This window comes from Anser anser (assembly GCF_964211835.1).
Source record: "Anser anser genome assembly, contig: HAP1_SCAFFOLD_163, whole genome shotgun sequence".
NCBI classification, from domain to species: Eukaryota; Metazoa; Chordata; class Aves; order Anseriformes; family Anatidae; genus Anser; species Anser anser.
Genome location: NW_028153645.1, coordinates 12,434 through 81,148, shown reverse-complemented (window position 1 = coordinate 81,148; position 68,715 = coordinate 12,434). Strand labels below are relative to the sequence as shown.

General features: G+C 49.3%; 1 protein-coding gene and 2 long non-coding RNA genes across 6 annotated transcripts; 2 read left to right on the top strand and 1 right to left on the bottom strand.

Moving 5' to 3' along the window:
- Positions 1–24,870: 24,870 nt before the first annotated feature.
- On the bottom strand, positions 24,871–27,452 carry LOC310891697. The gene is made up of 2 exons (XR_014577680.1): positions 27,052–27,452; positions 24,871–26,980 (listed from the first exon to the last, which is right to left on the bottom strand). It is a non-coding gene; the product is annotated as an uncharacterized lncRNA (long non-coding RNA).
- Positions 27,453–30,005: 2,553 nt separating this feature from the next.
- Positions 30,006–46,228, top strand: LOC310891698 (zinc finger CCCH domain-containing protein 11A-like). 4 transcript variants are annotated; one of them, XM_083853933.1, is made up of 8 exons: positions 31,866–35,365; positions 35,837–35,895; positions 36,103–36,234; positions 36,546–43,355; positions 43,723–43,916; positions 44,136–44,255; positions 45,038–45,161; positions 45,606–46,228. In XM_083853933.1, exons 5-8 carry the CDS (start codon positions 43,863–43,865, stop codon positions 45,707–45,709), a joined length of 402 nt encoding a protein of 133 aa, XP_083710059.1. In that variant the 5' UTR covers positions 31,866–35,365; positions 35,837–35,895; positions 36,103–36,234; positions 36,546–43,355; positions 43,723–43,862; the 3' UTR covers positions 45,710–46,228. The 4 variants fall into 4 exon arrangements, 1 of the variants encoding a protein (XP_083710059.1); XR_014577683.1 differs by lacking the exons at positions 36,546–43,355; positions 43,723–43,916; positions 44,136–44,255; positions 45,038–45,161; positions 45,606–46,228 and having other exon boundaries at positions 30,823–35,125; positions 36,103–36,539; XR_014577681.1 differs by lacking the exons at positions 35,837–35,895; positions 36,546–43,355; positions 43,723–43,916; ... (1 more) ...; positions 45,038–45,161; positions 45,606–46,228 and having other exon boundaries at positions 30,006–35,125; positions 36,103–36,539.
- A 716-nt stretch (positions 46,229–46,944) lies between these two features.
- Positions 46,945–51,871, top strand: LOC310891702. The gene is made up of 4 exons (XR_014577686.1): positions 46,945–47,566; positions 48,304–48,366; positions 48,625–51,175; positions 51,592–51,871. It is a non-coding gene; the product is annotated as an uncharacterized lncRNA (long non-coding RNA).
- The last annotated feature ends 16,844 nt before the right edge of the window (positions 51,872–68,715 follow it).

Genomic DNA, 68,715 nt, shown 5'->3' with positions numbered 1-68,715 from the left:
AGGGTTTTAAGGTCTTATTTTTTTTTTTTTAAGGTTAGGGTCTCCAGCGTTAGGGCTTTGAGAATCTTTACGTTTTGGGTTAGGGTTTAGAGGGTCTTAATTTTTAGGGTTAGGGCTTTTAGGCGTAGGTCTAGTGTGGTAAATTTTATCGGGTTAGGACTGTAAGGGTTTTTAGGGTTAGGGTTTCTAGGGTTTTTTGGGGTAGGGGTTAGGGTTAGATCCGTGGGAGCCGTAGTGTTAGGGGTCAGGGTTCTTAGGGGTAAGGCCCAATATTAGGGTGGAAGGCCAAACTAAGGGGGGAGCCCCCCCCAAAATTGAAGGGTCGAAGCCCCAATTTAGGGGAAGAAACGTCAAAATTGTGGGGTCCCCCAAAATAGGGCGGAAGAGCTCTTAATATTGGGGGAAACCCAAAAAAGGAGGGTGGGGGACTCTAAAATTGGGGGGACCCCCCCAAATTGGTTGTGTCCCCCCCAAAATTGGTTGTGTCCCCCCCAATTAAGGGAGGAACCCCCAAAATTGGGTGGGCGAACCCCCATATTGGGGGGGCAGAACACTTAAATGGAAGTGTGAAATTCCAGAATTGAATGTGGACCCCCCAGAACAGTCTTCAGGGGTTTAGTGTGGTAAATTTTATCGGGTTAGGGCTGTAAGGGTTTTTAGGGTTAGGGTTTCTAGGGTTTGTTGGGGTAGGGGTTAGGGTTAGATCCGTGGTTGCCATAGCGTTAGGGGTCAAGGTTCTTAGGGGTTAGGCCTAATATTAGGGCGGAAGGCCAAAATAAGAGGGTGGGAGCCCCCCCCAAAATCGAAGGGTTGAAGCCCAAAGTTAGGGGAAGGAACGGCCAAATTGTGGGGTCCCCCAAAATTGGGCGGAAGAACTCTTTAATATTAGGGGGGAACCCAAAAAAGGAGGGTGGGGGACTCTACAATTGGGGGGGACCCCCAAAATTGGTCGGGTCCCCCCAAATTAGGGGAGGAACCCCCAAAATTGGGTGGGTGAACCCCCAAATTGGGGGGAAGAAGACTTAAATGGAAGTGTGAAATTCCAGAATTGAATGTGGACCCCCCCCAGACCTGGGGAGGAATCCCCAAACTTGGGGGGGACCCCCAAAATTGGGGTTAAAGCCCCAGATCCCGGGGAGCTAAGCCCCAAATTAAGGGAAGGAACCTCAAACATGTGGTGAGAACCCCAACATTGGGGGAAAGAACCTTAATATTAGGGTGGCAGGCCAAGAAAGGATGGTGGGGGCCTCCAAAATTGTGGGGGGCTTGGAATTGGGGGGAATCCCCAAAATGGAGGGGGAACCCCAAAAGTGGGGGGGGGGCGAAGCACCAAATTAGGGGAAGGAACCCCAAAATTGCGGGGAAGAACTCTGAAATGGAGAGCTGAAAACCCGAAATTGAGGGGAAACCCCCCAAAACGGCGGGAAAACCCTCCATAAACACGAAACCGGTAATGTAACAGAGCAAAAAATGGCGTCCTACGGCAAGGTGCGAGGCTCAATTTTCTGGGGAGTGCTGGGAAATGTAGTTCTTGGCCACCGGGTTTCCGGGAGTCCATATTGTTTTCCCAGAGCATGCCGGGAGATGTAGTTCTCGGACACTGGGCTTCCGGGAGGCCATGTTGGTTTCCCATCTTTGCTAGACTCCGGGTGCTCTGGCTTCACAGAGAAACCCCCAAACTGAAAAATGTACCTGCTAATATATTGGGCTCTAAATGTAGCCCTGGGTTAATTGAATAACAATCCCTGGGTAAGATTGAAGTGCAGGAGGGGTTGGCTACGGTTTTAAGAGCCGGTTTGCAGAAAAGGGATTTCCCGTTAAGAAATGGCATATACTGATTGTTCTCTTCCTTGCTCTGCCAAGACCTGAAGCACATCTTGGAAGCCAGGCAGAATCCGTGGAGCCAATGGAGTTCTCAAGCTCGACTTCAGCTTCTTCCCAGCTAGAAGAAGCAAGGACACGCCGGCTGAGTTCCACAGGCAACGCGCCCGTATCTGTAGACGAGGATTTAGAGATGCTACTTTGGGAACTCTCAGACGGCATACTGGAAGCCGAGCTCGACTTGGACCCAGGGAAGGATGAGGATGACCTCCTCCTTGAGCTTTCCAAGATGATTGATGATTGAACTGCATAGTCCTATGGTATATTTAAAAAAAAAAAAAAAAAGAAAAAAAAGAAAACAACTCTTCTTCTTGTTGGATACCCTGAGGTGATCCTTTTTCTAACTGAGGCTTTGCAATGAGACTTAAAGCACAGTTGGAACTGGTAGAAATTGGCAGGATCTGCACTCAGTTGTCCTAAGTTTTCCTGCTGGTCAGAGTTAAGGTCTTGTGCATGGTTCCGTAACTATAGGTGGCTACCTTTGATATCAAGAGGACAAAGCACTTGTTTCTTTTGGCACAGAAAGATGTCCATCGGCACGCTGTGGTGGCTGTGAATTGACGTAGTGATGGAGCGATGCTCTGAAGGCTTAAACGGAAAGCTTCTTCCTTCCGCCCCCCTTGGCACAGCTCGATGTTGGGCACATTGTGAAGCCTGGGTGTTCTGATTTCTCGGACAGTTGATACCCAAATCCCGGAGTTACTATGTCAACTCTTGACTTTTATTTGTGTATGCCATTGTTTTGACTGTAATCTTTTCAGATGATGAAGCTGTAGGGACGGGAGGGAGCAAAATAATTATTCTAGCGTTGTGGACCAAACATGCTGCCAGGAGTGGTGGTGGTGGGGTCAGCCCACCCGGCCTTACTTTCAATTATCAGGGATGATAAAATGGTGTGAAAAGCAGCAGCTCTGCGATATGGCTACGCTACCCCCACTCCCTTCTCTTGTGCTGTACCAAAGTTCCCCCAAGCTTTGGTTGGTGCTTTTTGCTGGTGACAGTAGGACTCCAGGGCGAGTAGTCGGGACTCTCCTGCAGTAACTGGGTCAATTAAGGGTTGGTTTAAGTGCCTCCTGGTTTTTAAAATTGCTCCCCTGAGCTGCTGGCTCTGCTGCCTGCTACAGCAAATGTTCGGGTGCCATCAGCGTCGCACTTGGGCGTGGGCACTGACCCTGCGGAGGAGAGCTGAGACTCGCGTGTATTGTGTACCCTGCCGCCAGTGATCGTTTTCCCCTAGCAGATCTATTTTGAATCATTTCCCTAAATTTTAGAGGAACTTTAGGCTCTTTGTGCTATGATTTGTGAAGCTGTAGGGGCCCTCAGGCATTTGCTGCTGGCAGAGGAAAACCGCTTGTCGAATTTGTTGTAAATACTTTCTGTTTGGACAACAACGCCTGTGTGTGTGTGTGTGTGTGCGTGTGTGTGTGTGTGCGTGCTTTGACGACCCCCTGCGACGCCCCAGCTCCGCGAGGGAAGCTTTGAAGCGGCTCTGGGAAAACCTCTGCGGAAGAAACCGCTGCTAGTGACTTGCGGAAAAGGGACTCCACAATCAGTGAGATTGTAAAGTAGGTATGTTTATTCAGCGCTGGGCAGCACGGGAGGTCGTGGGCATGAAGATTGATGACTCTTCCTCGTCACTGCTAGTTGACCTCTTGTCTTTGCGCAGACTCAGTTGCTCCTTGGCTCTTGTCCATCTGCAGGACCAGTTTCTCCCAGTTTCTTAAGACAGGCTCACTCTCTTATTAGGAGACTGACCTTGGTAAGGGGCCCAAGGCTTCTTGCTTTAGTTAATTGGCACAATGCACCATAGTTAGCAAAGACACTAAGTAGCATCCTAGTTTAACGCTGTCAGCGCTCTATCTCTACTTGATAAGATTCTCCTAACTCCCTCTCTCACTGGAGCCCACGCAGCCCTCCGTCCTGCCGAAGGACTTCACGGGGACTTCTGCCGGCTCCGGGTGCCCGCACACAGACAGAAATGGCTTTGAGAGAAAACAATCAGGAGGAGGAGAGCTCAGAGACTGCGGCCGGCTTCGGCCACCTTCCCCTCGCTTTCCCTCTCCGTGTTCAAACCGAGCACTGTTCTGCCGTCAACCTTCGCTGCCTCTGCCCGCGGCGCCGGGCTTTCGCGGGTGCCATTGCTCCTCTACATATTTTATCCTTCCTTTTGTAAGGAATGGTCCAGCAATTCGTGTCACTAAGGGATTTGAAGGGTTACCATCGAGGCCCGGGTCTAGGTGATAAGAGAACAAAGGGGTTTTTAGGGAAAAGTGCTGACTACTGCAGGGGATGTTGCTAGAGTTTCTGAAATCCGGCGCAGAGGCTCCCAAACGAGGAGGAAGGGGGAGCTGAAGGACAATTGAAGGACAAAAGCCTGAGAGGAAGACAACCAGCATTCAGCCCGAGCAAGCCCCGAGAGACCACCAGAGACTGGTACGCAGGCGCCCCTGGGAGGGGTTTCGGATTCCAGAAACCAATTCTAATAACCCTGCCTCTTCTCGAAGTAGTAATGAATATGTATTAGCCTGGGAGCATCAAAACCAGCCGCCTTACGTAACAGGCGTGCGTCCTGGGGGAGCAGAGACTCCCGGCGCACCCAGCGCTGCTTGCTTGCCTCTATTCGTTTAATAAATTGTAAACTTTGATTGTAATCCTATTTGGATTTATAACAGCCATTTATAACACTTTTTATATTTCTATTTTATTTAAGGCTGTCTTGCCCCCCTCCCCCCCCAGCCTCGCTGCTCGCCAATAAAGCTGGCGCAGGGGCTAAGGGATTTGAAGGGCCTGCTTGTACACCTAAGGGATTTGAGGGCCTGCTTGTACACCTTTGGGGACTGCCTCTTTTGGGGGGGGGGGGGGGGGTGTTAGGAGCTGCTTGTATACTTTTTTAGGCATTCCTCTGAGAGGGGGTTGGGAGCTTCGTGTATACTGGGGGGGGAGGGCCTCCCTCGAGGTGGAAGCGGGGGGGGTTGGAGCGTTTCTACACTGTAGGGGCCTGCCTGTACACTTTTGGGGCCTGCCTTGGAGGGGTTGGGAACTGCTTGTACACCTTTGGGGCCTGCGTCTGCGCGGGGCGGGGGGGGTTAGGGGGTTGGAGCTGGTTTTAACCTTTCGGGCTTGCATCTGGAGGGGCTTGGGGCCTGCCTTTGGGGGGGTGGTTGTGAGCTGCTTGTATACTGTAGGGGCCTGCTTGTACACCTTTGGGGCCTGCGTCTGGGGGGGGGTGGGAGCTGCTTGTACACTGTTAGGGCCTGCCTTGGGGGAGGGGTTGGGGCATGTGCCTTGGGGGCATGGGGTTGGGAGCTGCTTCTACGCTGTAGGGGTCTGGGTCTTGGGGGGTTGGGGCTGTTTGTACACCTTTGGGGCGTGCCTCTGGGGAGGATGGGGAGTTGCTTGTACACCTTTGGGGCCTGTGTCTGGGGGGGGTTGGGGCCTGTGCCGGGGGGGTTGGGAGCTGCTTGTACGCTCTAGGGTCCTCTGGCAGGCTTTGGGGCCTCCCTTTGAGGGGGGCAGTTGGGAGCTGGTTGTACACCTTTGGGGCCTGAGTCTGGGGTGTGGGGGCTGGGGCTGAGGCCTGGGGCCTGGGGCATGCATCTGGGTGGTGGTGGTGGGGGGGGTCCAGTTCATGGGGGGGGTGGGTTGGGAGCTGCTTGTGGACAGTTGGGGTCTGCATCCGGGTGTGGCTGGGGCCTGCTTGTAGACTTCTGCAGCCTGTGTCTGGTGTTTGGGGGCTTTTGTGTAGTGTTTGGGGATTGCATTTTGGCTTTGGGATGTGTCTAGAGCTTCTGGGGCCTAGCTGTAGTGCTTGGGGCCTGCGTCTGGGGCTTTTCTGTAGCATTTTGGTAGCGTGTTTGTGATTTGGGGTCTGTATCCAGGGTTTTGCCTTTTTTGTAGTTTTCAGCTTTGTGTCTGTTTCTTTGTTGGTTGCCTGGGGTTTGGGGTTTGGATCATTAGTCAGTGTCATTAGCGTCGGGGGGTTGATATGAAGGGTTAGGGTTGTGGTTAGAGTTGTTACGGTTAAAGAGAATAAGGATTTTAGGGTAAGGGGATCAAGGTTGTGGGAATAAAAATGTTTTTGCACAGAGTTACATCGTTTAGAGGGAAGGAAGGTGGTATTGATATATGCTTGCAGTGATAAGAAAGCTTAACAGACAACCTTGTAAAATGCAGACAACCAGAATCCTTAGAGCAATTGGGTGGAAATCACGGCGTAAGAAACATTACCACCTCAAAGAGGAAAACAGTCAAGAAAAAAATAAAATTGACTAGTAACAGGCCAGCAGCTGTGTATTTTCTGTGAAGCACTGGATAGATCGTGAACATGGATTACCCAGTCAATGGGGAAACTGGGGAGGGTCCTGGTCACCGAGAGGAAAAAAAAAATTATATAAACTGTGTTATGGAACTAGTAGGTGGCTTGTGGGACGCCTGCCATTGCAATCGTGAATAAAAATGCTACCTCACTGAGATACTTGCCTGAGCCTATGGTATTGGTTACAGAGTGTTTCTAATAAGGTGTTAGGGTTTTAAGGTTTCAGGGCTAAGGCACTAGGGTTGGGTTTCAGGGTTAGGGTTTCCAGGGTTTAGGGTTAGGATTTTAAGGTTGTTAGGGTTGGAGTTATAAGGGTTAGGGTTTGGGGGTTAGTGTGTTAAGGTTTTAAAGTATTTTGTGGTTTTAGTGTTGATAGGGTTTTTAGGGTTAGGGTCTTAGGGTTTTAGTTATGGTCAGGTATTTAGGGTTAGGGTTTTAAGGTCTTATTTTTTTTTTTTAAGGTTAGGGTCTCCAGCGTTAGGGCTTTGAGAATCTTTACGTTTTGGGTTAGGGTTTAGAGGGTCTTAATTTTTAGGGTTAGGGCTTTTAGGCGTAGGTCTAGTGTGGTAAATTTTATCGGGTTAGGACTGTAAGGGTTTTTAGGGTTAGGGTTTCTAGGGTTTTTTGGGGTAGGGGTTAGGGTTAGATCCGTGGGAGCCGTAGTGTTAGGGGTCAGGGTTCCTAGGGGTAAGGCCCAATATTAGGGTGGAAGGCCAAACTAAGGGGGGAGCCCCCCCCAAAATTGAAGGGTCGAAGCCCCAATTTAGGGGAAGAAACGTCAAAATTGTGGGGTCCCCCAAAATTGGGCGGAAGAGCTCTTAATATTGGGGGAAACCCAAAAAAGGAGGGTGGGGGACTCTAAAATTGGGGGGACCCCCCAAATTGGTTGTGTCCCCCCCCAAATTGGTTGTGTCCCCCCCAAAATTGGTTGTGTCCCCCCCAATTAGGGGAGGAACCCCCAAAATTGGGTGGGCGAACCCCCATATTGGGGGGGCAGAACACTTAAATGGAAGTGTGAAATTCCAGAATTGAATGTGGACCCCCCAGAACAGTCTTCAGGGGTTTAGTGTGGTAAATTTTATCGGGTTAGGGCTGTAAGGGTTTTTAGGGTTAGGGTTTCTAGGGTTTGTTGGGGTAGGGGTTAGGGTTAGATCCGTGGTTGCCATAGCGTTAGGGGTCAAGGTTCTTAGGGGTTAGGCCTAATATTAGGGCGGAAGGCCAAAATAAGAGGGTGGGAGCCCCCCCCAAAATTGAAGGGTTGAAGCCCCAAGTTAGGGGAAGGAACGTCAAAATTGTGGGGTCCCCCAAAATTGGGCGGAAGAACTTTTAATATTAGGGGGGAACCCAAAAAAGGAGGGTGGGGGACTCTAAAATCGGTTGTGTCCCCCCCAAATTAGGGGAGGAACCCCCAAAATTGGGTGGGCGAACCCCCAAATTGGGGGGAAGAAGACTTAAATGGAAGTGTGAAATTCCAGAATTGGATGTGGACCCCCCAGAACAGTCTTCAGGGGTTTAGTGTGGTAAATTTTATCGGGTTAGGGCTGTAAGGGTTTTTAGGGTTAGGGTTTCTAGGGTTTGTTGGGGTAGGGGTTAGGGTTAGATCCGTGGTTGCCATAGGCTTAGGGGTCAAGGTTCTTAGGGGTTAGGCCTAATATTAGGGCGGAAGGCCAAAATAAGAGGGGAGGAGCCCACCCAAAATTGAAGGGTTGAAGCCCAAAGTTAGGGGAAGGAACGTCAAAATTGTGGGGTCCCCCAAAATTGAGCGGAAGAGCTCTTAATATTGGGGGAAACCCAAAAAAGGAGGGTGGGGGACTCTAAAATTGGTTGTGTCCCCCCCAAAATTGGTTGTGTCCCCCCCAAAATTGGTTGTGTCCCCCCCAATTAGGGGAGGAACCCCCAAAATTGGGTGGGCGAACCCCCGTATTGGGGGGGAAGAACACTTAAATGGAAGTGTGAAATTCCAGAATTGAATGTGGACCCCCCAGAACAGTCTTCAGGGGTTTAGTGTGGTAAATTTTATCGGGTTAGGGCTGCAAGGGTTTTTAGGGTTAGGGTTTCTAGGGTTTGTTGGGGTAGGGGTTAGGGTTAGATCCGTGGTTGCCATAGCGTTAGGGGTCAAGGTTCTTAGGGGTTAGGCCTAATATTAGGGCGGAAGGCCAAAATAAGAGGGGGGGAGCCCCCCCCAAAATCGAAGGGTTGAAGCCCAAAGTTAGGGGAAGGAACGGCCAAATTGTGGGGTCCCCCAAAATTGGGCGGAAGAACTCTTTAATATTAGGGGGGAACCCAAAAAAGGAGGGTGGGGGACTCTACAATTGGGGGGGACCCCCAAAATTGGTCGGGTCCCCCCAAATTAGGGGAGGAACCCCCAAAATTGGGTGGGTGAACCCCCAAATTGGGGGGAAGAAGACTTAAATGGAAGTGTGAAATTCCAGAATTGAATGTGGACCCCCCCCAGACCTGGGGAGGAATCCCCAAACTTGGGGGGGACCCCCAAAATTGGGGTTAAAGCCCCAGATCCCGGGGAGCTAAGCCCCAAATTAAGGGAAGGAACCTCAAACATGTGGTGAGAACCCCAACATTGGGGGAAAGAACCTTAATATTAGGGTGGCAGGCCAAGAAAGGATGGTGGGGGCCTCCAAAATTGTGGGGGGCTTGGAATTGGGGGGAATCCCCAAAATGGAGGGGGAACCCCAAAAGTGGGGGGGGGGCGAAGCACCAAATTAGGGGAAGGAACCCCAAAATTGCGGGGAAGAACTCTGAAATGGAGAGCTGAAAACCCGAAATTGAGGGGAAACCCCCCAAAACGGCGGGAAAACCCTCCATAAACACGAAACCGGTAATGTAACAGAGCAAAAAATGGCGTCCTACGGCAAGGTGCGAGGCTCAATTTTCTGGGGAGTGCTGGGAAATGTAGTTCTTGGCCACCGGGTTTCCGGGAGTCCATATTGTTTTCCCAGAGCATGCCGGGAGATGTAGTTCTCGGACACTGGGCTTCCGGGAGGCCATGTTGGTTTCCCATCTTTGCTAGACTCCGGGTGCTCTGGCTTCACAGAGAAACCCCCAAACTGAAAAATGTACCTGCTAATATATTGGGCTCTAAATGTAGCCCTGAGTTAATTGAATAACAATCCCTGGGTAAGATTGAAGTGCAGGAGGGGTTGGCTACGGTTTTAAGAGCCGGTTTGCAGAAAAGGGATTTCCCGTTAAGAAATGGCATATACTGATTGTTCTCTTCCTTGCTCTGCCAAGACCTGAAGCACATCTTGGAAGCCAGGCAGAATCCGTGGAGCCAATGGAGTTCTCAAGCTCGACTTCAGCTTCTTCCCAGCTAGAAGAAGCAAGGACACGCCGGCTGAGTTCCACAGGCAACGCGCCCGTATCTGTAGACGAGGATTTAGAGATGCTACTTTGGGAACTCTCAGACGGCATACTGGAAGCCGAGCTCGACTTGGACCCAGGGAAGGATGAGGATGACCTCCTCCTTGAGCTTTCCAAGATGATTGATGATTGAACTGCATAGTCCTATGGTATATTTAAAAAAAAAAAAAAAAAGAAAAAAAAGAAAACAACTCTTCTTCTTGTTGGATACCCTGAGGTGATCCTTTTTCTAACTGAGGCTTTGCAATGAGACTTAAAGCACAGTTGGAACTGGTAGAAATTGGCAGGATCTGCACTCAGTTGTCCTAAGTTTTCCTGCTGGTCAGAGTTAAGGTCTTGTGCATGGTTCCGTAACTATAGGTGGCTACCTTTGATATCAAGAGGACAAAGCACTTGTTTCTTCTGGCACAGAAAGATGTCCATCGGCACGCTGTGGTGGCTGTGAATTGACGTAGTGATGGAGCGATGCTCTGAAGGCTTAAACGGAAAGCTTCTTCCTTCCGCCCCCCTTGGCACAGCTCGATGTTGGGCACATTGTGAAGCCTGGGTGTTCTGATTTCTCGGACAGTTGATACCCAAATCCCGGAGTTACTATGTCAACTCTTGACTTTTATTTGTGTATGCCATTGTTTTGACTGTAATCTTTTCAGATGATGAAGCTGTAGGGACGGGAGGGAGCAAAATAATTATTCTAGCGTTGTGGACCAAACATGCTGCCAGGAGTGGTGGTGGTGGGGTCAGCCCACCCGGCCTTACTTTCAATTATCAGGGATGATAAAATGGTGTGAAAAGCAGCAGCTCTGCGATACGGCTACGCTACCCCCACTCCCTTCTCTTGTGCTGTACCAAAGTTCCCCCAAGCTTTGGTTGGTGCTTTTTGCTGGTGACAGTAGGACTCCAGGGCGAGTAGTCGGGACTCTCCTGCAGTAACTGGGTCAATTAAGGGTTGGTTTAAGTGCCTCCTGGTTTTTAAAATTGCTCCCCTGAGCTGCTGGCTCTGCTGCCTGCTACAGCAAATGTTCGGGTGCCATCAGCGTCGCACTTGGGCGTGGGCACTGACCCTGCGGAGGAGAGCTGAGACTCGCGTGTATTGTGTACCCTGCCGCCAGTGATCGTTTTCCCCTAGCAGATCTATTTTGAATCATTTCCCTAAATTTTAGAGGAACTTTAGGCTCTTTGTGCTATGATTTGTGAAGCTGTAGGGGCCCTCAGGCATTTGCTGCTGGCAGAGGAAAACCGCTTGTCGAATTTGTTGTAAATACTTTCTGTTTGGACAACAACGCCTGTGTGTGTGTGTGTGTGTGTGTGTGTGTGTGTGTGCACGCGTGCGTGCTTTGACGACCCCCTGCGACGCCCCAGCTCCGCGAGGGAAGCTTTGAAGCGGCTCTGGGAAAACCTCTGCGGAAGAAACCGCTGCTAGTGACTTGCGGAAAAGGGACTCCACAATCAGTGAGATTGTAAAGTAGGTATGTTTATTCAGCGCTGGGCAGCACGGGAGGTCGTGGGCATGAAGATTGATGACTCTTCCTCGTCACCACTAGTTGACCTCTTGTCTTTGCGCAGACTCAGTTGCTCCTTGGCTCTTGTCCATCTGCAGGACCAGTTTCTCCCAGTTTCTTAAGACAGGCTCACTCTCTTATTAGGAGACTGACCTTGGTAAGGGGCCCAAGGCTTCTTGCTTTAGTTAATTGGCACAATGCACCATAGTTAGCAAAGACACTAAGTAGCATCCTAGTTTAACGCTGTCAGCGCTCTATCTCTACTTGATAAGATTCTCCTAACTCCCTCTCTCACTGGAGCCCACGCAGCCCTCCGTCCTGCCGAAGGACTTCACGGGGACTTCTGCCGGCTCCGGGTGCCCGCACACAGACAGAAATGGCTTTGAGAGAAAACAATCAGGAGGAGGAGAGCTCAGAGACTGCGGCCGGCTTCGGCCACCTTCCCCTCGCTTTCCCTCTCCGTGTTCAAACCGAGCACTGTTCTGCCGTCAACCTTCGCTGCCTCTGCCCGCGGCGCCGGGCTTTCGCGTGTGCCATTGCTCCTCTACATATTTTATCCTTCCTTTTGTAAGGAATGGTCCAGCAATTCGTGTCACTAAGGGATTTGAAGGGTTACCATCGAGGCCCGGGTCTAGGTGATAAGAGAACAAAGGGGTTTTTAGGGAAAAGTGCTGACTACTGCAGGGGATGTTGCTAGAGTTTCTGAAATCCGGCGCAGAGGCTCCCAAACGAGGAGGAAGGGGGAGCTGAAGGACAATTGAAGGACAAAAGCCTGAGAGGAAGACAACCAGCATTCAGCCCGAGCAAGCCCCGAGAGACCACCAGAGACTGGTACGCAGGCGCCCCTGGGAGGGGTTTCGGATTCCGGAAACCAATTCTAATAACCCTGCCTCTTCTCGAAGTAGTAATGAATATGTATTAGCCTGGGAGCATCAAAACCAGCCGCCTTACGTAACAGGCGTGCGTCCTGGGGGAGCAGAGACTCCCGGCGCACCCAGCGCTGCTTGCTTGCCTCTATTCGTTTAATAAATTGTAAACTTTGATTGTAATCCTATTTGGATTTATAACAGCCATTTATAACACTTTTTATATTTGTATTTTATTTAAGGCTGTCTTGCCCCCCTCCCCCCCCAGCCTCGCTGCTCGCCAATAAAGCTGGCGCAGGGGCTAAGGGATTTGAAGGGCCTGCTTGTACACCTAAGGGATTTGAGGGCCTGCTTGTACACCTTTGGGGACTGCCTCTTTTGGGGGGGGGGGGGGGGGTGTTAGGAGCTGCTTGTATACTTTTTTAGGCATTCCTCTGAGAGGGGGTTGGGAGCTTCGTGTATACTGGGGGGGGAGGGCCTCCCTCGAGGTGGAAGCGGGGGGGGTTGGAGCGTTTCTACACTGTAGGGGCCTGCCTGTACACTTTTGGGGCCTGCCTTGGAGGGGTTGGGAACTGCTTGTACACCTTTGGGGCCTGCGTCTGCGCGGGGCGGGGGGGGTTAGGGGGTTGGAGCTGGTTTTAACCTTTCGGGCTTGCATCTGGAGGGGCTTGGGGCCTGCCTTTGGGGGGGTGGTTGTGAGCTGCTTGTATACTGTAGGGGCCTGCTTGTACACCTTTGGGGCCTGCGTCTGGGGGGGGGTGGGAGCTGCTTGTACACTGTTAGGGCCTGCCTTGGGGGAGGGGTTGGGGCATGTGCCTTGGGGGCATGGGGTTGGGAGCTGCTTCTACGCTGTAGGGGTCTGGGTCTTGGGGGGTTGGGGCTGTTTGTACACCTTTGGGGCGTGCCTCTGGGGAGGATGGGGAGTTGCTTGTACACCTTTGGGGCCTGTGTCTGGGGGGGGGTTGGGGCCTGTGCCGGGGGGGTTGGGAGCTGCTTGTACGCTCTAGGGTCCTCTGGCAGGCTTTGGGGCCTCCCTTTGAGGGGGGCAGTTGGGAGCTGGTTGTACACCTTTGGGGCCTGAGTCTGGGGTGTGGGGGCTGGGGCTGAGGCCTGGGGCCTGGGGCATGCATCTGGGTGGTGGTGGTGGGGGGGGTCCAGTTCATGGGGGGGGGTGGGTTGGGAGCTGCTTGTGGACAGTTGGGGTCTGCATCCGGGTGTGGCTGGGGCCTGCTTGTAGACTTCTGCAGCCTGTGTCTGGTGTTTGGGGGCTTTTCTGTAGTGTTTGGGGATCGCATTTTGGCTTTGGGATGTGTCTAGAGCTTCTGGGGCCTAGCTGTAGTGCTTGGGGCCTGCGTCTGGGGCTTTTCTGTAGCATTTTGGTAGCGTGTTTGTGATTTGGGGTCTGTATCCAGGGTTTTGCCTTTTTTGTAGTTTTCAGCTTTGTGTCTGTTTCTTTGTTGGTTGCCTGGGGCTTGGGGTTTGGATCATTAGTCAGTGTCATTAGCGTCGGGGGGTTGATATGAAGGGTTAGGGTTGTGGTTAGAGTTGTTAGGGTTAAAGAGAATAAGGATTTTAGGGTAAGGGGATCAAGGTTGTGGGAATAAAAATGTTTTTGCACAGAGTTACATCGTTTAGAGGGAAGGAGGGTGGTATTGATATATGCTTGCAGTGATAAGAAAGCTTAACAGACAACCTTGTAAAATGCAGACAACCAGAATCCTTAGAGCAATTGGGTGGAAATCACGGCGTAAGAAACATTACCACCTCAAAGAGGAAAACAGTCAAGAAAAAAATAAAATTGACTAGTAACAGGCCAGCAGCTGTGTATTTTCTGTGAAGCACTGGATAGATCGTGAACATGGATTACCCAGTCAATGGGGAAACTGGGGAGGGTCCTGGTCACCGAGAGGAAAAAAAAAATTATATAAACTGTGTTATGGAACTAGTAGGTGGCTTGTGGGACGCCTGCCATTGCAATCGTGAATAAAAATGCTACCTCACTGAGATACTTGCCTGAGCCTATGGTATTGGTTACAGAGTGTTTCTAATAAGGTGTTAGGGTTTTAAGGTTTCAGGGCTAAGGCACTAGGGTTGGGTTTCAGGGTTAGGGTTTCCAGGGTTTAGGGTTAGGATTTTAAGGTTGTTAGGGTTGGAGTTATAAGGGTTAGGGTTTGGGGGTTAGTGTGTTAAGGTTTTAAAGTATTTTGTGGTTTTAGTGTTGATAGGGTTTTTAGGGTTAGGGTCTTAGGGTTTTAGTTATGGTCAGGTATTTAGGGTTAGGGTTTTAAGGTCTTATTTTTTTTTTTTTAAGGTTAGGGTCTCCAGCGTTAGGGCTTTGAGAATCTTTACGTTTTGGGTTAGGGTTTAGAGGGTCTTAATTTTTAGGGTTAGGGCTTTTAGGCGTAGGTCTAGTGTGGTAAATTTTATCGGGTTAGGACTGTAAGGGTTTTTAGGGTTAGGGTTTCTAGGGTTTTTTGGGGTAGGGGTTAGGGTTAGATCCGTGGGAGCCGTAGTGTTAGGGGTCAGGGTTCTTAGGGGTAAGGCCCAATATTAGGGTGGAAGGCCAAACTAAGGGGGGAGCCCCCCCCAAAATTGAAGGGTCGAAGCCCCAATTTAGGGGAAGAAACGTCAAAATTGTGGGGTCCCCCAAAATAGGGCGGAAGAGCTCTTAATATTGGGGGAAACCCAAAAAAGGAGGGTGGGGGACTCTAAAATTGGGGGGACCCCCCCAAATTGGTTGTGTCCCCCCCAAAATTGGTTGTGTCCCCCCCAATTAAGGGAGGAACCCCCAAAATTGGGTGGGCGAACCCCCATATTGGGGGGGCAGAACACCTAAGTGGAAGTGTGAAATTCCAGAATTGAATGTGGACCCCCCAGAACAGTCTTCAGGGGTTTAGTGTGGTAAATTTTATCGGGTTAGGGCTGTAAGGGTTTTTAGGGTTAGGGTTTCTAGGGTTTGTTGGGGTAGGGGTTAGGGTTAGATCCGTGGTTGCCATAGCGTTAGGGGTCAAGGTTCTTAGGGGTTAGGCCTAATATTAGGGCGGAAGGCCAAAATAAGAGGGTGGGAGCCCCCCCCAAAATTGAAGGGTTGAAGCCCCAAGTTAGGGGAAGGAACGTCAAAATTGTGGGGTCCCCCAAAATTGGGCGGAAGAACTTTTAATATTAGGGGGGAACCCAAAAAAGGAGGGTGGGGGACTCTAAAATCGGTTGTGTCCCCCCCAAATTAGGGGAGGAACCCCCAAAATTGGGTGGGCGAACCCCCAAATTGGGGGGAAGAAGACTTAAATGGAAGTGTGAAATTCCAGAATTGGATGTGGACCCCCCAGAACAGTCTTCAGGGGTTTAGTGTGGTAAATTTTATCGGGTTAGGGCTGTAAGGGTTTTTAGGGTTAGGGTTTCTAGGGTTTGTTGGGGTAGGGGTTAGGGTTAGATCCGTGGTTGCCATAGGGTTAGGGGTCAAGGTTCTTAGGGGTTAGGCCTAATATTAGGGCGGAAGGCCAAAATAAGAGGGGAGGAGCCCACCCAAAATTGAAGGGTTGAAGCCCAAAGTTAGGGGAAGGAACGTCAAAATTGTGGGGTCCCCCAAAATTGAGCGGAAGAGCTCTTAATATTGGGGGAAACCCAAAAAAGGAGGGTGGGGGACTCTAAAATTGGTTGTGTCCCCCCCAAAATTGGTTGTGTCCCCCCCAAAATTGGTTGTGTCCCCCCCAATTAGGGGAGGAACCCCCAAAATTGGGTGGGCGAACCCCCGTATTGGGGGGGAAGAACACTTAAATGGAAGTGTGAAATTCCAGAATTGAATGTGGACCCCCCAGAACAGTCTTCAGGGGTTTAGTGTGGTAAATTTTATCGGGTTAGGGCTGCAAGGGTTTTTAGGGTTAGGGTTTCTAGGGTTTGTTGGGGTAGGGGTTAGGGTTAGATCCGTGGTTGCCATAGCGTTAGGGGTCAAGGTTCTTAGGGGTTAGGCCTAATATTAGGGCGGAAGGCCAAAATAAGAGGGGGGGAGCCCCCCCCAAAATCGAAGGGTTGAAGCCCAAAGTTAGGGGAAGGAACGGCCAAATTGTGGGGTCCCCCAAAATTGGGCGGAAGAACTCTTTAATATTAGGGGGGAACCCAAAAAAGGAGGGTGGGGGACTCTACAATTGGGGGGGACCCCCAAAATTGGTCGGGTCCCCCCAAATTAGGGGAGGAACCCCCAAAATTGGGTGGGTGAACCCCCAAATTGGGGGGAAGAAGACTTAAATGGAAGTGTGAAATTCCAGAATTGAATGTGGACCCCCCCCAGACCTGGGGAGGAATCCCCAAACTTGGGGGGGACCCCCAAAATTGGGGTTAAAGCCCCAGATCCCGGGGAGCTAAGCCCCAAATTAAGGGAAGGAACCTCAAACATGTGGTGAGAACCCCAACATTGGGGGAAAGAACCTTAATATTAGGGTGGCAGGCCAAGAAAGGATGGTGGGGGCCTCCAAAATTGTGGGGGGCTTGGAATTGGGGGGAATCCCCAAAATGGAGGGGGAACCCCAAAAGTGGGGGGGGGGCGAAGCACCAAATTAGGGGAAGGAACCCCAAAATTGCGGGGAAGAACTCTGAAATGGAGAGCTGAAAACCCGAAATTGAGGGGAAACCCCCCAAAACGGCGGGAAAACCCTCCATAAACACGAAACCGGTAATGTAACAGAGCAAAAAATGGCGTCCTACGGCAAGGTGCGAGGCTCAATTTTCTGGGGAGTGCTGGGAAATGTAGTTCTTGGCCACCGGGTTTCCGGGAGTCCATATTGTTTTCCCAGAGCATGCCGGGAGATGTAGTTCTCGGACACTGGGCTTCCGGGAGGCCATGTTGGTTTCCCATCTTTGCTAGACTCCGGGTGCTCTGGCTTCACAGAGAAACCCCCAAACTGAAAAATGTACCTGCTAATATATTGGGCTCTAAATGTAGCCCTGGGTTAATTGAATAACAATCCCTGGGTAAGATTGAAGTGCAGGAGGGGTTGGCTACGGTTTTAAGAGCCGGTTTGCAGAAAAGGGATTTCCCGTTAAGAAATGGCATATACTGATTGTTCTCTTCCTTGCTCTGCCAAGACCTGAAGCACATCTTGGAAGCCAGGCAGAATCCGTGGAGCCAATGGAGTTCTCAAGCTCGACTTCAGCTTCTTCCCAGCTAGAAGAAGCAAGGACACGCCGGCTGAGTTCCACAGGCAACGCGCCCGTATCTGTAGACGAGGATTTAGAGATGCTACTTTGGGAACTCTCAGACGGCATACTGGAAGCCGAGCTCGACTTGGACCCAGGGAAGGATGAGGATGACCTCCTCCTTGAGCTTTCCAAGATGATTGATGATTGAACTGCATAGTCCTATGGTATATTTTAAAAAAAAAAAAAAAAGAAAAAAAAGAAAACAACTCTTCTTCTTGTTGGATACCCTGAGGTGATCCTTTTTCTAACTGAGGCTTTGCAATGAGACTTAAAGCACAGTTGGAACTGGTAGAAATTGGCAGGATCTGCACTCAGTTGTCCTAAGTTTTCCTGCTGGTCAGAGTTAAGGTCTTGTGCATGGTTCCGTAACTATAGGTGGCTACCTTTGATATCAAGAGGACAAAGCACTTGTTTCTTTTGGCACAGAAAGATGTCCATCGGCACGCTGTGGTGGCTGTGAATTGACGTAGTGATGGAGCGATGCTCTGAAGGCTTAAACGGAAAGCTTCTTCCTTCCGCCCCCCTTGGCACAGCTCGATGTTGGGCACATTGTGAAGCCTGGGTGTTCTGATTTCTCGGACAGTTGATACCCAAATCCCGGAGTTACTATGTCAACTCTTGACTTTTATTTGTGTATGCCATTGTTTTGACTGTAATCTTTTCAGATGGTGAAGCTGTAGGGGCGGGAGGGAGCAAAATAATTATTCTAGCGTTGTGGACCAAACATGCTGCCAGGAGTGGTGGTGGTGGGGTCAGCCCACCCGGCCTTACTTTCAATTATCAGGGATGATAAAATGGTGTGAAAAGCAGCAGCTCTGCGATACGGCTACGCTACCCCCACTCCCTTCTCTTGTGCTGTACCAAAGTTCCCCCAAGCTTTGGTTGGTGCTTTTTGCTGGTGACAGTAGGACTCCAGGGCGAGTAGTCGGGACTCTCCTGCAGTAACTGGGTCAATTAAGGGTTGGTTTAAGTGCCTCCTGGTTTTTAAAATTGCTCCCCTGAGCTGCTGGCTCTGCTGCCTGCTACAGCAAATGTTCGGGTGCCATCAGCGTCGCACTTGGGCGTGGGCACTGACCCTGCGGAGGAGAGCTGAGACTCGCGTGTATTGTGTACCCTGCCGCCAGTGATCGTTTTCCCCTAGCAGATCTATTTTGAATCATTTCCCTAAATTTTAGAGGAACTTTAGGCTCTTTGTGCTATGATTTGTGAAGCTGTAGGGGCCCTCAGGCATTTGCTGCTGGCAGAGGAAAACCGCTTGTCGAATTTGTTGTAAATACTTTCTGTTTGGACAACAATGCCTGTGTGTGTGTGTGTGTGTGTGTGTGTGTGTGTGTGCGTGCTTTGACGACCCCCTGCGACGCCCCAGCTCCGCGAGGGAAGCTTTGAAGCGGCTCTGGGAAAACCTCTGCGGAAGAAACCGCTGCTAGTGACTTGCGGAAAAGGGACTCCACAATCAGTGAGATTGTAAAGTAGGTATGTTTATTCAGCGCTGGGCAGCACGGGAGGTCGTGGGCATGAAGATTGATGACTCTTCCTCGTCACCGCTAGTTGACCTCTTGTCTTTGCGCAGACTCAGTTGCTCCTTGGCTCTTGTCCATCTGCAGGACCAGTTTCTCCCAGTTTCTTAAGACAGGCTCACTCTCTTATTAGGAGACTGACCTTGGTAAGGGGCCCAAGGCTTCTTGCTTTAGTTAATTGGCACAATGCACCATAGTTAGCAAAGACACTAAGTAGCATCCTAGTTTAACGCTGTCAGCGCTCTATCTCTACTTGATAAGATTCTCCTAACTCCCTCTCTCACTGGAGCCCACGCAGCCCTCCGTCCTGCCGAAGGACTTCACGGGGACTTCTGCCGGCTCCGGGTGCCCGCACACAGACAGAAATGGCTTTGAGAGAAAACAATCAGGAGGAGGAGAGCTCAGAGACTGCGGCCGGCTTCGGCCACCTTCCCCTCGCTTTCCCTCTCCGTGTTCAAACCGAGCACTGTTCTGCCGTCAACCTTCGCTGCCTCTGCCCGCGGCGCCGGGCTTTCGCAGGTGCCATTGCTCCTCTACATATTTTATCCTTCCTTTTGTAAGGAATGGTCCAGCAATTCGTGTCACTAAGGGATTTGAAGGGTTACCATCGAGGCCCGGGTCTAGGTGATAAGAGAACAAAGGGGTTTTTAGGGAAAAGTGCTGACTACTGCAGGGGATGTTGCTAGAGTTTCTGAAATCCGGCGCAGAGGCTCCCAAACGAGGAGGAAGGGGGAGCTGAAGGACAATTGAAGGACAAAAGCCTGAGAGGAAGACAACCAGCATTCAGCCCGAGCAAGCCCCGAGAGACCACCAGAGACTGGTACGCAGGCGCCCCTGGGAGGGGTTTCGGATTCCAGAAACCAATTCTAATAACCCTGCCTCTTCTCGAAGTAGTAATGAATATGTATTAGCCTGGGAGCATCAAAACCAGCCGCCTTACGTAACAGGCGTGCGTCCTGGGGGAGCAGAGACTCCCGGCGCACCCAGCGCTGCTTGCTTGCCTCTATTCGTTTAATAAATTGTAAACTTTGATTGTAATCCTATTTGGATTTATAACAGCCATTTATAACACTTTTTATATTTCTATTTTATTTAAGGCTGTCTTGCCCCCCTCCCCCCCCAGCCTCGCTGCTCGCCAATAAAGCTGGCGCAGGGGCTAAGGGATTTGAAGGGCCTGCTTGTACACCTAAGGGATTTGAGGGCCTGCTTGTACACCTTTGGGGACTGCCTCTTTTGGGGGGGGGGGGTGGGGGGTGTTAGGAGCTGCTTGTATACTTTTTTAGGCATTCCTCTGAGAGGGGGTTGGGAGCTTCGTGTATACTGGGGGGGGAGGGCCTCCCTCGAGGTGGAAGCGGGGGGGGTTGGAGCGTTTCTACACTGTAGGGGCCTGCCTGTACACTTTTGGGGCCTGCCTTGGAGGGGTTGGGAACTGCTTGTACACCTTTGGGGCCTGCGTCTGCGCGGGGCGGGGGGGGGGTTGGGGGGTTGGAGCTGGTTTTAACCTTTCGGGCTTGCATCTGGAGGGGGTTGGGGCCTGCCTTTGGGGGGGTGGTTGTGAGCTGCTTGTATACTGTAGGGGCCTGCTTGTACACCTTTGGGGCCTGCGTCTGGGGGGGGGTGGGAGCTGCTTGTACACTGTTAGGGCCTGCCTTGGGGGAGGGGTTGGGGCATGTGCCTTGGGGGCATGGGGTTGGGAGCTGCTTCTACGCTGTAGGGGTCTGGGTCTTGGGGGGTTGGGGCTGTTTGTACACCTTTGGGGCGTGCCTCTGGGGAGGATGGGGAGTTGCTTGTACACCTTTGGGGCCTGTGTCTGGGGGGGGGTTGGGGCCTGTGCCGGGGGGGTTGGGAGCTGCTTGTACGCTCTAGGGTCCTCTGGCAGGCTTTGGGGCCTCCCTTTGAGGGGGGCAGTTGGGAGCTGGTTGTACACCTTTGGGGCCTGAGTCTGGGGTGTGGGGGCTGGGGCTGAGGCCTGGGGCCTGGGGCATGCATCTGGGTGGTGGTGGGGGGGGGTCCAGTTCATGGGGGGGGGGTGGGTTGGGAGCTGCTTGTGGACAGTTGGGGTCTGCATCCGGGTGTGGCTGGGGCCTGCTTGTAGACTTCTGCAGCCTGTGTCTGGTGTTTGGGGGCTTTTCTGTAGTGTTTGGGGATCGCATTTTGGCTTTGGGATGTGTCTAGAGCTTCTGGGGCCTAGCTGTAGTGCTTGGGGCCTGCGTCTGGGGCTTTTCTGTAGCATTTTGGTAGCGTGTTTGTGATTTGGGGTCTGTATCCAGGGTTTTGCCTTTTTTGTAGTTTTCAGCTTTGTGTCTGTTTCTTTGTTGGTTGCCTGGGGCTTGGGGTTTGGATCATTAGTCAGTGTCATTAGCGTCGGGGGTTTGATATGAAGGGTTAGGGTTGTGGTTAGAGTTGTTAGGGTTAAAGAGAATAAGGATTTTAGGGTAAGGGGATCAAGGTTGTGGGAATAAAAATGTTTTTGCACAGAGTTACATCGTTTAGAGGGAAGGAGGGTGGTATTGATATATGCTTGCAGTGATAAGAAAGCTTAACAGACAACCTTGTAAAATGCAGACAACCAGAATCCTTAGAGCAATTGGGTGGAAATCACGGCGTAAGAAACATTACCACCTCAAAGAGGAAAACAGTCAAGAAAAAAATAAAATTGACTAGTAACAGGCCAGCAGCTGTGTATTTTCTGTGAAGCACTGGATAGATCGTGAACATGGATTACCCAGTCAATGGGGAAACTGGGGAGGGTCCTGGTCACCGAGAGGAAAAAAAAAATTATATAAACTGTGTTATGGAACTAGTAGGTGGCTTGTGGGACGCCTGCCATTGCAATCGTGAATAAAAATGCTACCTCACTGAGATACTTGCCTGAGCCTATGGTATTGGTTACAGAGTGTTTCTAATAAGGTGTTAGGGTTTTAAGGTTTCAGGGCTAAGGCACTAGGGTTGGGTTTCAGGGTTAGGGTTTCCAGGGTTTAGGGTTAGGATTTTAAGGTTGTTAGGGTTGGAGTTATAAGGGTTAGGGTTTGGGGGTTAGTGTGTTAAGGTTTTAAAGTATTTTGTGGTTTTAGTGTTGATAGGGTTTTTAGGGTTAGGGTCTTAGGGTTTTAGTTATGGTCAGGTATTTAGGGTTAGGGTTTTAAGGTCTTATTTTTTTTTTTTTTAAGGTTAGGGTCTCCAGCGTTAGGGCTTTGAGAATCTTTACGTTTTGGGTTAGGGTTTAGAGGGTCTTAATTTTTAGGGTTAGGGCTTTTAGGCGTAGGTCTAGTGTGGTAAATTTTATCGGGTTAGGACTGTAAGGGTTTTTAGGGTTAGGGTTTCTAGGGTTTTTTGGGGTAGGGGTTAGGGTTAGATCCGTGGGAGCCGTAGTGTTAGGGGTCAGGGTTCTTAGGGGTAAGGCCCAATATTAGGGTGGAAGGCCAAACTAAGGGGGGAGCCCCCCCCAAAATTGAAGGGTCGAAGCCCCAATTTAGGGGAAGAAACGTCAAAATTGTGGGGTCCCCCAAAATAGGGCGGAAGAGCTCTTAATATTGGGGGAAACCCAAAAAAGGAGGGTGGGGGACTCTAAAATTGGGGGGACCCCCCCAAATTGGTTGTGTCCCCCCCAAAATTGGTTGTGTCCCCCCCAATTAAGGGAGGAACCCCCAAAATTGGGTGGGCGAACCCCCATATTGGGGGGGCAGAACACCTAAGTGGAAGTGTGAAATTCCAGAATTGAATGTGGACCCCCCAGAACAGTCTTCAGGGGTTTAGTGTGGTAAATTTTATCGGGTTAGGGCTGTAAGGGTTTTTAGGGTTAGGGTTTCTAGGGTTTGTTGGGGTAGGGGTTAGGGTTAGATCCGTGGTTGCCATAGCGTTAGGGGTCAAGGTTCTTAGGGGTTAGGCCTAATATTAGGGCGGAAGGCCAAAATAAGAGGGTGGGAGCCCCCCCCAAAATTGAAGGGTTGAAGCCCCAAGTTAGGGGAAGGAACGTCAAAATTGTGGGGTCCCCCAAAATTGGGCGGAAGAACTTTTAATATTAGGGGGGAACCCAAAAAAGGAGGGTGGGGGACTCTAAAATCGGTTGTGTCCCCCCCAAATTAGGGGAGGAACCCCCAAAATTGGGTGGGCGAACCCCCAAATTGGGGGGAAGAAGACTTAAATGGAAGTGTGAAATTCCAGAATTGGATGTGGACCCCCCAGAACAGTCTTCAGGGGTTTAGTGTGGTAAATTTTATCGGGTTAGGGCTGTAAGGGTTTTTAGGGTTAGGGTTTCTAGGGTTTGTTGGGGTAGGGGTTAGGGTTAGATCCGTGGTTGCCATAGGGTTAGGGGTCAAGGTTCTTAGGGGTTAGGCCTAATATTAGGGCGGAAGGCCAAAATAAGAGGGGAGGAGCCCACCCAAAATTGAAGGGTTGAAGCCCAAAGTTAGGGGAAGGAACGTCAAAATTGTGGGGTCCCCCAAAATTGAGCGGAAGAGCTCTTAATATTGGGGGAAACCCAAAAAAGGAGGGTGGGGGACTCTAAAATTGGTTGTGTCCCCCCCAAAATTGGTTGTGTCCCCCCCAAAATTGGTTGTGTCCCCCCCAATTAGGGGAGGAACCCCCAAAATTGGGTGGGCGAACCCCCGTATTGGGGGGGAAGAACACTTAAATGGAAGTGTGAAATTCCAGAATTGAATGTGGACCCCCCAGAACAGTCTTCAGGGGTTTAGTGTGGTAAATTTTATCGGGTTAGGGCTGCAAGGGTTTTTAGGGTTAGGGTTTCTAGGGTTTGTTGGGGTAGGGGTTAGGGTTAGATCCGTGGTTGCCATAGGCTTAGGGGTCAAGGTTCTTAGGGGTTAGGCCTAATATTAGGGCGGAAGGCCAAAATAAGAGGGGGGGAGCCCCCCCCAAAATCGAAGGGTTGAAGCCCAAAGTTAGGGGAAGGAACGGCCAAATTGTGGGGTCCCCCAAAATTGGGCGGAAGAACTCTTTAATATTAGGGGGGAACCCAAAAAAGGAGGGTGGGGGACTCTACAATTGGGGGGGACCCCCAAAATTGGTCGGGTCCCCCCAAATTAGGGGAGGAACCCCCAAAATTGGGTGGGTGAACCCCCAAATTGGGGGGAAGAAGACTTAAATGGAAGTGTGAAATTCCAGAATTGAATGTGGACCCCCCCCAGACCTGGGGAGGAATCCCCAAACTTGGGGGGGACCCCCAAAATTGGGGTTAAAGCCCCAGATCCCGGGGAGCTAAGCCCCAAATTAAGGGAAGGAACCTCAAACATGTGGTGAGAACCCCAACATTGGGGGAAAGAACCTTAATATTAGGGTGGCAGGCCAAGAAAGGATGGTGGGGGCCTCCAAAATTGTGGGGGGCTTGGAATTGGGGGGAATCCCCAAAATGGAGGGGGAACCCCAAAAGTGGGGGGGGGGCGAAGCACCAAATTAGGGGAAGGAACCCCAAAATTGCGGGGAAGAACTCTGAAATGGAGAGCTGAAAACCCGAAATTGAGGGGAAACCCCCCAAAACGGCGGGAAAACCCTCCATAAACACGAAACCGGTAATGTAACAGAGCAAAAAATGGCGTCCTACGGCAAGGTGCGAGGCTCAATTTTCTGGGGAGTGCTGGGAAATGTAGTTCTTGGCCACCGGGTTTCCGGGAGTCCATATTGTTTTCCCAGAGCATGCCGGGAGATGTAGTTCTCGGACACTGGGCTTCCGGGAGGCCATGTTGGTTTCCCATCTTTGCTAGACTCCGGGTGCTCTGGCTTCACAGAGAAACCCCCAAACTGAAAAATGTACCTGCTAATATATTGGGCTCTAAATGTAGCCCTGGGTTAATTGAATAACAATCCCTGGGTAAGATTGAAGTGCAGGAGGGGTTGGCTACGGTTTTAAGAGCCGGTTTGCAGAAAAGGGATTTCCCGTTAAGAAATGGCATATACTGATTGTTCTCTTCCTTGCTCTGCCAAGACCTGAAGCACATCTTGGAAGCCAGGCAGAATCCGTGGAGCCAATGGAGTTCTCAAGCTCGACTTCAGCTTCTTCCCAGCTAGAAGAAGCAAGGACACGCCGGCTGAGTTCCACAGGCAACGCGCCCGTATCTGTAGACGAGGATTTAGAGATGCTACTTTGGGAACTCTCAGACGGCATACTGGAAGCCGAGCTCGACTTGGACCCAGGGAAGGATGAGGATGACCTCCTCCTTGAGCTTTCCAAGATGATTGATGATTGAACTGCATAGTCCTATGGTATATTTAAAAAAAAAAAAAAAAAAGAAAAAAAAGAAAACAACTCTTCTTCTTGTTGGATACCCTGAGGTGATCCTTTTTCTAACTGAGGCTTTGCAATGAGACTTAAAGCACAGTTGGAACTGGTAGAAATTGGCAGGATCTGCACTCAGTTGTCCTAAGTTTTCCTGCTGGTCAGAGTTAAGGTCTTGTGCATGGTTCCGTAACTATAGGTGGCTACCTTTGATATCAAGAGGACAAAGCACTTGTTTCTTTTGGCACAGAAAGATGTCCATCGGCACGCTGTGGTGGCTGTGAATTGACGTAGTGATGGAGCGATGCTCTGAAGGCTTAAACGGAAAGCTTCTTCCTTCCGCCCCCCTTGGCACAGCTCGATGTTGGGCACATTGTGAAGCCTGGGTGTTCTGATTTCTCGGACAGTTGATACCCAAATCCCGGAGTTACTATGTCAACTCTTGACTTTTATTTGTGTATGCCATTGTTTTGACTGTAATCTTTTCAGATGGTGAAGCTGTAGGGGCGGGAGGGAGCAAAATAATTATTCTAGCGTTGTGGACCAAACATGCTGCCAGGAGTGGTGGTGGTGGGGTCAGCCCACCCGGCCTTACTTTCAATTATCAGGGATGATAAAATGGTGTGAAAAGCAGCAGCTCTGCGATACGGCTACGCTACCCCCACTCCCTTCTCTTGTGCTGTACCAAAGTTCCCCCAAGCTTTGGTTGGTGCTTTTTGCTGGTGACAGTAGGACTCCAGGGCGAGTAGTCGGGACTCTCCTGCAGTAACTGGGTCAATTAAGGGTTGGTTTAAGTGCCTCCTGGTTTTTAAAATTGCTCCCCTGAGCTGCTGGCTCTGCTGCCTGCTACAGCAAATGTTCGGGTGCCATCAGCGTCGCACTTGGGCGTGGGCACTGACCCTGCGGAGGAGAGCTGAGACTCGCGTGTATTGTGTACCCTGCCGCCAGTGATCGTTTTCCCCTAGCAGATCTATTTTGAATCATTTCCCTAAATTTTAGAGGAACTTTAGGCTCTTTGTGCTATGATTTGTGAAGCTGTAGGGGCCCTCAGGCATTTGCTGCTGGCAGAGGAAAACCGCTTGTCGAATTTGTTGTAAATACTTTCTGTTTGGACAACAATGCCTGTGTGTGTGTGTGTGTGTGTGTGTGTGTGTGTGTGCGTGCTTTGACGACCCCCTGCGACGCCCCAGCTCCGCGAGGGAAGCTTTGAAGCGGCTCTGGGAAAACCTCTGCGGAAGAAACCGCTGCTAGTGACTTGCGGAAAAGGGACTCCACAATCAGTGAGATTGTAAAGTAGGTATGTTTATTCAGCGCTGGGCAGCACGGGAGGTCGTGGGCATGAAGATTGATGACTCTTCCTCGTCACCGCTAGTTGACCTCTTGTCTTTGCGCAGACTCAGTTGCTCCTTGGCTCTTGTCCATCTGCAGGACCAGTTTCTCCCAGTTTCTTAAGACAGGCTCACTCTCTTATTAGGAGACTGACCTTGGTAAGGGGCCCAAGGCTTCTTGCTTTAGTTAATTGGCACAATGCACCATAGTTAGCAAAGACACTAAGTAGCATCCTAGTTTAACGCTGTCAGCGCTCTATCTCTACTTGATAAGATTCTCCTAACTCCCTCTCTCACTGGAGCCCACGCAGCCCTCCGTCCTGCCGAAGGACTTCACGGGGACTTCTGCCGGCTCCGGGTGCCCGCACACAGACAGAAATGGCTTTGAGAGAAAACAATCAGGAGGAGGAGAGCTCAGAGACTGCGGCCGGCTTCGGCCACCTTCCCCTCGCTTTCCCTCTCCGTGTTCAAACCGAGCACTGTTCTGCCGTCAACCTTCGCTGCCTCTGCCCGCGGCGCCGGGCTTTCGCAGGTGCCATTGCTCCTCTACATATTTTATCCTTCCTTTTGTAAGGAATGGTCCAGCAATTCGTGTCACTAAGGGATTTGAAGGGTTACCATCGAGGCCCGGGTCTAGGTGATAAGAGAACAAAGGGGTTTTTAGGGAAAAGTGCTGACTACTGCAGGGGATGTTGCTAGAGTTTCTGAAATCCGGCGCAGAGGCTCCCAAACGAGGAGGAAGGGGGAGCTGAAGGACAATTGAAGGACAAAAGCCTGAGAGGAAGACAACCAGCATTCAGCCCGAGCAAGCCCCGAGAGACCACCAGAGACTGGTACGCAGGCGCCCCTGGGAGGGGTTTCGGATTCCAGAAACCAATTCTAATAACCCTGCCTCTTCTCGAAGTAGTAATGAATATGTATTAGCCTGGGAGCATCAAAACCAGCCGCCTTACGTAACAGGCGTGCGTCCTGGGGGAGCAGAGACTCCCGGCGCACCCAGCGCTGCTTGCTTGCCTCTATTCGTTTAATAAATTGTAAACTTTGATTGTAATCCTATTTGGATTTATAACAGCCATTTATAACACTTTTTATATTTCTATTTTATTTAAGGCTGTCTTGCCCCCCTCCCCCCCCAGCCTCGCTGCTCGCCAATAAAGCTGGCGCAGGGGCTAAGGGATTTGAAGGGCCTGCTTGTACACCTAAGGGATTTGAGGGCCTGCTTGTACACCTTTGGGGACTGCCTCTTTTGGGGGGGGGGGGTGGGGGGTGTTAGGAGCTGCTTGTATACTTTTTTAGGCATTCCTCTGAGAGGGGGTTGGGAGCTTCGTGTATACTGGGGGGGGAGGGCCTCCCTCGAGGTGGAAGCGGGGGGGGTTGGAGCGTTTCTACACTGTAGGGGCCTGCCTGTACACTTTTGGGGCCTGCCTTGGAGGGGTTGGGAGCTGCTTGTACACCTTTGGGGCCTGCGTCTGCGCGGGGCGGGGGGGGTTAGGGGGTTGGAGCTGGTTTTAACCTTTCGGGCTTGCATCTGGAGGGGCTTGGGGCCTGCCTTTGGGGGGGTGGTTGTGAGCTGCTTGTATACTGTAGGGGCCTGCTTGTACACCTTTGGGGCCTGCGTCTGGGGGGGGGTGGGAGCTGCTTGTACACTGTTAGGGCCTGCCTTGGGGGAGGGGTTGGGGCATGTGCCTTGGGGGCATGGGGTTGGGAGCTGCTTCTACGCTGTAGGGGTCTGGGTCTTGGGGGGTTGGGGCTGTTTGTACACCTTTGGGGCGTGCCTCTGGGGAGGATGGGGAGTTGCTTGTACACCTTTGGGGCCTGTGTCTGGGGGGGGGTTGGGGCCTGTGCCGGGGGGGTTGGGAGCTGCTTGTACGCTCTAGGGTCCTCTGGCAGGCTTTGGGGCCTCCCTTTGAGGGGGGCAGTTGGGAGCTGGTTGTACACCTTTGGGGCCTGAGTCTGGGGTGTGGGGGCTGGGGCTGAGGCCTGGGGCCTGGGGCATGCATCTGGGTGGTGGTGGGGGGGGGTCCAGTTCATGGGGGGGGGGTGGGTTGGGAGCTGCTTGTGGACAGTTGGGGTCTGCATCCGGGTGTGGCTGGGGCCTGCTTGTAGACTTCTGCAGCCTGTGTCTGGTGTTTGGGGGCTTTTCTGTAGTGTTTGGGGATCGCATTTTGGCTTTGGGATGTGTCTAGAGCTTCTGGGGCCTAGCTGTAGTGCTTGGGGCCTGCGTCTGGGGCTTTTCTGTAGCATTTTGGTAGCGTGTTTGTGATTTGGGGTCTGTATCCAGGGTTTTGCCTTTTTTGTAGTTTTCAGCTTTGTGTCTGTTTCTTTGTTGGTTGCCTGGGGCTTGGGGTTTGGATCATTAGTCAGTGTCATTAGCGTCGGGGGTTTGATATGAAGGGTTAGGGTTGTGGTTAGAGTTGTTAGGGTTAAAGAGAATAAGGATTTTAGGGTAAGGGGATCAAGGTTGTGGGAATAAAAATGTTTTTGCACAGAGTTACATCGTTTAGAGGGAAGGAGGGTGGTATTGATATATGCTTGCAGTGATAAGAAAGCTTAACAGACAACCTTGTAAAATGCAGACAACCAGAATCCTTAGAGCAATTGGGTGGAAATCACGGCGTAAGAAACATTACCACCTCAAAGAGGAAAACAGTCAAGAAAAAAATAAAATTGACTAGTAACAGGCCAGCAGCTGTGTATTTTCTGTGAAGCACTGGATAGATCGTGAACATGGATTACCCAGTCAATGGGGAAACTGGGGAGGGTCCTGGTCACCGAGAGGAAAAAAAAAATTATATAAACTGTGTTATGGAACTAGTAGGTGGCTTGTGGGACGCCTGCCATTGCAATCGTGAATAAAAATGCTACCTCACTGAGATACTTGCCTGAGCCTATGGTATTGGTTACAGAGTGTTTCTAATAAGGTGTTAGGGTTTTAAGGTTTCAGGGCTAAGGCACTAGGGTTGGGTTTCAGGGTTAGGGTTTCCAGGGTTTAGGGTTAGGATTTTAAGGTTGTTAGGGTTGGAGTTATAAGGGTTAGGGTTTGGGGGTTAGTGTGTTAAGGTTTTAAAGTATTTTGTGGTTTTAGTGTTGATAGGGTTTTTAGGGTTAGGGTCTTAGGGTTTTAGTTATGGTCAGGTATTTAGGGTTAGGGTTTTAAGGTCTTATTTTTTTTTTTTTTAAGGTTAGGGTCTCCAGCGTTAGGGCTTTGAGAATCTTTACGTTTTGGGTTAGGGTTTAGAGGGTCTTAATTTTTAGGGTTAGGGCTTTTAGGCGTAGGTCTAGTGTGGTAAATTTTATCGGGTTAGGACTGTAAGGGTTTTTAGGGTTAGGGTTTCTAGGGTTTTTTGGGGTAGGGGTTAGGGTTAGATCCGTGGGAGCCGTAGTGTTAGGGGTCAGGGTTCTTAGGGGTAAGGCCCAATATTAGGGTGGAAGGCCAAACTAAGGGGGGAGCCCCCCCCAAAATTGAAGGGTCGAAGCCCCAATTTAGGGGAAGAAACGTCAAAATTGTGGGGTCCCCCAAAATAGGGCGGAAGAGCTCTTAATATTGGGGGAAACCCAAAAAAGGAGGGTGGGGGACTCTAAAATTGGGGGGACCCCCCCAAATTGGTTGTGTCCCCCCCAAAATTGGTTGTGTCCCCCCCAATTAAGGGAGGAACCCCCAAAATTGGGTGGGCGAACCCCCATATTGGGGGGGCAGAACACCTAAGTGGAAGTGTGAAATTCCAGAATTGAATGTGGACCCCCCAGAACAGTCTTCAGGGGTTTAGTGTGGTAAATTTTATCGGGTTAGGGCTGTAAGGGTTTTTAGGGTTAGGGTTTCTAGGGTTTGTTGGGGTAGGGGTTAGGGTTAGATCCGTGGTTGCCATAGCGTTAGGGGTCAAGGTTCTTAGGGGTTAGGCCTAATATTAGGGCGGAAGGCCAAAATAAGAGGGTGGGAGCCCCCCCCAAAATTGAAGGGTTGAAGCCCCAAGTTAGGGGAAGGAACGTCAAAATTGTGGGGTCCCCCAAAATTGGGCGGAAGAACTTTTAATATTAGGGGGGAACCCAAAAAAGGAGGGTGGGGGACTCTAAAATCGGTTGTGTCCCCCCCAAATTAGGGGAGGAACCCCCAAAATTGGGTGGGCGAACCCCCAAATTGGGGGGAAGAAGACTTAAATGGAAGTGTGAAATTCCAGAATTGGATGTGGACCCCCCAGAACAGTCTTCAGGGGTTTAGTGTGGTAAATTTTATCGGGTTAGGGCTGTAAGGGTTTTTAGGGTTAGGGTTTCTAGGGTTTGTTGGGGTAGGGGTTAGGGTTAGATCCGTGGTTGCCATAGGGTTAGGGGTCAAGGTTCTTAGGGGTTAGGCCTAATATTAGGGCGGAAGGCCAAAATAAGAGGGGAGGAGCCCACCCAAAATTGAAGGGTTGAAGCCCAAAGTTAGGGGAAGGAACGTCAAAATTGTGGGGTCCCCCAAAATTGAGCGGAAGAGCTCTTAATATTGGGGGAAACCCAAAAAAGGAGGGTGGGGGACTCTAAAATTGGTTGTGTCCCCCCCAAAATTGGTTGTGTCCCCCCCAAAATTGGTTGTGTCCCCCCCAATTAGGGGAGGAACCCCCAAAATTGGGTGGGCGAACCCCCGTATTGGGGGGGAAGAACACTTAAATGGAAGTGTGAAATTCCAGAATTGAATGTGGACCCCCCAGAACAGTCTTCAGGGGTTTAGTGTGGTAAATTTTATCGGGTTAGGGCTGCAAGGGTTTTTAGGGTTAGGGTTTCTAGGGTTTGTTGGGGTAGGGGTTAGGGTTAGATCCGTGGTTGCCATAGGCTTAGGGGTCAAGGTTCTTAGGGGTTAGGCCTAATATTAGGGCGGAAGGCCAAAATAAGAGGGGGGGAGCCCCCCCCAAAATCGAAGGGTTGAAGCCCAAAGTTAGGGGAAGGAACGGCCAAATTGTGGGGTCCCCCAAAATTGGGCGGAAGAACTCTTTAATATTAGGGGGGAACCCAAAAAAGGAGGGTGGGGGACTCTACAATTGGGGGGGACCCCCAAAATTGGTCGGGTCCCCCCAAATTAGGGGAGGAACCCCCAAAATTGGGTGGGTGAACCCCCAAATTGGGGGGAAGAAGACTTAAATGGAAGTGTGAAATTCCAGAATTGAATGTGGACCCCCCCCAGACCTGGGGAGGAATCCCCAAACTTGGGGGGGACCCCCAAAATTGGGGTTAAAGCCCCAGATCCCGGGGAGCTAAGCCCCAAATTAAGGGAAGGAACCTCAAACATGTGGTGAGAACCCCAACATTGGGGGAAAGAACCTTAATATTAGGGTGGCAGGCCAAGAAAGGATGGTGGGGGCCTCCAAAATTGTGGGGGGCTTGGAATTGGGGGGAATCCCCAAAATGGAGGGGGAACCCCAAAAGTGGGGGGGGGGCGAAGCACCAAATTAGGGGAAGGAACCCCAAAATTGCGGGGAAGAACTCTGAAATGGAGAGCTGAAAACCCGAAATTGAGGGGAAACCCCCCAAAACGGCGGGAAAACCCTCCATAAACACGAAACCGGTAATGTAACAGAGCAAAAAATGGCGTCCTACGGCAAGGTGCGAGGCTCAATTTTCTGGGGAGTGCTGGGAAATGTAGTTCTTGGCCACCGGGTTTCCGGGAGTCCATATTGTTTTCCCAGAGCATGCCGGGAGATGTAGTTCTCGGACACTGGGCTTCCGGGAGGCCATGTTGGTTTCCCATCTTTGCTAGACTCCGGGTGCTCTGGCTTCACAGAGAAACCCCCAAACTGAAAAATGTACCTGCTAATATATTGGGCTCTAAATGTAGCCCTGGGTTAATTGAATAACAATCCCTGGGTAAGATTGAAGTGCAGGAGGGGTTGGCTACGGTTTTAAGAGCCGGTTTGCAGAAAAGGGATTTCCCATTAAGAAATGGCATATACTGATTGTTCTCTTCCTTGCTCTGCCAAGACCTGAAGCACATCTTGGAAGCCAGGCAGAATCCGTGGAGCCAATGGAGTTCTCAAGCTCGACTTCAGCTTCTTCCCAGCTAGAAGAAGCAAGGACACGCCGGCTGAGTTCCACAGGCAACGCGCCCGTATCTGTAGACGAGGATTTAGAGATGCTACTTTGGGAACTCTCAGACGGCATACTGGAAGCCGAGCTCGACTTGGACCCAGGGAAGGATGAGGATGACCTCCTCCTTGAGCTTTCCAAGATGATTGATGATTGAACTGCATAGTCCTATGGTATATTTAAAAAAAAAAAAAAAAAGAAAAAAAAGAAAACAACTCTTCTTCTTGTTGGATACCCTGAGGTGATCCTTTTTCTAACTGAGGCTTTGCAATGAGACTTAAAGCACAGTTGGAACTGGTAGAAATTGGCAGGATCTGCACTCAGTTGTCCTAAGTTTTCCTGCTGGTCAGAGTTAAGGTCTTGTGCATGGTTCCGTAACTATAGGTGGCTACCTTTGATATCAAGAGGACAAAGCACTTGTTTCTTTTGGCACAGAAAGATGTCCATCGGCACGCTGTGGTGGCTGTGAATTGACGTAGTGATGGAGCGATGCTCTGAAGGCTTAAACGGAAAGCTTCTTCCTTCCGCCCCCCTTGGCACAGCTCGATGTTGGGCACATTGTGAAGCCTGGGTGTTCTGATTTCTCGGACAGTTGATACCCAAATCCCGGAGTTACTATGTCAACTCTTGACTTTTATTTGTGTATGCCATTGTTTTGACTGTAATCTTTTCAGATGATGAAGCTGTAGGGGCGGGAGGGAGCAAAATAATTATTCTAGCGTTGTGGACCAAACATGCTGCCAGGAGTGGTGGTGGTGGGGTCAGCCCACCCGGCCTTACTTTCAATTATCAGGGATGATAAAATGGTGTGAAAAGCAGCAGCTCTGCGATACGGCTACGCTACCCCCACTCCCTTCTCTTGTGCTGTACCAAAGTTCCCCCAAGCTTTGGTTGGTGCTTTTTGCTGGTGACAGTAGGACTCCAGGGCGAGTAGTCGGGACTCTCCTGCAGTAACTGGGTCAATTAAGGGTTGGTTTAAGTGCCTCCTGGTTTTTAAAATTGCTCCCCTGAGCTGCTGGCTCTGCTGCCTGCTACAGCAAATGTTCGGGTGCCATCAGCGTCGCACTTGGGCGTGGGCACTGACCCTGCGGAGGAGAGCTGAGACTCGCGTGTATTGTGTACCCTGCCGCCAGTGATCGTTTTCCCCTAGCAGATCTATTTTGAATCATTTCCCTAAATTTTAGAGGAACTTTAGGCTCTTTGTGCTATGATTTGTGAAGCTGTAGGGGCCCTCAGGCATTTGCTGCTGGCAGAGGAAAACCGCTTGTCGAATTTGTTGTAAATACTTTCTGTTTGGACAACAACGCCTGTGTGTGTGTGTGTGTGTGTGTGTGCGTGCTTTGACGACCCCCTGCGACGCCCCAGCTCCGCGAGGGAAGCTTTGAAGCGGCTCTGGGAAAACCTCTGCGGAAGAAACCGCTGCTAGTGACTTGCGGAAAAGGGACTCCACAATCAGTGAGATTGTAAAGTAGGTATGTTTATTCAGCGCTGGGCAGCACGGGAGGTCGTGGGCATGAAGATTGATGACTCTTCCTCGTCACCGCTAGTTGACCTCTTGTCTTTGCGCAGACTCAGTTGCTCCTTGGCTCTTGTCCATCTGCAGGACCAGTTTCTCCCAGTTTCTTAAGACAGGCTCACTCTCTTATTAGGAGACTGACCTTGGTAAGGGGCCCAAGGCTTCTTGCTTTAGTTAATTGGCACAATGCACCATAGTTAGCAAAGACACTAAGTAGCATCCTAGTTTAACGCTGTCAGCGCTCTATCTCTACTTGATAAGATTCTCCTAACTCCCTCTCTCACTGGAGCCCACACAGCCCTCCGTCCTGCCGAAGGACTTCACGGGGACTTCTGCCGGCTCCGGGTGCCCGCACACAGACAGAAATGGCTTTGAGAGAAAACAATCAGGAGGAGGAGAGCTCAGAGACTGCGGCCGGCTTCGGCCACCTTCCCCTCGCTTTCCCTCTCCGTGTTCAAACCGAGCACTGTTCTGCCGTCAACCTTCGCTGCCTCTGCCCGCGGCGCCGGGCTTTCGCGGGTGCCATTGCTCCTCTACATATTTTATCCTTCCTTTTGTAAGGAATGGTCCAGCAATTCGTGTCACTAAGGGATTTGAAGGGTTACCATCGAGGCCCGGGTCTAGGTGATAAGAGAACAAAGGGGTTTTTAGGGAAAAGTGCTGACTACTGCAGGGGATGTTGCTAGAGTTTCTGAAATCCGGCGCAGAGGCTCCCAAACGAGGAGGAAGGGGGAGCTGAAGGACAATTGAAGGACAAAAGCCTGAGAGGAAGACAACCAGCATTCAGCCCGAGCAAGCCCCGAGAGACCACCAGAGACTGGTACGCAGGCGCCCCTGGGAGGGGTTTCGGATTCCGGAAACCAATTCTAATAACCCTGCCTCTTCTCGAAGTAGCAATGAATATGTATTAGCCTGGGAGCATCAAAACCAGCCGCCTTACGTAACAGGCGTGCGTCCTGGGGGAGCAGAGACTCCCGGCGCACCCAGCGCTGCTTGCTTGCCTCTATTCGTTTAATAAATTGTAAACTTTGATTGTAATCCTATTTGGGACTCAGCCATTTATAACACTTTTTATATTTGTATTTTATTTAAGGCTGTCTTGCCCCCCTCCCCCCCCCAGCCTCGCTGCTCGCCAATAAAGCTAGCGCAGGGACCCCTGCCTGCAACCATAGAGACGCGGTCCTCCCGGCCTGCTAGAGCGGCCCCCCACGCTCCTCCAGCATCCCAGCGTCCCTTGCGCGCTCCCGCCCGGCCTCAGGGACTTCCGGAGGCGGCCCAGCAGGGGCGGCGGGAGCAGCGAGGCGGCGGCAGCCATGGCGTACCGCGGGCAGGACCAGAAGGTGCAGAAGGTGATGGTGCAGCCCATCGTAGCCTTCCTGCGGCCGGGGAGCGACGGGGGAGCGGGTGGGGGGCGGCCCCGGCCTCAGGGGTCTCGGCCCGGGCCTTGAGGCCTTGTCCCGGGGCCCTGGGGCCTCGTTGCAGGGTTTGAGGCCTTGTCCTGAGGCCTTGTCCCGGGCCTGGAGCTCTTGTCCCCGTGCTGAGCCCTTCACGCAGCGCCCCAGAACCTCATCTTCCGCTACCTGCAGAGCGTGAGTAGCGCGGGGAGAGGACGGGGAGGGGATGGGGATGGGGATTTGGGGGGGGTGGGGGGAGCGGGGAGGGTCCGGGGATCTCCCTCGCTGAGTTTTCGGCTCCCACCCGTTGCTCGGGGCAGGTTTGTGGGGAATGGAGAGCTGTGCGGCGTGCTGGTGGGTACAAGGAGCTGCTGCGCAGCCCGGCGTTTCGCCCTCGTGTTAACGGGAGTGGGATCGTGCAGCCGGGCGTGCAGGAGTGTTCCCTTGTGACTGGAAACGTGTCCTTCAGCAAACGTGTAGTATTCACCCAGTCATATAAGACTCTAAAATGTCAGACTGTTAATTGAAACTGCCCCTGAGAGTTGCTCCTTGGAGTGTTTGGGAGCTCTAGCGGCTATGGTTAGCGGGTATTTCTGAACACACGAGAGAGAACAAAACTGCTCGCGGTGTTTGTGTTCCAATTTACTCTCCTCCTTCGTTCTGCAGAGCTCGAGGATCCAGGTGTGGCTGAGCAAGTGAACGTGCGGATAGAAGGCTGCATCATCGTGAGTGTCAGCACGACCCCACGTTACGTCGTTAGTTTGTTTTCCCTCATTCACAATCCTATTTTTTCTTGTCAAGAAAAACTAGCCCAAGGGAAAAAAGAAATCGTGCTTCTCTAACAATTAGTCTTCATTGTCCAGCCTGGCTCAGCAAAGCTGATGATGGTTCGTGTTGTTGCTGAACTAATTGCCACTGTTGCCGATTTCTAGGGCTTTGACGAGTACGTGAATTTGGCGCTGGACGACGCAGAGGAGATTCACTCCAAGACAAAATCAAGGAAACAGCTGGGTGTGTCGTGTGTCTGTGCAACCCGAGTGACGCGCGGTCTGAAACCTGCCCGGGTGAGCCTTCTAGGTAGCAGCACTGAGAGGTACCAACCGTGTGACGAGCCTTGCTGTTGAAGTTCAGTGAGCAATTCCTGGCTACATCTCTGTCCCTGATGATTTTTGAGCTGCTGATTTTGCTGAATGAAGGAGAATCTGTCCCTGCCTGAGACCAGTTCTGGTCTTTGAAACGTGTAATACCAGGCGGCCTGCACTCTGCGTGATGGGCAAAACCCTGCTCAACCACACGAAACACTTTCTGAAAACACGAGATTATTCTCAGGTTCTGGGCTCTCTCTAATCCCCTCTTTCCCTTCTCTGTGCTGCAGGCCGGATCGTGTTAAAAGGGGACAGCATCACTCTTCTACAGAGCGTTTCTAAGTAGAATTTGCCATCCTTAGAACAAAGGTGGCTGCCGTGCTGCGGAGTGACTGAGTGCCAGGGGAACGCGGCCCGCTGGTAGATAGGAAGTTATTTGTAACTGGGGTTGCATGCTGAGGTCAAAAGTCCTTCCTTTGTGGGAGCGAGTTGTTTGTAGCTTGAAACAATACGTGATGTATTTCACAAATAGCCATTTTTCACATTAACTGTAAATGTAAACCACAAATCTGCTTGTTTTCAGTCTCTTCCTTCTGTGAATGGAGAAGGAGGAGAAATATAGAAGCGTGGGCTTTTCTTTTTGCTGTGGATCTGATAAGTTTCGATAATGCTATGTGCTTTCTTGACCATTACATCTGCATTATGTGGCCAGGGTGGACTCGTTCAGGGCACGGAAGCCCCACACAGTCCTTGAGCTAGCAGGGTGCTAAGGAGGGTGTTGGAGATTTTGCATGCAATTGCAGCCCTTTGTTGCTGCAGTGACAGGTTCCTCAGATTCTTTCTAAACAGGGTTTAACTTGTTGAGAATCTTTTTGGGAGTGCTTATTGTGGATCAGTCAGTAAAAGTATCTTAGTGGGCCCGTGAGGGATTCAGGGCTGTGGTGCAGTAACCCAGTGTTTACAAGTGTTACTGCTACGCATGCTTGTCCAATAACGTCTCCAGATCAGAGAGTGAGAGCGGGCAACTGGTTCAGATTAAATCTGTCACTTCTTGCTGCTTTGGACAGAGCCTGTAGATTAAACCCTTGTGCTGTTCAATAAGCTGGGGTATCAGATGTGTCGGTTGGGTTTTTATCATTTGATTTATTTTTTTTATCCGTTTGGAGATCTGTCTTTTCTATTTAAGTTTCCCCAAGAGAGCTGAGTTCCTTGATGCATCGACCAAAGAGAAGTTCCCCGGCTGACTTGGGACAGCCAGTCCCCTCGTTTTTCTGATCACAAAAAAAAAAAAAAAAGAAAAAGAAAAAAATCGAAGAAGAAAAATTTTGACTGTAACTGTAACTCAGAAACTAAGATTACCTAAATGGAGAGAAATGAATTTTGATGCACAGGCTGTGCTAGAAATCTGTTAATCAGCATTCAGTTTTTCAAAACTTCAATTTGTGTATCATCATCATGAAAATTAATAAATTCAAGGTGGGAGATCCTTTCCTGAAAGGGAAGGACAGAAATACGAGTCTTGCTGTGGGGCCTACCCAGCGCAGTTCTGCCATTCCGAGAAGTAATACGTCAGGAGTGTCACAGCAGACGTTCCCAGGAAGAAACCTTTGAGGGGCAGCATGACACACTTGATTGGCGAAAGCAGCTTCAGCTGGACAGCCTGCTGCCGGGATGGGTAATTCTAAGTTGTGTTCAAGTTGCTGAGTTCCTTTCAGCATGTAGTAAAGATGTAACGTGCCAATGTCGTTTGGGAACAGGAGGCATTACGTGTCACCAGCAGTGGGCACGTAGGGAACAAAACAGTATCTTACGAGGTCCTCCACATCTGCCTTTCATTTTGTCCTTGGTTTGCCAGCTGGAGCTTTCAGGAGGTGAGGAAGGAGGCTGTCCCAGTGAATAGTTCAGGTGTTGCAGGGTATTTGTGATGCAGTGCTTGTAAAATTTACCTGCCCGCATCTCCTGTTACAGGCAGCCCCCCGCGGGCCCTGTGAGACGGGGAGCTGCTGCCTGGGGTTAGGCCCAAGGTGCCCTGTCAGGCCCAGGGCCGCCCTTCCCCTTGCCCTGCCCTTCCCTCCCGCTCCGCAGCCCTTGCTCAGGCCTTTTGGGCTGTCTGGCCGTCCATCTGGCCCTGTGTCCCTCCGTCCCTGCCGTCTTCCGAGGGAAGCAAAGAGTCCCTGGGCTGCCTTCAGGGGGGAGGTTCTGCTCAGGAAATTAAAGCTTCCCCCTTAACCCGCCTTGCGAGTTATTTTGAGTTCCAACCTTCTGCCTTCCTTTCGTAGCAGTGCCTCTGAGGGGTGCGCTGTAAGGTAGCCGTCATCTGGCGCGCTGCTCCTGCGTTTCCCAAAGGAACTGCCTTCGGGATCTGACTAACTCTGGATGCACGCGGTTGTCACCTTAATTTCTCCGTTAGTTTGCTGAAAACAACCCTCTTGGGTGACCTTTGTGTTTGTTTCTTCAAACTTGGATCGAGGAGGTCTCTGTTTCCTTATGCTGATGTTCACAATGAAAGTGCAGAAGGGATGCTTACTGTTGCCCGGGTCAGTCCTGTTGCCAGGATGGGAATGTTTAGCCTACCGGCCCTCTGGTGTTGTTAGGCTGCACTCGGAGTGTGAGCTCTGGGCCTTATTTGGAAAAGACTGCGTTATTTGAGTGTACAAACCCGAGATATTCTGCGGATAGGTGATTCTCAAACCACGTCAGAACCACCGCTGTGGCGTGTGCTGGAGTCGGACGCGCGTTTGACTGATCAGGCGGAGCAGGTGAATTGAATTTGTTGCTGGATGGCGAGGTGTTCTGGGGGAAGAGCTAGTCTAAGGAAAACTTCCTCTTACTGCCCCTTCCCATCTCAAATGGCCACTGTCTGGGGAAATTGCTTCTTTATGACATTAACTACAACGTTACAGTGAGGATGAGGAATCATCATTACTCCCATAGTTATTTGCTGCCAGGCCGCAGCGTTGATTTCAGAGATTTAAAAAAAAAAAAAAGGAAAAGAAAGGAAGTATGTATTCTTTCACATACTCTCTTTTCCCTGAGAGTAAATGTTGTAGCTTCAGCAGTACCCTTCCTCTGGAAACGATTCCCAGTGCCTGCTCAGACACTGGGGAGGAAAATGACAGAGAGAACAATGGAGGAGAGCCACCCGATACAAAGAAAGGAAAAAAGGGGTTATGGATGAAGGGAAAGCAACTACATAAAAAATTGGTGCTATCTAAAAATTGGTTAAGGGTTTGGGACCTGCAGGTGCTGCCTACACGTGCGTGTGTTGCAGTCGTGCCTGTTGCCACTGCGCAAAATGGAGAGAGCTTCTTTGTCGAATGCAGCATGTTAAAGCATGCGCCATTGCCTGGAAGAAAAGCACGGCCTTCCCTCGTGTGGGACTTCTTCCCCATTGATCTGTGGTTTACCTGAAGGTTTACCATAACCTGCATAAGTTTCAAAAGCAAGCAAACAACCAACCAAAAAACAACACCAACATTAAAGAGTGGCAAGGCAGATGCTCATCTGGGGACTCTGACTCATCGGTGACATCACCAAGCAAAGCACTGTGAGCGCTTCGGGTCGGGGCTGCTGCGGCGAGCCTCGCAGCTGGGAGGGAGAGCGGGTACGGTTCGCCTCTGGCGGGTCTGTGTCAGCCCTCTGCCCTGGTGGCTTCGTTAGCAGTGAGAGTTTGACTGCTGTGTTCCCAGCTTTCGCTTCTGCACCGACCGTGTGGCAGAGCCCGCAAGCTGCTTCCTCAGCTGGAAGAGGAAGAGGAGTGACCTCAACTGTGCCGAGGTAAAGCAGAACTGTTGAAAAGATTTGTCAAAGATGCGGGTTGTACCAGCGCAGCCGCTGCAGCTGCAGCAGGTCCTGGAGCATTGGAGAAGATAGAGAGGGGTTTCTTCGTGAAAAGAACGCTGTGAAAGTGTTTTCACGCGGGAAATTAGGAGAAGCGCCTCTGTTGTTTGGATATCCTCTATTGACCTGGCACACGGGCATTACAGCATACCTGGCACACTCTTTGTATTGTTTGTTAAAGAAAAAAAAAAAAAAAAAAAGTGTTTTAGGGCAGGCCAAAAACCTGCCTTGGCACTTCCACATCGCAGCAGTGCTTGCAGGCCGTGCATCCTGGATGCCAGGCCAGGATCTAAATCCGATGGTGCTGTTGGTAACGTGAAGTTCAGGAAGCACTTCTGGGTTTTTCTGCTCTTCCATGTGAATTTTTGCCCTGTGAAGGTGGTGTACTGAGCTCTTTTCTTACCAACAAATAGGTTTAAAAGCAGTTACAGCAAGGATGAGCTGTGCTAGCAGGGGGCTGTTCTGTGCTTCGACCATGGGAAGATGAATGGTTTACCTATGCACCGTTAAATATAGTTTGACACCTAGCACACAACACTTGCAGCCTGTGGGGTGCTTTAACAAGCAGGTAAATCAGCGGAGACTGTTTTGCAGCCAGGCTGATGCTGGGTGATTGAAAAGCAGGGTCACAACAAGGAGTTTATGCTGTTCTTTCTTGCTTGTCATCCGACTGTCTGCTTACACTGTTCTAAAAAAAAAAAAAAACCACCAAAACGGGGTAAGCATCTTTAATACCTTTATTATAAATGGAAGGCACAAAACAGGCCAGCAACAGAGACTGTCCAAGAGAAAGACTTTGTGCTTTATAAACAAACAAGAAATTACCCTTAGGTAGGTGTGATAATCCTTCCCTAATGCATTTTTTGGAGTGCAAAAATATTTTGTTCCCTTCTTGCTCTTCTCTCCAGGACAAAGGCAGAATAGCCAACTGGAAAGTTAGACCAGGGAGGTCAGTTTGTTCCATACTGAGAAAGACAAGCCTGTAAAACAAACTAGACAGGTTTTCTTTGGACTAGTTATCTTCCTTCAGCAAAGGCAAAGTTTATGACACTTGTTGGCATGTATTTCCAGACCCCCAGCTACCGTGACTGTAGTGCATCTGTAATTCTTTTGTACAAAAAGAGTTCAAAATCTCGTAACGCAAAAACTTTACTAGCACCCTGGAGAAAAAAGAAATCTAAAACTCTTGCCAACTTCTATTACAGACCTGCTGAGTGCACCAGAGTTACTCATTTTTATTCAGGCTTTCAGGGGCTAGTTCAGTTGGTTTCTGTTCAGCACTTGGATCGCCATATTGGCAGATGTCAGTTAAAAAAAAAAAAAAAAAGCTTTGGAGATCTTTTTTAAAATGAGACTGCTTTTTATGGCATTTAGGGCTGTGAGGTATCCTTGGTTTTTGCTTTCTTCCCATTCCTTAGACCAGATCCATTCATACCCTGAACAGCGTTCTGGGTCTGTTCAGGAAAATGGAAGGCAACAAGCAAAATGATGAGCTCCTTGGGCATTCAAAAGAGCTCAATCTGGAAAAGATTTCAAGTCCAACTTCCATGTTAAGGAGCACCAGTAATTTTTAGAAGTAGATGCAGAGGAATCTGCATGGCACTAAGCGTGTTTCTGAAGGTGCTAAAGGTCGGAAGTGACGATTCCTCTCAATACTAAAGAAGAGAAGGAAACCTTGCACTTAACTACTGTTTTTATTCCCTTTGTCAAGCAGTCAAAACCAACAACTAATACGAGAACCCAACTTTTCCCCTCTTTACTTTAGATTTGGGAAAATTCCCTGCCAAAATAATACTTCCTGGAAAATTCACTAGTGTTTGTGTGAGTAAAAGGTTCCAACCTTTTATTATTAATTTGTAAGAACTATTTCATCCGCTTTTGTCCAGAAGAGTCAGAAATAATTTGCACAGAAATGTGCAGCATTTTAATGAAAGGATTCAGAATCACTCTAATTTGAACTTTATCTGGTCTGGTTGCAGGTTTTATGACATTTAGTGTCTTAAAAAAAAAATCAAAATATCTGACTTCACATCAGAAAAAAAAACCTGCTTGTGGCTAAATAAAATCTGTTGCAGCTCTGGTCATTGAAAAATCATTGGCTGTTAAATTGGACCTTAGTCATCTTTTCTAACCTTTCATGATCTTGCAGCAATGGATGATGATGGATATATGGATTAGGGAACAGCACGTGATGGCAAACCTGTGGTATTTGCTACAGCGCAGAAAGAAAACAAATTGCTTCCAAAAAATCAAACTAATTCAAAATTCTTGGTATCATGCAGCCATGCCACTGGCAAAGTGAGCATTGCCCTGCCTCTCAAAGCTTGCTGTATCCTTGATCTGCTGTCTTCCTGCTGTTAATTGATTGCAACTCTACGTGTCTGATCAGGGCTACGAGTTGTTCTCCATATGGATACCATACAACATATACTGTGCACGCTTGTGTGTATAGATATGTTTATCCTGTATGCATGTACATATGTATGCATATTTGTGTGCTGGCCCCCAGATCACTCATGGTATAAAGCATTGGCCTCGAAGGCATACTCATCAAAATATTTGGTAGATCCTCCATTTTTTTCTAGTTCCCTCAAAATGAGAGAGTTTTTACGCGCTCTCTGTGTCAAAAAGGCAAAACTTCTGATTTCCACTGTCGCTCTCGCTAACTTTCTATCACTCACTCCTCGTGTGTGTGTCTAAACACATATGTGTGTATGCGTATGCACATTTGTGTATTTCTATGCACTGGTGTGTTTTTTGCTGTACAGGTAATAAAGACGGGGAAAGGTTTTAGTGTTTTCTTAATAGGTGAAGAAATCTTGAAGACCAGAGATTGGAACATACTGAATTTTGAATAAAAAAAAAAAAAAAAAAGTCAAATTGTCTGGCTGTGGAAGATGGATCCTCATTTTTGCAGCCACTTTGAATCACGAGTTCATCTCTAAATGCACTGGTTTTTTTTGTTTTTGTTTTGTTTTGTGGGGGTTTTTTTTTGGTTTTTATTTTTTGAAGAGCTAACTAACCCTGGCTGTCTCCAGTCTGAGAGAGTGTTCAGATGGACTTGCTTCCTCCATTAGTTATAAGCTGTTTAAAAGCACATCCTACGTTTGAATTGTGGATGAGAGGTTCCCTTGGCAAAGTGGAGAGGCAAATTCTTCCTACCCCTTTATCATTAATTCACGGATTCAGTGTTGGTTCGGCCTCCAGGAGAAGTTAACTGGAAGTCTTTGAAGATCAATAACTTTGCTGAGGTTGTCCAGGTAGGTGAACTCGAAGACCCACAGTGACTGGAACATGCTATTTAATGCGTCATACTGCGTTCTGTAGAAGTTACTCGTAGCCATAGTTGATCATTGCCTTGCATGTATGATCAGGTGGTTTTTGAAGAAGTGACTCCATTTTCAGGCTTCCAGGTGTGCTCCAAGGCATATTATTGAGGACGTGGAAGAGAACACTTGCTGACAAAGCTCCTGGCAGCTTTACAGAACTTTAGTTTAATATTGTGTTAGTTCCCGTAACAGCTGATTTCAAGGCATTGCTCTCCTCAAGAGACTAATTTGATGAACAGAAGAAAGCTGGAAAAATGCTTGTTACTCATTATTTTTCACTTGTTGGTACTTTGTTTAGGGTTACTTTTAAAAAGAAGATTTCACTGATCACAAGCCAGTGGAAGACTTTCAGCCCAAGCAAGGGTGAAGACAGCTCTCTCCAAGAGCAGAGGAAGTCCCTGTGGAGAGAACCCGAGCTTGTTATCAGAACTTGTCGGCATGTCTAAACAAGGAGACGATTGCTACTTCTATTTCTATTCTACCTGTACCAAGGTATGGCTGGGTTTCTTTTGCTTTGCTTTGCTTTGTTTTTGTTTTTTTTTTTTTTCATTTTTTTCAGGAAGGGGTAGAGTAGGAGGAGGAGGCACACTGGTCTTTGGTTAACGTGATAACCAGATAGATTCTGAATTCAATCGTAGCAACCTGAGGCAGTAGCATGGACGTTTTTGAGGCTGTACTATATTTTCCTTGTTGGTTTCCTTTTGGTTACAGGGAGACAACTGTTCCTTCCGCCACTGCGAAGCTGCTCTGGGGAACGAGACAGTCTGCACGCTGTGGCAGGAGGGTCGTTGTTTCAGGAATGTCTGCCGATTCAGACACATGGAAATTGACGTGAGTGCCTAAAGATGTGTTCTCAAAATAAATCAACAAAAGCATTTTTCAGTGCTGTAGGTGTGCTGATTGTGCTTTTGCAGGATAGAGTCATTTGCTTTGGAATTACACTGGTTTCTGTTAGCAGGGGAGGGGGTGGGAGGAAGGAGAGGGAAATAAAATCAATGCCTTAGGTATGTCTTAGCAAGATTTTCTTTTATTAGACGCCGACAGTATTGTCTCAACAGATGCAGAATAACCGCTAACTAGACTGCTAAAACCTGCTGGAGCAGGGGGGTAATAAACAGGCTGTACTAGCCTCCTGAGAGCAGGCTTGATAATGATCTATCAGGTCTCTTGTGTCCCGGAGTCCTTCAGATAATGCTGTTCTAGCTGCCTGGGCTAGGAAGCAGTGGGGAAAGTTAAAGGTGCAGAAGAACGAAGTCTCCAAGAAGTAGTTCTGGATAGAGTTAACGTAGGCAATTTAAGATGTTCTTTTTCCCTCTGAATAATCCTAGTATAATCCTAGGTGTATTAGTTTAACCCACCCTAAACTGATGTCTGAGAGTGCCTGTCTTCTCAAACTGAACGATGACAGGGCTAAACGTGCATAGTGGTTACAGCTTCTGCAAACTTTGTGAATATGCCCGGAAATACTATACTTCCGTGATAAACTGACCTTTGGAATGATGTTTCAGCACTGTATTGTGACAGCCCTATCGCTGTCGTGACCTGGAACTGTGCATCTCTTTGCAAACCTTAGGTGCATGTTATCACGAGCTTGTCTTTCTTTCTGTCTTCAGAAAAAGCGCGGTGAGATTCCCTGCTACTGGGAGAAGCAGCCAGTAGGCTGTCAGAAAGCCAACTGTGCTTTTCATCACGCAAAGGGACGTTACATCGATGGAGTCTTCTTACCACCAAGCAAGAGTGAGTTTAGGTCCTTTTTCTTTAAGTATTGAAGAATTAATTTTGCATATTACTTAGTGGGTGCCAATAGTGTAGGAGACATCAGGTAACCGTCCATTTGTGAGTGCAGGAAAAGGTCTGCAGTCCTAGGTGGTCAGCTAAACCGAGTGTACTGCTGCTGTACTGCTGGTATTTGTTTTCTGCTTTCATGCTCAGCTTCTCTCTGCTTTGTGTGATATTTGCCTTGCAGTTTGCTTTCTGTTGTTTCGTCCTCTGCTGGGTGGTAGGGAGATGTGTTGTTGTTTGAAGGCAAGTCATTGTTCACGGTGTAAACAGTGGCGGGATGGGCAAAAGGAGATGCTGAATTCATTGTCTGTGCAGGTTATCTGCCTTAGCTACCATCTTCGTGCATTGTGGTCAAAGTTTTAAACTGCCATATTACTGATGATCCTCCTCTTCCTCTAGCTACACTGCCAAGTCCGCCTGAGTCCGCGGACGATGATTTGAAAGTGGCTCAGATGTCACTGCAGCAAAACAAACTTTCTGTCCAGTCCAATCCCTCTCCATAGCTAAGGCGGGTGATGAAAGTGGAAAACTCGGAAAATGTCCCAAGCCCTACACACCCTCCAGTTGTAATCAATGCTGCAGATGATGATGAAGATGATGATGGTGAGCATGGTTTGGTTCTTGGAAGGAATTTGTGCTGTAAATGATTGTGTAAGTCTTTGGTTCTTGGAAGGAATTTGTGCTGTAAATCAATGTATAAATCACAGATGACCTGAGGTCTGACTAGCGATAGGGCAGGCAGTCTGGTCAGGTCACTGGTGGCTTTGTCTGGCAGTCAGTGGACAGAACCTGAAATGTTGGAGGAAAGCTTAGAACCACTCTTGGCTTTAGTTGGTCTGTTGTGTAAAGCTCTATGTGAAACTAGGAAGGAAATTCCTTTTTTTTTGTCTGAAGAGTAATATGTTGTGTAGTAGTTAAAGCTGCAGAGAGAATCTAGAGTCCTAGATGTTTTGTCCTAGGGTAGTCTACTTACGAGTTCATCAGGTCAGTGTAGCTGTATTAAAAAAAAAAAAAAAAAAAAAAAAAGCTTTTTTATAGGAACCATGGACTGAAGTGTCATTGCATGAGCTACATAATCACGAACAATCTGGCCTATGCATAACTGAATAGATTTTTCCCCTTCAGACCAGCTTTCTGCGGAAGGAGAAGAAACTAAAACTCCCGTCCAGCAACCAGCTGAGGAAGGCCAAAATGGATTACGGATGATTTCCACTCGGAAAGCCAGTGCTACTACTGCTAAACAAGGTATTCCAGCACCTGTAGTAGGATAAATCGGAAGGAGAACTTGACAATTAACTCAAAAGCAATGTGGCGTAAAAACACAACAGAATGTAGGGGTGCTGAATGGACTCGGTTATTTCCATGATCTCATTTCTCCCTGATACCATCATGTGCCCATTGGGTCAGAAAGTTGAACTCCTTTTCTTTCCTTTTGGAGAACAAAACAGGGTCACAGCATGGAGTTTAAATGGCTGCACGTGCAGCCTGGCAACCACTGTTGAAAGCCATATCTAACGATAGAGGGATCTAATATCACGTAAATGGATTAAAATTAAAACTACAGTTTTTACCCTGAAGGGTGAAAGGAGGGGCAAAATGCCATTGATTCTATGGTTGTTTCACTTGTGAGGAGTGTTGACAGGGTTTATTCTAAATACTTCTGAAAGTTCCTGAGCACTAAGAAGCCTGAGGATCTGTGGTCCTCAGTGAGTGCCTCTAAGCCTTAGTCTCATTAACTGTTTTCTGTTTTCAGAGGACGGTCTGAATTTTGGAATAAAAACACTTGAAGAAATCAAATTGCAGAAAATGAAGGAAAAAACTAAGAGACACGGTGGTGAGTTAATATTCCCTACTTTCTTACCCTCTTCACCTTCATCCTGTGTGATGATTTTTCTTTCAAAAAAAAATTCTTCCAGTAATACCGGGTAGCTGGCTATGCTTTGGTGAATCCAACTATTTGCCAAAGAAGTGAAATTTGATTGGCTTCAGAATGGCAGGTGATGGTGGCTGGGAGCTGCTTGAGGGATAGACTTCCATGTTTAGCTGGGGGCATCGAGCAACCTGATTCTCAGCCAGCTGGTATTCTAGATGGGAATTCCAAGGGCAACCAGAGGCAAATTAGTCACCTCTCTTATTTGCATGCTCTGGTCACTGTATGTTTGACAGTAATGAATAATTACAGTTTTTTGTTCTTCGTGATAGTTTTTTCTGTTTGGTAAACTTCCTTATGTTTTGCTTGCTCTGAGCAGAAGGTCCTTCAAGATCTTCTCTTCCTCCCGTCGATTCTATGATTTTTCCTGCTCCGGAAAAGGAAAATGTCCGGACAGTGGTGAGAACTGTGACACTGTCTACAGAGGAAGGTAATAATTCATGCTTTTGTTTTGATTTCATTACTCCTCAACTGGAAGGTTAAGCAAGAAGGAAGGCAATTCACCCCTGTTAGCCTCCTGGTGCTGCCGCCTTCTGTTCAAAACATGCTTTTATGCTGAAAGTCCCTGGTTGTACTGGAAAGCTTTGGTGCTCAGGTTAAGTGCAGTAGCAGGAGAAAGAAAAAAATGTGTCAGTATGCAAATAGGGGGATAACTGAAAAACAGGAGAGTAACGAGAAGAAAGAGCTCTAGAGGACAGTGCTATGTAAGAAGCAATTTCTGAAGCTTTAAAGAGGCTGACAGTGGCACGTGTGGACAGTAGTGCGATAGGAGTCTGTGTATAAATTATATTGTTTAGAGTTGTGCAAATTCCTTTGAAAGGGAAAGAAGTGAAGAAGTACTTTTACTCATAGACATTCACCTTAGAAAGGAATATTTCTCAGCATTGGTACCTAATAATATTCTGCTTGCTTATGCAGCTCTGTTCTGCACAAAGTATAGCTGTCAAGCAGACTCAGATTCATTCTCGACTACATTCAGCTGGAATTTGAGGCAAACACTGAGACTATGGATACTTTTTCTAAGTTAATTATAGTTGTAATATGAGTTTGTGTGGTTTAGCTGTCAAAACAGTGTCTTGCTGGGTTTTTTTGGACATGGGCTAACAGTATACTATTTCTATTGGCTACTGGTCTCTATGAAATAGAAAAATTTTACTTTTGTTTTAGGGGAGGAACCTGTGGTTCGACTAGATCTTGCTGAGAAACAAGGAAAACGGAAAGCCTCCGTGGGTAAGAACTTTTTATGAGCTGTTATTTAGGTGCCGCCTTCTCTATATGACTGCATCGAAGAGTATTTTTGACATGTGAGAGGAAAATGCGTTGCAGTGGAGATCTGTGTTGACTGCAGAAATGGCAAAAAAACCATTTAGCAGCTGAAAGGCAATTTTATGAAAATATGCTTGAAAAATAGAAGCTTGTGGTTGACTGTTCTCAAATCTTCCTGCAAAGAAATGTTCTTAAAATATTCCTTGTTTTCTCTGTCTGAAGCTGATGTAAGCGCCCTTCCCGTGAAGCGCAGCCTTGCTGAAAGGCTGGGGAAGAAGGTGGAGGTTCCGGGAAATGCTGACAAAGCACCAAAGAGAGGTACAGCTACTAAACAGGCATCTGGATGTGATTCACGGGTTTTGTATTTAGGCTCTCTGTTTGTCCTTTTCCTGCGATGTTTCTTTTTGCATGTTGGCTGAGGTCTTAATCACCGGGATTCAAAGTTACCTTTCCTGCCTTGTTTTCGAATGTGAACACAAAGTTGACGTTTATGCAGCCTCCCTAATTTGGTCTTTTTCTGTTTTGCAGTTCAAGTTCCCAAGTCTGTGAAGGAGAGACTAGGATTACCTTCTCAACGGACTAGTACTGCGAAAGGTAACAACTGGCTATTAAATATACTTTCTCCTTCTTCCTTTCCGTGAACTTAGACCGTTTTCATACAGCCCTAAAAAGGAATTCAAATGAAAACAAAGAACTGGTTCCTCTTGCTCGAGTGCTGAAGCTCTTCTGACAGCCACTATCAGAAATCTGCCTCTAGGTGTGTGTTTATTTTCCGCTTGTGCCTTGTCAAGGTTTTAAGCTGCTTCTGTGAACCATCATATACAATTAGAATAGAGCCACTGCCGGGAGCAGGAATTTGAAATGCAGTCTGAAAAAGTAATCAAGTAAACTAGCATTTCTGTGTAGCAACTCTCTCTGGATAGGGCTGGTCTTCAAAATACAACAAGTGGCTCAGAGGAGGAGGAGAATGTTAGGCTATTGTCCTAAGATGGGTTATTGGGAACGCTCAGGCTTAGTTTTCCTTAGTACTGTGACAAATTTTGGAGACTTAAACTATTGTTGGACTCTCTTTAAATGCTGGTGCTTCTCATTTCTTGATGATGACAGGGAAGGCTGCTAAGCCAAAGGGAGAGATCCATGTGAAAACACTGGAGGAAATCCATCGTGAGAGAGCTCTTCGAGAAAGTCAAGCCAAAGCCCAGGCTGAATGGCATGGTAAAACCAAAGATCCCAGCGCAGGGGCAAAAATTGAGGGTGAGCCCAAGAAGCAGAGTGTGCTCACTCTTTCCGGGCCCAGCAAAGTGCAGTCGAAGGAGCCGGCAGGTAAAGCCAAGCCAGAAGGAGAAGTGCGTGTTAAAACCCTGGAAGAAATAAAGCGCGAGAAAGCTCTGCGGATGCAGCAGAGTGGAGGAAATGTGCCAGCTCCCCCAGCACAACCTGGACCTGCCCCAGCCGGGCAGAAATCGTTATGGAACACAAAGCTATCAGGTAATAAGATGCTTTAATACCTGCCCCGGTGAGGTGCTTCCCATATTGAGCAAGTTCCATTTGCTCAGGATCTGCTTTGCTTTTTCCTTCAATGCGGAGGATAAAAGAGTTTAAGGCTACAAAGTTCAAAGGCAAAGAAGGGCCAGAACGTGCAACCATGTCTGTTTTCGTTAATTACGTGATGGTATTCTGTATTTCCCACTAGAAAATTAACACATTGAGGGGCTTTTTAGTCTAATTTTGGTATTCTGTTTTTTTCTGCCATCTGTTTATGGTATGAAGTCCTCCCTGTGTTGAGTTCAAGTTCACCTTCCTCTTTGGCATGTGTTGCTTAGCTTGACACGTGTATGTGTTTGTAAAGCATGCATCAGCATCTTAATGTGGGGGGCCAGTTTCTGTCAAAAATGACAGAGGATCAAAGGCCTCGTTGTTAAGATTATATCAACTTTGTAAAATGAGATTGTGTGAGGGAGATAAGGAGGGCTTAAAGGCTGCATGCACTGCACATTGTAGCCTTTCTCTCTGTCTCACGGGACACGAGGAAATAAACACACAAAGAAAACAAGTACCCAGCTTTCTTTCGTTTCTTCTCCTGCCAGCCAGACGTTAGGTCAGGAATGGGAGACTAGAATATGACTCTACAAATTTGGATTTTGTAGAACAACTTAATAAATTTTGTGGGACATCACTGCAGGGGAGAGGAAGCTGGTACAACAGTTGCATACACTCTCTTGTCTTACTATACCTGCTGCTTTTCCTTTCCTAGAGGGAGCAAGACTTTAAATACAAAAGCTGTCAACATTTGTGAATCTTACTAGACTTCATACAACGTCTTAGAGTATTGCTTGCACTTGGGATCGCTCTGTGTCTGAGTTTCCCTCGTCCTGGATTATGATTTACTGTAGCCATTCACTTTCTTTGTTCCTTTGTATGGATTGTTGGTAGACGGAGTTTACTATGTGGAAGATATTGCTGAGAATCCAGGCAATGGCAGTGTAATTCTGCTGGCCAAATACAGTTAACTGTGTAGAAGGGCCGTGGAAATGAGGAAGAGAACGTGGATTTTTCATGAGGCAGAGCAAGACTGTATCAGTTCTCTCTTCCTTTTACTCTAGCCAACTTTAACATGTTTGCGAAGCCTTGGGATGGGAAAGTCGCTTCCCCCAAGAAGAAGGCACTGAAACGTAAGGCACCTGGCAGTTTTCCCTCTGCTGTAGCAGCTGTGAAACCACGGACTGCCTCCGATGCAGACACAATGGGACCTCCAGCCAAAAAAGCAGCTATGGTAAGGACAGGGGCTAATGCAGAAATGGATCCCTTGTAAAATTTATACCCTCCTCTAGGAGAAAAGATGGAAAACTCAAATGTTCTACAGGCCTTCTGTTTCCTTTTAAATCCAGTAGCTGCCTACAGAATTCTTGTAGTACCCTTCCATATTTATTAGATTAATGGCACTATTTACTTAGTCCTCTGTGATTCTGTGATTTCTCTGGTGTGGAGGATTTTGTCCATTAATGCTGTGTTCTTAAAAGACACAAGATCATTAGTAACCTCCAAGTGAATATTAACTTTCTTCAGGAGCACCTTGGTTTTGTATTTTGGCTAAGGCTCCGCAATGCCAGAGGAGAAGCAGCATGGAGGAAAAAGCTAGCAAGGAATCTTTTACCCATGAGTCCTAAACACTGTTTTGCTGCTTTCTAGGCTGTTCCAGCCACGCTGGAGCACGTCCCAGCCACCAGACTTGAAGAAAATCCCCAAAACAGGTGATGACCACAACTTGTTCTTTTTCTCAATCGGTGTATATCCCCAGTGAAACATAAGTTCTGTCACAGGTGGGGAAAAAAGGAGGGTTCTGAGATAATTAAAGCCCAAATCCATCAGAGGATAAGTCACTTATTTATCTTATAAGATAAATAAGTCACGTGAAATGACTTTCTAGCAGCTAGCAGGAATGCTTAATTAGACTTACTTTCTTTAAATGCTGCAAGTCAGTACAGCTTTCCAGTGACTTCTTGCTCTGTCTGAATACCTAAATGAGGATGAGGTGAAGTTCTTCTACTTCCTCGTGAGGTGATAAATGATGAGTAGTGTCCTCTGCCTTTTGGTCCTCAAGAATGCCACCCGAACAAACATACAAGGTGACAAGAGTGCAGGGAGAGCAGAGGGAAGTGATGGCTGCAGATCAGCTTCCTGTAGTGGGGAGCAAACTCTGCTGAGTGTGCCGTGGGAAAAATGACTAACTTAGTAAACAGATATTTGCAGATGGAGACTTCTTAACATTTTTACAGGAAAATTAAGCAAGGTGGCAAAGTGCCTCTTGCTACAAAAATTGAACCATCTCTGCTAGACTCCGGGTGCTCTGGCTTCACAGAGAAACCCCCAAACTGAAAAATGTACCTGCTAATATATTGGGCTCTAAATGTAGCCCTGGGTTAATTGAATAACAATCCCTGGGTAAGATTGAAGTGCAGGAGGGGTTGGCTACGGTTTTAAGAGCCGGTTTGCAGAAAAGGGATTTCCCGTTAAGAAATGGCATATACTGATTGTTCTCTTCCTTGCTCTGCCAAGACCTGAAGCACATCTTGGAAGCCAGGCAGAATCCGTGGAGCCAATGGAGTTCTCAAGCTCGACTTCAGCTTCTTCCCAGCTAGAAGAAGCAAGGACACGCCGGCTGAGTTCCACAGGCAACGCGCCCGTATCTGTAGACGAGGATTTAGAGATGCTACTTTGGGAACTCTCAGACGGCATACTGGAAGCCGAGCTCGACTTGGACCCAGGGAAAGATGAGGATGACCTCCTCCTTGAGCTTTCCAAGATGATTGATGATTGAACTGCATAGTCCTATGGTATATTAAAAAAAAAAAAAAAAAAAAGAAAAAAAAGAAAACAACTCTTCTTCTTGTTGGATACCCTGAGGTGATCCTTTTTCTAACTGAGGCTTTGCAATGAGACTTAAAGCACAGTTGGAACTGGTAGAAATTGGCAGGATCTGCACTCAGTTGTCCTAAGTTTTCCTGCTGGTCAGAGTTAAGGTCTTGTGCATGGTTCCGTAACTATAGGTGGCTACCTTTGATATCAAGAGGACAAAGCACTTGTTTCTTTTGGCACAGAAAGATGTCCATCGGCACGCTGTGGTGGCTGTGAATTGACGTAGTGATGGAGCGATGCTCTGAAGGCTTAAACGGAAAGCTTCTTCCTTCCGCCCCCCTTGGCACAGCTCGATGTTGGGCACATTGTGAAGCCTGGGTGTTCTGATTTCTCGGACAGTTGATACCCAAATCCCGGAGTTACTATGTCAACTCTTGACTTTTTTTTGTGTATGCCATTGTTTTGACTGTAATCTTTTCAGATGATGAAGCTGTAGGGGCGGGAGGGAGCAAAATAATTATTCTAGCGTTGTGGACCAAACATGCTGCCAGGAGTGGTGGTGGTGGGGTCAGCCCACCCGGCCTTACTTTCAATTATCAGGGATGATAAAATGGTGTGAAAAGCAGCAGCTCTGCGATACGGCTACGCTACCCCCACTCCCTTCTCTTGTGCTGTACCAAAGTTCCCCCAAGCTTTGGTTGGTGCTTTTTGCTGGTGACAGTAGGACTCCAGGGCGAGTAGTCGGGACTCTCCTGCAGTAACTGGGTCAATTAAGGGTTGGTTTAAGTGCCTCCTGGTTTTTAAAATTGCTCCCCTGAGCTGCTGGCTCTGCTGCCTGCTACAGCAAATGTTCGGGTGCCATCAGCGTCGCACTTGGGCGTGGGCACTGACCCTGCGGAGGAGAGCTGAGACTCGCGTGTATTGTGTACCCTGCCGCCAGTGATCGTTTTCCCCTAGCAGATCTATTTTGAATCATTTCCCTAAATTTTAGAGGAACTTTAGGCTCTTTGTGCTATGATTTGTGAAGCTGTAGGGGCCCTCAGGCATTTGCTGCTGGCAGAGGAAAACCGCTTGTCGAATTTGTTGTAAATACTTTCTGTTTGGACAACAACGCCTGTGTGTGTGTGTGTGTGTGTGTGTGTGTGTGTGTGTGTGTGCACGCGTGCGTGCTTTGACGATCCCCTGCGACGCCCCAGCTCCGCGAGGGGAGCTTTGAAGCGGCTCTGGGAAAACCTCTGCGGAAGAAACCGCTGCTAGTGACTTGCGGAAAAGGGACTCCACAATCAGTGAGATTGTAAAGTAGGTATGTTTATTCAGCGCTGGGCAGCATGGGAGGTCGTGGGCATGAAGATTGATGACTCTTCCTCGTCACCGCTAGTTGACCTCTTGTCTTTGCACAGACTCAGTTGCTCCTTGGCTCTTGTCCATCTGCAAGACCAGTTTCTCCCAGTTTCTTAAGACAGGCTCACTCTCTTATTAGGAGACTGACCTTGGTAAGGGGCCCAAGGCTTCTTGCTTTAGTTAATTGGCACAATGCACCATAGTTAGCAAAGACACTAAGTAGCATCCTAGTTTAACGCTGTCAGCGCTCTATCTCTACTTGATAAGATTCTCCTAACTCCCTCTCTCACTGGAGCCCACGCAGCCCTCCGTCCTGCCGAAGGACTTCACGGGGACTTCTGCCGGCTCCGGGTGCCCGCACACAGACAGAAATGGCTTTGAGAGAAAACAATCAGGAGGAGGAGAGCTCAGAGACTGCGGCCGGCTTCGGCCACCTTCCCCTCGCTTTCCCTCTCCGTGTTCAAACCGAGCACTGTTCTGCCGTCAACCTTCGCTGCCTCTGCCCGCGGCGCCGGGCTTTCGCGTGTGCCATTGCTCCTCTACATATTTTATCCTTCCTTTTGTAAGGAATGGTCCAGCAATTCGTGTCACTAAGGGATTTGAAGGGTTACCATCGAGGCCCGGGTCTAGGTGATAAGAGAACAAAGGGGTTTTTAGGGAAAAGTGCTGACTACTGCAGGGGATGTTGCTAGAGTTTCTGAAATCCGGCGCAGAGGCTCCCAAACGAGGAGGAAGGGGGAGCTGAAGGACAATTGAAGGACAAAAGCCTGAGAGGAAGACAACCAGCATTCAGCCCGAGCAAGCCCCGAGAGACCACCAGAGACCGGTACGCAGGCGCCCCTGGGAGGGGTTTCGGATTCCGGAAACCAATTCTAATAACCCTGCCTCTTCTCGAAGTAGTAATGAATATGTATTAGCCTGGGAGCATCAAAACCAGCCGCCTTACGTAACAGGCGTGCGTCCTGGGGGAGCAGAGACTCCCGGCGCACCCAGCGCTGCTTGCTTGCCTCTATTCGTTTAATAAATTGTAAACTTTGATTGTAATCCTATTTGGATTTATAACAGCCATTTATAACACTTTTTATATTTGTATTTTATTTAAGGCTGTCTTGCCCCCCTCCCCCCCCAGCCTCGCTGCTCGCCAATAAAGCTGGCGCAGGGGCTAAGGGATTTGAAGGGCCTGCTTGTACACCTAAGGGATTTGAGGGCCTGCTTGTACACCTTTGGGGACTGCCTCTTTTGGGGGGGGGGGGGGTGTTAGGAGCTGCTTGTATACTTTTTTAGGCATTCCTCTGAGAGGGGGTTGGGAGCTTCGTGTATACTGGGGGGGGAGGGCCTCCCTCGAGGTGGAAGCGGGGGGGGTTGGAGCGTTTCTACACTGTAGGGGCCTGCCTGTACACTTTTGGGGCCTGCCTTGGAGGGGTTGGGAGCTGCTTGTACACCTTCGGGGCCTGCGTCTGCGCGGGGCGGGGGGGGTTAGGGGGTTGGAGCTGGTTTTAACCTTTTGGGCTTGCATCTGGAGGGGCTTGGGGCCTGCCTTTGGGGGGGTGGTTGTGAGCTGCTTGTATACTGTAGGGGCCTGCTTGTACACCTTTGGGGCCTGCGTCTGGGGGGGGGTGGGAGCTGCTTGTACACTGTTAGGGCCTGCCTTGGGGGAGGGGTTGGGGCATGTGCCTTGGGGGCATGGGGTTGGGAGCTGCTTCTACGCTGTAGGGGTCTGGATCTTGGGGGGTTGGGGCTGTTTGTACACCTTTGGGGCGTGCCTCTGGGGAGGATGGGGAGTTGCTTGTACACCTTTGGGGCCTGTGTCTGGGGGGGGGTTGGGGCCTGTGCCGGGGGGGTTGGGAGCTGCTTGTACGCTCTAGGGTCCTCTGGCAGGCTTTGGGGCCTCCCTTTGAGGGGGGCAGTTGGGAGCTGGTTGTACGCCTTTGGGGCCTGAGTCTGGGGTGTGGGGGCTGGGGCTGAGGCCTGGGGCCTGGGGCATGCATCTGGGTGGTGGTGGGGGGGGGTCCAGTTCATGGGGGGGGGTGGGTTGGGAGCTGCTTGTGGACAGTTGGGGTCTGCATCCGGGTGTGGCTGGGGCCTGCTTGTAGACTTCTGCAGCCTGTGTCTGGTGTTTGGGGGCTTTTCTGTAGTGTTTGGGGATTGCATTTTGGCTTTGGGATGTGTCTAGAGCTTCTGGGGCCTAGCTGTAGTGCTTGGGGCCTGCGTCTGGGGCTTTTCTGTAGCATTTTGGTAGCGTGTTTGTGATTTGGGGTCTGTATCCAGGGTTTTGCCTTTTTTGTAGTTTTCAGCTTTGTGTCTGTTTCTTTGTTGGTTGCCTGGGGTTTGGGGTTTGGATCATTAGTCAGTGTCATTAGCGTCAGGGGGTTGATATGAAGGGTTAGGGTTGTGGTTAGAGTTGTTACGGTTAAAGAGAATAAGGATTTTAGGGTAAGGGGATCAAGGTTGTGGGAATAAAAATGTTTTTGCACAGAGTTACATCGTTTAGAGGGAAGGAAGGTGGTATTGATATATGCTTGCAGTGATAAGAAAGCTTAACAGACAACCTTGTAAAATGCAGACAACCAGAATCCTTAGAGCAATTGGGTGGAAATCACGGTGTAAGAAACATTACCACCTCAAAGAGGAAAACAGTCAAGAAAAAAATAAAATTGACTAGTAACAGGCCAGCAGCTGTGTATTTTCTGTGAAGCACTGGATAGATTGTGAACATGGATTACCCAGTCAATGGGGAAACTGGGGAGGGTCCTGGTCACCGAGAGGAAAAAAAAAATTATATAAACTGTGTTATGGAACTAGTAGGTGGCTTGTGGGACGCCTGCCATTGCAATCGTGAATAAAAATGCTACCTCACTGAGATACTTGCCTGAGCCTATGGTATTGGTTACAGAGTGTTTCTAATAAGGTGTTAGGGTTTTAAGGTTTCAGGGCTAAGGCACTAGGGTTGGGTTTCAGGGTTAGGGTTTCCAGGGTTTAGGGTTAGGATTTTAAGGTTGTTAGGGTTGGAGTTATAAGGGTTAGGGTTTGGGGGTTAGTGTGTTAAGGTTTTAAAGTATTTTGTGGTTTTAGTGTTGATAGGGTTTTTAGGGTTAGGGTCTTAGGGTTTTAGTTATGGTCAGGTATTTAGGGTTAGGGTTTTAAGGTCTTATTTTTTTTTTTTAAGGTTAGGGTCTCCAGCGTTAGGGCTTTGAGAATCTTTACGTTTTGGGTTAGGGTTTAGAGGGTCTTAATTTTTAGGGTTAGGGCTTTTAGGCGTAGGTCTAGTGTGGTAAATTTTATCGGGTTAGGACTGTAAGGGTTTTTAGGGTTAGGGTTTCTAGGGTTTTTTGGGGTAGGGGTTAGGGTTAGATCCGTGGGAGCCGTAGTGTTAGGGGTCAGGGTTCTTAGGGGTAAGGCCCAATATTAGGGTGGAAGGCCAAACTAAGGGGGGAGCCCCCCCCAAAATTGAAGGGTCGAAGCCCCAATTTAGGGGAAGAAACGTCAAAATTTTGGGGTCCCCCAAAATTGGGCGGAAGAGCTCTTAATATTGGGGGAAACCCAAAAAAGGAGGGTGGGGGACTCTAAAATTGGGGGGACCCCTCCAAATTGGTTGTGTCCCCCCCAAAATTGGTTGTGTCCCCCCCAATTAGGGGAGGAACCCCCAAAATTGGGTGGGCGAACCCCCATATTGGGGGGGCAGAACACTTAAATGGAAGTGTGAAATTCCAGAATTGAATGTGGACCCCCCAGAACAGTCTTCAGGGGTTTAGTGTGGTAAATTTTATCGGGTTAGGGCTGCAAGGGTTTTTAGGGTTAGGGTTTCTAGGGTTTGTTGGGGTAGGGGTTAGGGTTAGATCCGTGGTTGCCATAGCGTTAGGGGTCAAGGTTCTTAGGGGTTAGGCCTAATATTAGGGCGGAAGGCCAAAATAAGAGGGTGGGAGCCCCCCCCAAAATTGAAGGGTTGAAGCCCCAAGTTAGGGGAAGGAACGTCAAAATTGTGGGGTCCCCCAAAATTGGGCGGAAGAACTTTTAATATTAGGGGGGAACCCAAAAAAGGAGGGTGGGGGACTCTAAAATCGGTTGTGTCCCCCCCAAATTAGGGGAGGAACCCCCAAAATTGGGTGGGCGAACCCCCAAATTGGGGGGAAGAAGACTTAAATGGAAGTGTGAAATTCCAGAATTGGATGTGGACCCCCCAGAACAGTCTTCAGGGGTTTAGTGTGGTAAATTTTATCGGGTTAGGGCTGTAAGGGTTTTTAGGGTTAGGGTTTCTAGGGTTTGTTGGGGTAGGGGTTAGGGTTAGATCCGTGGTTGCCATAGGCTTAGGGGTCAAGGTTCTTAGGGGTTAGGCCTAATATTAGGGCGGAAGGCCAAAATAAGAGGGGGGGAGCCCCCCCCAAAATCGAAGGGTTGAAGCCCAAAGTTAGGGGAAGGAACGGCCAAATTGTGGGGTCCCCCAAAATTGGGCGGAAGAACTCTTTAATATTAGGGGGGAACCCAAAAAAGGAGGGTGGGGGACTCTACAATTCAGGGGGACCCCCAAAATTGGTCGGGTCCCCCCAAATTAGGGGAGGAACCCCCAAAATTGGGTGGGTGAACCCCCAAATTGGGGGGAAGAAGACTTAAATGGAAGTGTGAAATTCCAGAATTGAATGTGGACCCCCCCCAGACCTGGGGAGGAATCCCCAAACTTGGGGGGGACCCCCAAAATTGGGGTTAAAGCCCCAGATCCCGGGGAGCTAAGCCCCAAATTAAGGGAAGGAACCTCAAACATGTGGTGAGAACCCCAACATTGGGGGAAAGAACCGTAATATTAGGGTGGCAGGCCAAGAAAGGATGGTGGGGGCCTCCAAAATTGTGGGGGGCTTGGAATTGGGGGGAATCCCCAAAATGGAGGGGGAACCCCAAAAGTGGGGGGGGGGCGAAGCACCAAATTAGGGGAAGGAACCCCAAAATTGCAGGGAAGACCTCTGAAATGGAGAGCTGAAAACCCGAAATTGAGGGGAAACCCCCCAAAACGGCGGGAAAACCCTCCATAAACACGAAACCGGTAATGTAACAGAGCAAAAAATGGCGTCCTACGGCAAGGTGCGAGGCTCAATTTTCTGGGGAGTGCTGGGAAATGTAGTTCTTGGCCACCGGGTTTCCGGGAGTCCATATTGTTTTCCCAGAGCATGCCGGGAGATGTAGCTCTCGGACACTGGGCTTCCGGGAGGCCATGTTGGTTTCCCATCTTTGCTAGACTCCGGGTGCTCTGGCTTCACAGAGAAACCCCCAAACTGAAAAATGTACCTGCTAATATATTGGGCTCTAAATGTAGCCCTGGGTTAATTGAATAACAATCCCTGGGTAAGATTGAAGTGCAGGAGGGGTTGGCTACGGTTTTAAGAGCCGGCTTGCAGAAAAGGGATTTCCCGTTAAGAAATGGCATATACTGATTGTTCTCTTCCTTGCTCTGCCAAGACCTGAAGCACATCTTGGAAGCCAGGCAGAATCCGTGGAGCCAATGGAGTTCTCAAGCTCGACTTCAGCTTCTTCCCAGCTAGAAGAAGCAAGGACACGCCGGCTGAGTTCCACAGGCAACGCGCCCGTATCTGTAGACGAGGATTTAGAGATGCTACTTTGGGAACTCTCAGACGGCATACTGGAAGCCGAGCTCGACTTGGACCCAGGGAAGGATGAGGATGACCTCCTCCTTGAGCTTTCCAAGATGATTGATGATTGAACTGCATAGTCCTATGGTATATTAAAAAAAAAAAAAAAAAAAGAAAAAAAAGAAAACAACTCTTCTTCTTGTTGGATACCCTGAGGTGATCCTTTTTCTAACTGAGGCTTTGCAATGAGACTTAAAGCACAGTTGGAACTGGTAGAAATTGGCAGGATCTGCACTCAGTTGTCCTAAGTTTTCCTGCTGGTCAGAGTTAAGGTCTTGTGCATGGTTCCGTAACTATAGGTGGCTACCTTTGATATCAAGAGGACAAAGCACTTGTTTCTTTTGGCACAGAAAGATGTCCATCGGCACGCTGTGGTGGCTGTGAATTGACGTAGTGATGGAGCGATGCCCTGAAGGCTTAAACGGAAAGCTTCTTCCTTCCGCCCCCCTTGGCACAGCTCGATGTTGGGCACATTGTGAAGCCTGGGTGTTCTGATTTCTCGGACAGTTGATACCCAAATCCCGGAGTTACTATGTCAACTCTTGACTTTTATTTGTGTATGCCATTGTTTTGACTGTAATCTTTTCAGATGATGAAGCTGTAGGGGCGGGAGGGAGCAAAATAATTATTCTAGCGTTGTGGACCAAACATGCTGCCAGGAGTGGTGGTGGTGGGGTCAGCCCACCCGGCCTTACTTTCAATTATCGGGGATGATAAAATGGTGTGAAAAGCAGCAGCTCTGCGATACGGCTACGCTACCCCCACTCCCTTCTCTTGTGCTGTACCAAAGTTCCCCCAAGCTTTGGTTGGTGCTTTTTGCTGGTGACAGTAGGACTCCAGGGCGAGTAGTCGGGACTCTCCTGCAGTAACTGGGTCAATTAAGGGTTGGTTTAAGTGCCTCCTGGTTTTTAAAATTGCTCCCCTGAGCTGCTGGCTCTGCTGCCTGCTACAGCAAATGTTCGGGTGCCATCAGCGTCGCACTTGGGCGTGGGCACTGACCCTGCGGAGGAGAGCTGAGACTCGCGTGTATTGTGTACCCTGCCGCCAGTGATCGTTTTCCCCTAGCAGATCTATTTTGAATCATTTCCCTAAATTTTAGAGGAACTTTAGGCTCTTTGTGCTATGATTTGTGAAGCTGTAGGGGCCCTCAGGCATTTGCTGCTGGCAGAGGAAAACCGCTTGTCGAATTTGTTGTAAATACTTTCTGTTTGGACAACAACGCCTGTGTGTGTGTGTGTGTGTGTGTGTGTGTGTGTGTGTGTGCGTGCTTTGACGACCCCCTGCGACGCCCCAGCTCCGCGAGGGAAGCTTTGAAGCGGCTCTGGGAAAACCTCTGCGGAAGAAACCGCTGCTAGTGACTTGCGGAAAAGGGACTCCACAATCAGTGAGATTGTAAAGTAGGTATGTTTATTCAGCGCTGGGCAGCACGGGAGGTCGTGGGCATGAAGATTGATGACTCTTCCTCGTCACCGCTAGTTGACCTCTTGTCTTTGCACAGACTCAGTTGCTCCTTGGCTCTTGTCCATCTGCAGGACCAGTTTCTCCCAGTTTCTTAAGACAGGCTCACTCTCTTATTAGGAGACTGACCTTGGTAAGGGGCCCAAGGCTTCTTGCTTTAGTTAATTGGCACAATGCACCATAGTTAGCAAAGACACTAAGTAGCATCCTAGTTTAACGCTGTCAGCGCTCTATCTCTACTTGATAAGATTCTCCTAACTCCCTCTCTCACTGAAGCCCACGCAGCCCTCCGTCCTGCCGAAGGACTTCACGGGGACTTCTGCCGGCTCCGGGTGCCCGCACACAGACAGAAATGGCTTTGAGAGAAAACAATCAGGAGGAGGAGAGCTCAGAGACTGCGGCCGGCTTCGGCCACCTTCCCCTCGCTTTCCCTCTCCGTGTTCAAACCGAGCACTGTTCTGCCGTCAACCTTCGCTGCCTCTGCCCGCGGCGCCGGGCTTTCGCGGGTGCCATTGCTCCTCTACATATTTTATCCTTCCTTTTGTAAGGAATGGTCCAGCAATTCGTGTCACTAAGGGATTTGAAGGGTTACCATCGAGGCCCGGGTCTAGGTGATAAGAGAACAAAGGGGTTTTTAGGGAAAAGTGCTGACTACTGCAGGGGATGTTGCTAGAGTTTCTGAAATCCGGCGCAGAGGCTCCCAAACGAGGAGGAAGGGGGAGCTGAAGGACAATTGAAGGACAAAAGCCTGAGAGGAAGACAACCAGCATTCAGCCCGAGCAAGCCCCGAGAGACCACCAGAGACTGGTACGCAGGCGCCCCTGGGAGGGGTTTCGGATTCCGGAAACCAATTCTAATAACCCTGCCTCTTCTCGAAGTAGTAATGAATATGTATTAGCCTGGGAGCATCAAAACCAGCCGCCTTACGTAACAGGCGTGCGTCCTGGGGGAGCAGAGACTCCCGGCGCACCCAGCGCTGCTTGCTTGCCTCTATTCGTTTAATAAATTGTAAACTTTGATTGTAATCCTATTTGGATTTATAACAGCCATTTATAACACTTTTTATATTTGTATTTTATTTAAGGCTGTCTTGCCCCCCTCCCCCCCCAGCCTCGCTGCTCGCCAATAAAGCTGGCACAGGGGCTAAGGGATTTGAAGGGCCTGCTTGTACACCTAAGGGATTTGAGGGCCTGCTTGTACACCTTTGGGGACTGCCTCTTTTGGGGGGGGGGTGTTAGGAGCTGCTTGTATACTTTTTTAGGCATTCCTCTGAGAGGGGGTTGGGAGCTTCGTGTATACTGGGGGGGGAGGGCCTCCCTCGAGGTGGAAGCGGGGGGGGTTGGAGCGTTTCTACACTGTAGGGGCCTGCCTGTACACTTTTGGGGCCTGCCTTGGAGGGGTTGGGAACTGCTTGTACACCTTTGGGGCCTGCGTCTGCGCGGGGCGGGGGGGGTTAGGGGGTTGGAGCTGGTTTTAACCTTTTGGGCTTGCATCTGGAGGGGCTTGGGGCCTGCCTTTGGGGGGGTGGTTGTGAGCTGCTTGTATACTGTAGGGGCCTGCTTGTACACCTTTGGGGCCTGCGTCTGGGGGGGGGTGGGAGTTGCTTGTACACTGTTAGGGCCTGCCTTGGGGGAGGGGTTGGGGCATGTGCCTTGGGGGCATGGGGTTGGGAGCTGCTTCTACGCTGTAGGGGTCTGGGTCTTGGGGGGTTGGGGCTGTTTGTACACCTTTGGGGCGTGCCTCTGGGGAGGATGGGGAGTTGCTTGTACACCTTTGGGGCCTGTGTCTGGGGGGGGGTTGGGGCCTGTGCCGGGGGGGTTGGGAGCTGCTTGTACGCTCTAGGGTCCTCTGGCAGGCTTTGGGGCCTCCCTTTGAGGGGGGCAGTTGGGAGCTGGTTGTACACCTTTGGGGCCTGAGTCTGGGGTGTGGGGGCTGGGGCTGAGGCCTGGGGCCTGGGGCATGCATCTGGGTGGTGGGGGGGGGGGGGGCCAGTTCATGGGGGGGGGTGGGTTGGGAGCTGCTTGTGGACAGTTGGGGTCTGCATCCGGGTGTGGCTGGGGCCTGCTTGTAGACTTCTGCAGCCTGTGTCTGGTGTTTGGGGGCTTTTCTGTAGTGTTTGGGGATTGCATTTTGGCTTTGGGATGTGTCTAGAGCTTCTGGGGCCTAGCTGTAGTGCTTGGGGCCTGCGTCTGGGGCTTTTCTGTAGCATTTTGGTAGCGTGTTTGTGATTTGGGGTCTGTATCCAGGGTTTTGCCTTTTTTGTAGTTTTCAGCTTTGTGTCTGTTTCTTTGTTGGTTGCCTGGGGTTTGGGGTTTGGATCATTAGTCAGTGTCATTAGCGTCGGGGGGTTGATATGAAGGGTTAGGGTTGTGGTTAGAGTTGTTACGGTTAAAGAGAATAAGGATTTTAGGGTAAGGGGATCAAGGTTGTGGGAATAAAAATGTTTTTGCACAGAGTTACATCGTTTAGAGGGAAGGAAGGTGGTATTGATATATGCTTGCATTGATAAGAAAGCTTAACAGACAACCTTGTAAAATGCAGACAACCAGAATCCTTAGAGCAATTGGGTGGAAATCACGGCGTAAGAAACATTACCACCTCAAAGAGGAAAACAGTCAAGAAAAAAATAAAATTGACTAGTAACAGGCCAGCAGCTGTGTATTTTCTGTGAAGCACTGGATAGATCGTGAACATGGATTACTCAGTCAATGGGGAAACTGGGGAGGGTCCTGGTCACCGAGAGGAAAAAAAAAATTATATAAACTGTGTTATGGAACTAGTAGGTGGCTTGTGGGACGCCTGCCATTGCTATCGTGAATAAAAATGCTACCTCACTGAGATACTTGCCTGAGCCTATGGTATTGGTTACAGAGTGTTTCTAATAAGGTGTTAGGGTTTTAAGGTTTCAGGGCTAAGGCACTAGGGTTGGGTTTCAGGGTTAGGGTTTCCAGGGTTTAGGGTTAGGATTTTAAGGTTGTTAGGGTTGGAGTTATAAGGGTTAGGGTTTGGGGGTTAGTGTGTTAAGGTTTTAAAGTATTTTGTGGTTTTAGTGTTGATAGGGTTTTTAGGGTTAGGGTCTTAGGGTTTTAGTTATGGTCAGGTATTTAGGGTTAGGGTTTTAAGGTCTTATTTTTTTTTTTTTAAGGTTAGGGTCTCCAGCGTTAGGGCTTTGAGAATCTTTACGTTTTGGGTTAGGGTTTAGAGGGTCTTAATTTTTAGGGTTAGGGCTTTTAGGCGTAGGTCTAGTGTGGTAAATTTTATCGGGTTAGGACTGTAAGGGTTTTTAGGGTTAGGGTTTCTAGGGTTTTTTGGGGTAGGGGTTAGGGTTAGATCCGTGGGAGCCGTAGTGTTAGGGGTCAGGGTTCTTAGGGGTAAGGCCCAATATTAGGGTGGAAGGCCAAACTAAGGGGGGAGCCCCCCCCAAAATTGAAGGGTCGAAGCCCCAATTTAGGGGAAGAAACGTCAAAATTTTGGGGTCCCCCAAAATTGGGCGGAAGAGCTCTTAATATTGGGGGAAACCCAAAAAAGGAGGGTGGGGGACTCTAAAATTGGGGGGACCCCCCCAAATTGGTTGTGTCCCCCCCAAAATTGGTTGTGTCCCCCCCAATTAGGGGAGGAACCCCCAAAATTGGGTGGGCGAACCCCCATATTGGGGGGGCAGAACACTTAAATGGAAGTGTGAAATTCCAGAATTGAATGTGGACCCCCCAGAACAGTCTTCAGGGGTTTAGTGTGGTAAATTTTATCGGGTTAGGGCTGCAAGGGTTTTTAGGGTTAGGGTTTCTAGGGTTTGTTGGGGTAGGGGTTAGGGTTAGATCCGTGGTTGCCATAGCGTTAGGGGTCAAGGTTCTTAGGGGTTAGGCCTAATATTAGGGCGGAAGGCCAAAATAAGAGGGTGGGAGCCCCCCCCAAAATTGAAGGGTTGAAGCCCCAAGTTAGGGGAAGGAACGTCAAAATTGTGGGGTCCCCCAAAATTGGGCGGAAGAACTTTTAATATTAGGGGGGAACCCAAAAAAGGAGGGTGGGGGACTCTAAAATCGGTTGTGTCCCCCCCAAATTAGGGGAGGAACCCCCAAAATTGGGTGGGCGAACCCCCAAATTGGGGGGAAGAAGACTTAAATGGAAGTGTGAAATTCCAGAATTGGATGTGGACCCCCCAGAACAGTCTTCAGGGGTTTAGTGTGGTAAATTTTATCGGGTTAGGGCTGTAAGGGTTTTTAGGGTTAGGGTTTCTAGGGTTTGTTGGGGTAGGGGTTAGGGTTAGATCCGTGGTTGCCATAGGCTTAGGGGTCAAGGTTCTTAGGGGTTAGGCCTAATATTAGGGCGGAAGGCCAAAATAAGAGGGGGGGAGCCCCCCCCAAAATCGAAGGGTTGAAGCCCAAAGTTAGGGGAAGGAACGGCCAAATTGTGGGGTCCCCCAAAATTGGGCGGAAGAACTCTTTAATATTAGGGGGGAACCCAAAAAAGGAGGGTGGGGGACTCTACAATTCAGGGGGACCCCCAAAATTGGTCGGGTCCCCCCAAATTAGGGGAGGAACCCCCAAAATTGGGTGGGTGAACCCCCAAATTGGGGGGAAGAAGACTTAAATGGAAGTGTGAAATTCCAGAATTGAATGTGGACCCCCCCCAGACCTGGGGAGGAATCCCCAAACTTGGGGGGGACCCCCAAAATTGGGGTTAAAGCCCCAGATCCCGGGGAGCTAAGCCCCAAATTAAGGGAAGGAACCTCAAACATGTGGTGAGAACCCCAACATTGGGGGAAAGAACCTTAATATTAGGGTGGCAGGCCAAGAAAGGATGGTGGGGGCCTCCAAAATTGTGGGGGGCTTGGAATTGGGGGGAATCCCCAAAATGGAGGGGGAACCCCAAAAGTGGGGGGGGGGGCGAAGCACCAAATTAGGGGAAGGAACCCCAAAATTGCAGGGAAGACCTCTGAAATGGAGAGCTGAAAACCCGAAATTGAGGGGAAACCCCCCAAAACGGCGGGAAAACCCTCCATAAACACGAAACCGGTAATGTAACAGAGCAAAAAATGGCGTCCTACGGCAAGGTGCGAGGCTCAATTTTCTGGGGAGTGCTGGGAAATGTAGTTCTTGGCCACCGGGTTTCCGGGAGTCCATATTGTTTTCCCAGAGCATGCCGGGAGATGTAGCTCTCGGACACTGGGCTTCCGGGAGGCCATGTTGGTTTCCCATCTTTGCTAGACTCCGGGTGCTCTGGCTTCACAGAGAAACCCCCAAACTGAAAAATGTACCTGCTAATATATTGGGCTCTAAATGTAGCCCTGGGTTAATTGAATAACAATCCCTGGGTAAGATTGAAGTGCAGGAGGGGTTGGCTACGGTTTTAAGAGCCGGCTTGCAGAAAAGGGATTTCCCGTTAAGAAATGGCATATACTGATTGTTCTCTTCCTTGCTCTGCCAAGACCTGAAGCACATCTTGGAAGCCAGGCAGAATCCGTGGAGCCAATGGAGTTCTCAAGCTCGACTTCAGCTTCTTCCCAGCTAGAAGAAGCAAGGACACGCCGGCTGAGTTCCACAGGCAACGCGCCCGTATCTGTAGACGAGGATTTAGAGATGCTACTTTGGGAACTCTCAGACGGCATACTGGAAGCCGAGCTCGACTTGGACCCAGGGAAGGATGAGGATGACCTCCTCCTTGAGCTTTCCAAGATGATTGATGATTGAACTGCATAGTCCTATGGTATATTAAAAAAAAAAAAAAAAAAGAAAAAAAAGAAAACAACTCTTCTTCTTGTTGGATACCCTGAGGTGATCCTTTTTCTAACTGAGGCTTTGCAATGAGACTTAAAGCACAGTTGGAACTGGTAGAAATTGGCAGGATCTGCACTCAGTTGTCCTAAGTTTTCCTGCTGGTCAGAGTTAAGGTCTTGTGCATGGTTCCGTAACTATAGGTGGCTACCTTTGATATCAAGAGGACAAAGCACTTGTTTCTTTTGGCACAGAAAGATGTCCATCGGCACGCTGTGGTGGCTGTGAATTGACGTAGTGATGGAGCGATGCCCTGAAGGCTTAAACGGAAAGCTTCTTCCTTCCGCCCCCCTTGGCACAGCTCGATGTTGGGCACATTGTGAAGCCTGGGTGTTCTGATTTCTCGGACAGTTGATACCCAAATCCCGGAGTTACTATGTCAACTCTTGACTTTTATTTGTGTATGCCATTGTTTTGACTGTAATCTTTTCAGATGATGAAGCTGTAGGGGCGGGAGGGAGCAAAATAATTATTCTAGCGTTGTGGACCAAACATGCTGCCAGGAGTGGTGGTGGTGGGGTCAGCCCACCCGGCCTTACTTTCAATTATCGGGGATGATAAAATGGTGTGAAAAGCAGCAGCTCTGCGATACGGCTACGCTACCCCCACTCCCTTCTCTTGTGCTGTACCAAAGTTCCCCCAAGCTTTGGTTGGTGCTTTTTGCTGGTGACAGTAGGACTCCAGGGCGAGTAGTCGGGACTCTCCTGCAGTAACTGGGTCAATTAAGGGTTGGTTTAAGTGCCTCCTGGTTTTTAAAATTGCTCCCCTGAGCTGCTGGCTCTGCTGCCTGCTACAGCAAATGTTCGGGTGCCATCAGCGTCGCACTTGGGCGTGGGCACTGACCCTGCGGAGGAGAGCTGAGACTCGCGTGTATTGTGTACCCTGCCGCCAGTGATCGTTTTCCCCTAGCAGATCTATTTTGAATCATTTCCCTAAATTTTAGAGGAACTTTAGGCTCTTTGTGCTATGATTTGTGAAGCTGTAGGGGCCCTCAGGCATTTGCTGCTGGCAGAGGAAAACCGCTTGTCGAATTTGTTGTAAATACTTTCTGTTTGGACAACAACGCCTGTGTGTGTGTGTGTGTGTGTGTGTGCGTGCTTTGACGACCCCCTGCGACGCCCCAGCTCCGCGAGGGAAGCTTTGAAGCGGCTCTGGGAAAACCTCTGCGGAAGAAACCGCTGCTAGTGACTTGCGGAAAAGGGACTCCACAATCAGTGAGATTGTAAAGTAGGTATGTTTATTCAGCGCTGGGCAGCACGGGAGGTCGTGGGCATGAAGATTGATGACTCTTCCTCATCACCGCTAGTTGACCTCTTGTCTTTGCACAGACTCAGTTGCTCCTTGGCTCTTGTCCATCTGCAGGACCAGTTTCTCCCAGTTTCTTAAGACAGGCTCACTCTCTTATTAGGAGACTGACCTTGGTAAGGGGCCCAAGGCTTCTTGCTTTAGTTAATTGGCACAATGCACCATAGTTAGCAAAGACACTAAGTAGCATCCTAGTTTAACGCTGTCAGCGCTCTATCTCTACTTGATAAGATTCTCCTAACTCCCTCTCTCACTGGAGCCCACGCAGCCCTCCGTCCTGCCGAAGGACTTCACGGGGACTTCTGCCGGCTCCGGGTGCCCGCACACAGACAGAAATGGCTTTGAGAGAAAACAATCAGGAGGAGGAGAGCTCAGAGACTGCGGCCGGCTTCGGCCACCTTCCCCTCGCTTTCCCTCTCCGTGTTCAAACCGAGCACTGTTCTGCC

What these genes read in the sequence shown, in the direction of transcription:
- LOC310891698 (XM_083853933.1), top strand. Translation starts at nt 43,863, where the DNA reads ATGTCTAAACAAGGAGACGATTGCTACTTCTATTTCTATTCTACCTGT. An exon ending in TCTATTCTACCTGTACCAAG is followed by an intron (nt 43,917 to 44,135) that starts GTATGGCTGGGT and finishes TTTTGGTTACAG; the next exon opens with GGAGACAACTGTTCCTTCCG. An exon ending in TCAGACACATGGAAATTGAC is followed by an intron (nt 44,256 to 45,037) that starts GTGAGTGCCTAA and finishes TTCTGTCTTCAG; the next exon opens with AAAAAGCGCGGTGAGATTCC.